The 68,455-nt window shown below is 40.5% G+C and overlaps 1 protein-coding gene across 1 annotated transcript; it reads right to left on the reverse strand.

The window, feature by feature from the left end:
- Positions 1 to 29,026, reverse strand: SUSD4 (sushi domain containing 4; the record flags this gene model as incomplete). Its single annotated transcript, XM_010083962.1, has 7 exons — positions 1 to 640; positions 1,589 to 1,971; positions 3,581 to 3,725; positions 4,142 to 4,333; positions 17,628 to 17,816; positions 21,130 to 21,309; positions 28,814 to 29,026. Coding segments are annotated over 7 exons (1,331 nt in total), but the record flags the coding sequence as incomplete, so codon positions are not given.
- Positions 29,027 to 68,455: the final 39,429 nt, after the last annotated feature.

Below are 68,455 nucleotides of genomic sequence, written 5' to 3' on the forward strand. Positions count from 1 at the left end.
TATATTTGCTATCATACATCAAAGTATATATATGAATCCCATAATTTCTGTTATATTTTCTGCAGATGTGGTCTGAAACAAAATCATCAACAACTCAATCAAAAGCCTCCTGGTTAACATAGGAAAGCCAAAGAGATCTTTCCTCTTTTTTTTGCATTTCAGTACCAGTATTTTTTTAAACTTGTAAGGATTCTTCATAAACTAGAGGTCCATAGATCCTTTAAAGCAGTCTTTATAAGCAAATTTACATACTTTGACATGCTTTTGTGAGGCAGTTAGTATCAAAATCCAATAGTATTTCTTACAGAACCATACGACTTTCTGCGATGCAGATATACATTTTATTTCTAAAAAGCCACAGTTCTTTTTCTACATCTGCTCTCATCAAATCCCCAGGATTCATTCATAAAACTGCTGCTGTTCCAAATGCTGATGCTGTTATCCCTGCTGTGGATTAAGATGTACACCCCATCTGGTGACATCATCGCGTGGAAGATTGATAAGTAGGAAAATACCCTCCCCAAATCCACAGATAGTCTTTTCTATCTCTAAATCCTCATGATTCGTGTCACCCAACAGCGCAATGTGATGAAGACACATCTCTGTGCAGGCTAAGGGTCTTCTTCCATCAAAGGAATCTCTAGGGGAAAAAAAGAAATAGCAATGATTGCTGATTGTAACTTCCCTTTATATTTTTGCAGCGTATTGGTACTAGCAATTCTAGAAAAAACAGAAATGGACATTGCAAAAATCTGAACAAGACATACGGTATCAGCTCTAAAGCCTATATGAAAATTAACCCACTGAAACGATCCAGATTATCTGAAACAAGTTAGGCCCACAAAACATAAATGCAAACATCGTTTCTACTATATTAATCACTGAAACAGCATTCAGAGCAGGCAGGGACTTTTACTGGCATTATCATAATTTCACCCTCCTCCTGCTAGCTGTCCTCTTCCCCTTGTGATACCATTAAAAGCTAGCCCCAACCCTATGAAGCAGGAAGACTTTCTCCACCCAGTGAGTACGTTCCCCTTATGCTGTGACTCCCACGTCCGCGGCTTAATGCGCACACGCCTCAGACTGAACAGTTTGCTGTGCACACAGACTTGATGAGTTTGTTAATAAAGGCTGCTAATTTTGGCTGAGTAGGAAAACATGATTTGCTTTCCATTTTAAGGAGAAAATCCTGTTGTTTGCTGTGAAAGCCACGGCATGTGAGGGAGTTGTGAGCGTAGGAGTTGAGGAGCAGATGAACAGACCAACACAGGCAAGATGATGGTTGGCTTTGCTGCTGTGCACAGGTTCCCGCTGACATCCCTGTTGGTGAGACTGCTGTTGTGGGATCTGGGCAGCAACCTTCTGGCCTGGGATTCCAATCCCTTGCACCACAACAAGCAAGGACATATCACAGACACAAAGCTCTGTGACCATGGAGGAGAATAGCTTAAAAAAAGTCCAAATTAAGATGTGGACAAAACCATGGAGAAAGTACATGCAAGTCACCTGGGTTTATTCCTGATGTGACAGTACACATGATGGCTCCTGTTTACAGACTCATCTGTTGCACTTACGCAAGACTCACCATCTGCAATGTCGATCCGCGGACTCGTGGACTCAGCCTCCCCAGCAGTGCTGTGGGATACATCAGTTCGATCCGAATCGGGAAGTGCTGCTGCTTGGCATGCCGGGGACGGGTACAAAGTCTGGAGCAGTTCAGAGGAGCCCGACCTACTGTCACAGGTCTCAAATTCACTAGGCAGCGTGTCTGTAATCCTGGGGCCAGGGTAAGCAGGAGGATTCTGATCTTCTGTCTGCAAAATATGCCCCTGGTCTGTGGTAACTGAGTATCCAGGTGCCAGAGCATTCAAGCCACTGCTCACAGCTTCATCGTAGGAAGGCAGCATGACGGGAACGCCATCCACCACCACAAAGTCGGGGTCACCCATGGAGCCCTCGTGGTTGCCTCTACGTCAAACACAGACAAGTTATCACAGAGAGCAGGAGCATGGCAGAAGCACGTCGGAGCAACCGCTGAACTTAAGGAAACGCAGCACTTTCTAGTCATGCAAAATGAAGCTACAGGGTCATTAACATTCACAGAAATGTCTGCTTCACGGGTTAGCAAAACTCTGCTCAGGTTTGACAGTCAGGTGGAATCTGTTAGAATCAGAAAAATGTGAAGAACAATTTTGAGAAGGGAAGGAAAACAGGTGCTTGGAAGAGATAAGGAGCACCATTTGCTGTGCTGTGCACAGTAGGTATCGTGGATATAAAATCGCAGATTTAGTTCACCAGTCAAAAGTATCTGAACCCCTGGAAAGATGTGAGCTAGAGCACAAAAGTGTTTACAGCCCATGTAAACAGGCACTGAGATGACAGGGCTTTGGTGGCCGGGTTTGTGGCCTCCTTCAGGTCTTAACTTTCAAAGGACAAAGGCTTCCTTAACCAGTACTAAGCTGGTTTATTTTCTAAGCAAAACATTTTTATCAAAGCCTATAGTATTGTTCAGTAGCCCATTAAATCACAGTAGAGTCCTAGCAGAAGGGAATTAGTCCCAGGTACCTTTAGAACATGAAAACATCTGAAAAGGAGAGGACAAAAAGCCATTTCAATAAGCTAGAGGAGTATGAGCTACAAAGCTATCAGTAGTGCAGAGATCTTCCTAGTTATATATGTATGTCTATACTGCTCCCCATATACTGTATACATGCATATATATGTATATAAATGTAGACCTTACTTATATAATCTATATACTTTTATGTACACATTTCTTGATAAGATCACCAAGTCCTTTCTGCTGCATATATGTACTGACATACAGCTTTCTGACCTCTGTTTTCTGTGTGTGGTAGGATAAAGACACGAGAAAAAGCAAGCACAGGAGAGGAGTCACACAGTGAAGGTCCATAGCACACTGAGCAGACTGAAAACTAGAAACAAGTCTAAACCCAGGTACAGTACTAGCTTTGTCTAACACTCAGCATGCCTGCATTTATTTTTCCAGTTGTAAGGTAATAATAATAATTCCCACCTACCTGTTTCATGAGGAGTGCTGTGAAAATCAATGACAAATGCTCATAGCCACATGGTATTTTATGGAAATAAAGGAAGATGTAGGAGATGCTTATGAATCGTGATGAAAATAATACTCATGAAGGGAAAGCAAACTTTTAATATAAATTTGTCCACAGAGAACAAAGAAATTCTCTCTTAAAACTTACATTACTAAGTCTACAGTAGTTAAAAAATTAATTCCCCCAGCACCTGAAAATGAGTATTTAAAAATATTGTCAGCTATTTTTACATGCAGAAGCAGCAATTCTCAGTAGCAGAGCTGTAATTACTCCCAAAGCGAACCGACAAACTTTGCCTTTTATCTAAGATGCAGAAAGGACTACTGCAGGTGTTTGGGGGTGCCCTTCCACACCAATAGTTCAGAGAGTTCTGCTCAGAGCAGAAGATGGAGGTATCTGCAAGGCTCATGAGCTGCTCCATCTCTTCAGCAAGGAGTGCTGAATGTAGAAACTGAATCGAGGCCCTCAATATATAAAAAAAAGAGAACACTACGAACCTTGGAAGGAAATGTGTCTTAAATTTGGTCTGGAACATCCTGGCTAAAATAACCAGTAGCAGTACCAATAAAACGCTGGTAGCAGTAAATGCAACTATTTTCCATGTAGTCAGGAGGCTCTCCTGTGTATTTGGCCAGGTTTGTTCTGTAACAAAAAGGCAATACAAGAGTTGTGCTTGATTATTACTGTTGCTATTTTGTATGAATACTTCAACAATACTCAGAAGGTGATCTTTTATATGTATGTTGTATAAAAACGCATGTACCCAATGCCAGATATCAAAAGCAACCTTGACTTCTTTTATACGTGCAATCGTGAATTTATCTTATGTACATATAAAAATATCCAGCAGATGTTGAAAAATACATTTGAAGAGCTAACAATTGACATGGTTTAGAATCATTCAGGATCTCGGAAATAAAAAAAATACCATATTTAATAGCATCTTAAAATCAGAGTTCATCACTTAACCATGAAGCAGATGAAGTTCACCAGGCATTACAGACCAATACATTTGTTCTTAAAAGAGGGCAGAAGTAATGCCATTGCTGCTCCCTTACCTGTTTTGACACAGTATACTTGGTAGGAGGGGAACCACTCTCCATACTGGCAAGTGATGTACTTGTAGTCATTGGTGAGGGTGTAACCGGGATCACAGTAAAACTCCACCACCGTCCCGTGGTTGTATCGCTCGCAAGGCCGCGGGTGGCAGATGTAGTCTCCATGACTCACCATTGGAGGTAGTGGACAAACTTGGGCAAATAAACAAAGACAAAAGGAGAAAGACATTAATGCCAGATACCCACTGGTGGGTCGCTTCAGCGTGTCAAAATGCACAGGGCACATTTCAGGCTCCCTTTCAGGCTCCCTGCAGCTTTGGGGTTGATCTCAGTGGTACCAGACCACTGCAGCTGGGAGACCTGGCGCCCATCTGCACCAGGGGATGGATGCACACCTTCCACAGGGCAACACGCACTGGGGGGTCACTTTCGGCTCTCACCGACCCCAGCGAGCTCTGCCATCACCTGCTTGTTTAAAGCCCTGGGAGATGGGATCTGGGAAGCTTCCCATCCTCTGAGGAAAGGGGAGGGCGAGAGGAAGACCAAAGGGGACACGTATGTCTATAAGATGGCTATATGGGGATGGAGGGGACAGTCAAAATAAGAAGAATCTCTCATTATGAAGCATTGCAAATTCAGCTGTAAGATCCTTTTTTTTTTTTTGTGGCATTAATATAATTAAATGGTTGTAAGCACTAGTTAAATTGCTAAATGCTCACTTTAAAAAATAAGTTTGCCATCAACTGTGTCGCAAGAGATGCACGGCACAGAATGTTGCTTAAGCACTTACAGTCTGTACCACTGTAATATTATTAAGTTGAGCTTAAACTCTACCGCTTAAACTCTACCAGTGTTATTTGTGTTTTGTTATCTCTGAACAGCCTGACTGATCTCAGCGGGAGCGCTGGTGGAGTGAGGTCTTAAATAGAGCAGAGACTGAGCCTGTGTTAATTAAGTACAGTGGTTTACATAAGGTTAGGTAAATAAGAGAGAATTGCAATATAAACATGTGGAACTTTTATTGTAGGACCTGAAATCAAAAGAAATGTTGTCTCACATGGCTGGGCAGATGAACTGAATGGAGAACCAAGGGAGCATTCTCCAGGAAACAGCAGCAGGGAAAGCATCTCACAAGCAGTATTTTTATAAGAGAGGAAACTTTTCCACTGAGTAAGTGATAGGTGATTACTGTTTTCTTAAATGCTTCTAACACAGAGGGAAAAAAAAACCCCTGCAAAGTGTAATGATGTCTTAAATGGCTACATACTGACCCAAAACTGGTTTAAATTACTGGATGGCTTGTTTTATGTGCCTTCAGAGGCAGTAACTGACTGGCTTCAGTGCCCCATCTATAGGCTGTTCCCTTCACTTTGTGCCTCCCTCATGCAGGCAAGAACTACAGCATTGATTTAAATAATGAAAATGCCATCTCTTGGAAGAAGAATCTTTCCAGAAATTAGAATTCAGCTGCTTCTCTCTGTGAATCTTGTTACATGAATAATGCATTTCATAAAAAAAATACACAAGATATTAAATGAATCTTCAAGAGAGGCTGATTACAATGTGCAGCAATGTCTATTCCCCATCCCCTGGAGACATGGTTTTGTTTGCATTTTCACTGGCAAGGCTTAATAATAACTTGAAATCAGAGCAAGTAATTCTCATAAAAATTCACATCCTCAATACTCTGCATACTTTCCAAAGTCTCTGGGCCCATGAAAAAGAGGAATGCTTTACTTGGAAGTCAACTCAAGATTGAAAACAATTTTCTTCAGACTAGGGCAAAGGTGTCAGACTGAAATAGTAGGAAAGCACCTTTTGTCCCTATCAGGGATCATTCTTCTACTAAAAAGAAAATGATCAGTGAAAGCAATGATTCTGGTCTGCCAGAAGGAAACCTGATATATTTTTTTTATCTATGCTCAGAGCATGAGAACAAAGGAAGACAGCAACTGAAACTTCTTTGCAACTGAGTTTTGCTAAGCTGCAGCAAGCTGCAAGAGATGTGCAGATGCCCAGCACCTTTCTAGCAATGAGCAAAGCAGAGCACATCTTGTCAGAGAGCAACTGCTCAAAGAAACGAATTTCTCCTCTCCAGCAATGTACCTGCAGCCTCATCCCTAACCTCTTAATGTTATCAAGGGCCAAAGCAACCTGCTGAATAAAAAAAGCCTCAGCGCTGGTGTCTTGTGCCAGCAATGTGGATCAGCTCAGGAATAACAAATTTCCAGGCAGATTAAAAACAATACACTGTGGGTACAACCCAGATGCAGAGCTGTCAAGTCTGTTTACAAATGGAAACATATTTTATAAAACATGAGAACAAGAGCATCACTTTTCCATGTAGGGTATGTCCCCAGTGCTAAGAATGGGTGCCATCCCTTCCCCTGACACCCTCCATATTTCAGGAGAAATGCTCGTGTATTGATGCTTCCTGGAAACTTCTGCAAACATTTAATGAGCTGCTGAGCATTCGTCATGAATTAGAGTCAAGCTTGAAGCGGTCATACCTGCCACCAGCTCTTGCATTAAACACTCTTACAAACAGCAGATGCAATGCAGCTGGTTTGAAAAGGAGGGTATTTAGCTCAAATGAAACAGCGCTTTGTTCCTACGTCAGCTGGACTCTCAGGGTCAGGGGTTTTCCCTCAACAGCTGCAGGGGAAAACTGGCCCCCATGTAAAAGCAGTAACGTTCAGGTTTGGAGCCTCTTTTTCCAAATTAAATCAAATTGAATGAGATGCATAACAAACAACAAAAAATGAACTAATTTTGAGCTCTGGGCAGTCAGTCTTACACCCAGTGCCTTTCTCAACTTGCACCATTCCCATGATCATCCTGGCCCAAGATCCTTTAAAGTCAGTGCCAGGACAGCCATGAAGTGGCCTTAGTTTTGATCACGGAAAAGCAGGAAAGTCTGGAGGGTTGCTGAACACTCTTAGCTCCTAAAGATACTAGATTTTAACAGGGTCAGAAGACCTGACAGGCTCAGATCCCTTATTGCTGGTATTCACATAGTATTATGTGGGATACCAGTGCAAGATACTGGTTACACAGATTAAAGGAATGTGCCAGAACAAATATGGATGAAATCTCAGGTGGAAAACCTAAGCCCACTGAAGTTTTCCAGGAAAGTTAAAATTCTAGCATTCCCCGTGATCAATCCTAATTGTATTTGTAAATTACAGGCAATAGACTTGAGGCAAATGAATCAAACTCACAGAATGAAAATAACCACAAACTGATTAAAATAAAATTGTGCCTGACAAGTGCATTTTCTCTGTCAAAGCTGATGGCAGTATGAATGATAAATAATCATACAGACAAGTGAATTCTACTTCAATTAGTTCTCACAGCTTAAAAAAAGCCCTAGATGCTGTTCTTAAATGTGACACCAAAACTTTACCACCAATAGCTTTCAGCATCTTAACTTTATAAGGATTTTCAGACTTTAATGCGCTAACTGCGACATCCAGCATGGATAATCCACTCCTATCTTCTGATGATCAACATTAAAAGACCACATGTGTATGTCCTTCGCTTCGGAGCTTGTCAAAGGGACAGACACAATTCAGGCAGTGTCTGCTGGTGGTGCTGCAGCACGTGATCCCGGATCTCCGGATCAGTCTCTATAGAGCAATTTGCCACAGACCATAAGGGGACTTAGAGGAATCTTACAGCTCAGCAATCTCAGCTGAAAAGCTGAACAGTTCATCAGAAAGAAAGAACAAGTGTGTTTATATGGCAAGCAGATCCCTTCTGGGATGCTCAGGATGCCAGCTGGAGGGAGGAATAATTCCTGATTTGATTTGATGGACTTTCCCACCTGCTCTTAGGAGCTCCTGGAGCTGAGGCCTCTCCTCTGAGATAAGCTATGGGTTTTCTCCTCTGACTGATTTTAATGAAAGATTAGCGCTCTTAGGAAGAGCTTAAAACCTGTGGAGTTGAGCCTTGTGTTACAAACACTGTCACATACTGGCTTGGAGCAGAGGACCTGCTTCAGGCTAATAGGAGAGCTTTTTGTAACAAAAAAACCAATATGTCCCATCTGCAGGCAGCCTCCCTTTTGTGAGTTGTCCTGAGGTGCCAAGACCCCAAGCTCGGCTTTATGGGGTCCCTGCAAGAGACAGCACAGCGAAAGGCAAAGGCTGGTCTGCCCCCTGGGCATGCCTCTTCCATCGCAGCCTCTGTACCAGACACTGGAGGAATAAATGGAGTTCACCCAGTAATTTTTCCTACCCATTATGGTCAAGAAGCTTTTTAAACTCTGCCCAGAGGATGCTGCAGTAGTTCTGCACTGTTGACACTGGAACGGTAGGAGGGAGGGGAGATTTTTTGGCATTAGCACATTCTCAATTAACATTAATGGCACAGAATAAAGTTGTCACTTCTTAAAAGCCACTGGTAGAGAGATAATAGGGGAGTTACACTTGCAGTACTCAAAAACTTCTTTTTAGTCAATCAGCTCAATGGCTAGTCAGTTGAGTCTTTGGTCAAAGTAGGCGGGAGGTAAATTGTTCAGGTTTTGTCCAGTTTTTGTACATGAGCCAAAAAATAAAAGCAAAAATGGCTTGAAATACAGGGCGCTTACTTATAAAAAAGGGGTAGGAATAAGCAAGAAGTCTATTCTCCACCTCTGATTTTTTGCATAGTATGTTTTTTCTCTAGCTACTAGTGTGCCTTTCACATGGGACATTAGTTGTTCAGTTAAGTGGGTTAGCAGAAAAGCCCGGTGTAAGGCCAGACATTTTCTGTTTGACACAAGGATGGACAGGGCTAATCAAAAATAATGCTTCTTCCAAACACACCATGAATGCCTGCTCACTATGCAAAGAGTGAGAAAAGATGAAGATGACACTTCATGATGAGAAAGACACGGGTAAAAACCTGCCAGTTCCAGTGTGCAGGGAAAATGCTGGTGTATCTCGTTAGATAGTGATCAAAGAGGTGGACACACCATCTGTTTTGTGAACAAACTGGGAGAGAACAGCAGCTTCTCCTGACCCTCACTTGTCATTCTTGTACATATCAAGACACTAATTAACACCAGAAATCTGAACATCTGTCATCTGGCTACTGCATTCCAACCAATGTTTAATTTGAGCCATGATTTACTAAATGGGACCCAGCAGTCTATGTCCCAGCAAGTCTGACTCTTGCCATCTAGGGTGGCCTGGTCCCCACCTGTCATCACCCTTCAGACCCTCAGAATAAAATACTCAACCAAGAAGCCTTTCTCTCACATGCTTCAACAATTCCTGTCCAGTTCATCTGACAGACCTGGCCATTTCCACAGGTATTACCAGCACATGAATCACACTTGCACTGCACAGTACAGCAATTTCAAGCTCCTTGTCCTCTCAAACACACATAACAACATATTATAAAATAGTCAGTATGGATGGGAATGTAATGCTTATATCCTATATTAATTTGATGGAACACCAATATTAGCATCTTTCGCAAAGGCAAATGTTTCTTAATAAGTTATGAGTTTTTAAAAAATAACAAACAAAAAGAAAATAAATCGGTGGTGTTAAAAAAAAAAAAGTAGCTGTTGGTTGTGGATTTTTTAAACTCTAAAGACACTATACTATTTAGATAATTTCCTGATTTATTTGGTAGCCAAAAAGATGTCAAGGCAAAAGCTGGTAGACAAAAATTGGTATTTCTAGTGGAATATCAAATATGGAAATGCATGGGGGAAGTGGGAGTGGATGGCCAAGAGGAAGAAGAAGGGGCAAAGGAAATTACTTCTGCACTTTAAACATTTAAAAAATGGATTTTTTTATTCTATACTTAGATTTTATAGTAATGTAAAAAACCAAGTATTTTAATTCTAAAATTGCAAAATAAAAATTCCCATTAAATTGTCCAGTATTGTAAGTAGGATGGAAGAAATGTTGGACTCAACCACTCATATCCAGTTGAGAGCTTGAAGAAAAAAATTAAGAGGTTTGTAAAAGGAAGGAAATAGCAAACCCAGTTGCTTTAAAATAAGCCCTGTCAAAACATCTCAGTCTAGAACAGCTGCTTAATGAGAATTTATTTCTAATGACACTCTTCAGAAATGTAGGCAGAACAGGAATAATTTCTAGAATAACTTTTTGTTTATTGTGAACATCAGCTTACTAATATCCTACCGATCCATTCCTATAACAAATGGGGCTGGCATTGTGAAGGGAGACAGTGCATATTATAGCTGTACTGGAACAAGTGAGAAAAACTTTGAAGCCATTGAATTCGTGTTTTGAAAGTGAAGACGTGCTTTGAGGAACTTTTCTGATGACTCATTCCCACAGCAAAACAACAGCACCAATAGTAATACCAGAATAGAAAGCTTAGTGAAAACAACTAAGTGAGCGCTACTATATAAAGTAACTCCTAGTAAGCCTGACAGTAGACATGACTTAAAGTAACAAAGATACAAGATGCTTATTTTGAACCCTGAAGTTTCCCTGCCAGCCAATTTACTTCTTGAAAGTTGCCAGCAAGAATTATTAAAAATATTGTATTCATAGCCAATAATTTCCAAATAATTTTCAATCTTAACCTTTCTCAATTACTTAACTTCCACAATGCCACCTACGTGTTTTCTTCCGAAAAGACACCTAACGGGCTAAGCAACTTCTTCTCGACCATTCAGCAAGTCAGTGTTCAAGCAGCGAGGAACACACCCCAAATCTCAGAGCTCCAAGCTGCTTGCTCTACCCTGAGACAATCACCCCTGGCTAATTCTGTACCAGCTACAATAGCGAGGCAAGCCTTTCAATGTGTGCACACTGAGAAGTGCTTTTCACCATCTATGAAGTGTGAAATGAATTGAATAACTAAGTTTTTAATGAAAAGCTGCTTCTCTGGTCTAGCTTTGACAAACACCGTCTTCCTGAAAATTGCTATCACCGACACCAGCTGTGTGAGCCTAAATGAAACAGTATAAAACTAGTTTCAAGCCTATTTTATTAATAGTTTAACATTAGCTGATTCCTAAATGGAAACAGGTGATTTACAATCACTTACTGTATGTACACAGAGCTTCCTCGTTAGTGGCGTTACAGATTACAGAGCCCGTTTTGTGGTTCCAGTCAGCTGAGCTCCTCCAGGAGCATCACGTCAAACTCACTCTCATACCCACCGATCCTGCCATTCCCAGCACAGCAACCTGTGAAACATCCATCTTAACACCAAAGCCTTTAGTTTCAAATGCATTTCACAAAAGATATGGGTTGAAACACACCCCAAGTGATCTTTCTCCTATAAATTCTAAGTTAAAAAGTGCAATTTTCATTTAAACTACAAAAAAATCAATTATGAGTTTGCAGCAATAGAGAGCTAGGAGTTCTTTTAGCAAGAGGGCCATAATCATCTTTTAAGGAAATATTTATACTCATTATTCACATGGGAGTGCTTGGAGCACTGTGGTCTCATGTATAGCAGATTGGTTTAGCTTTCTTCATCATGTGCTTCTAGTTTGATTTCTTCCTTTTCTCATGAACAGTTGACTTTCTGATCAGTAATGGTCTTTTTAGCACTGAGGCATTTGATTTCAAAGTAGACAATGCAGTGTGCTTTTTCTTTCTGAGGAGCCCTGCCAGATACAGTTAAAGATTAATATTATAAAACAGCCCTCAGGGAGAAATTTTGTCTGCTTTCCCCCACCTAATCCTCAGCATATTTAAAGCACCGTGGATAAAACACTACGTGCATCTGGCAGCTAACGTGGAACTTAAGGGCAGAAATTACAGCTCCATAAAAAAGTTGGGATATGTGGCTGATTCTGGAAACGCTGAGTTTCTGAAAGGTACACAGGTGATAGAGCAGGTGTAAAACAATGATTTACTGTGACAGTCCTGTGCATCAAGCAGAAACACAAGACATAAAAAGAACAGATTACAAGTTGGTTTTCTGTTGCTTTCTTGAAAAACTATGAGCAGCAGAGAAGGTATCTATTCCAATCACAGCCAAGATCAAAGATTTCTGCAATGCAACAAAGGAGCAGTGACTTAGAAATATAAGGGTATTTATCTTCTTCAAACAATGTCTTCAACTTGCAGACTGTTCTCTAAACCCTCCATCCCTCATAACAAGATCTGTAAAAAGCCCACTTTTGTGTATCACTTTGTCTCCAAATGTGATCTGGATTTCTTTCTGTTTCAGTTTGCAATACACCTGCTGGAGTTAAGAGACTGGAGGATTATTAAGCAGGATGTCCACAGAAGAACATAATTTGTCTGCCTAGTGTTTCATGTCACTGTGCTCTTTCTGAATTCAATTCTTTTCGATGTCTCTTCAGCTGTGGGTAAAGGTGTATAGGTACGTTTCAGGATTCTCTAACAGCACAAAATCCAGATATTCCCAGTCACTATGTGCAGCTCCTTAAAGTGTTCCACACTCATACAGGGTGGCTGGATGTGTATCATTTCTGCACTCCTGGGTGATGAACCGTTTACAGTGCAGAAACACGTAGAATTATTGAATGAGTTCTTTTAAAAGAAACTTTCCCTTTAAACTTCTTCATCACCCTTGCTTTCTATGACTTAATTGCCCCCCCCCCCAGGCGAAACACTATCAGCCTAGTTCATCCTCTGGCCATCAGGCTAAAGGTGTCACTGATATAAAGGTGTTGCCCAAGTAAAGGTGCTTACAGATATCACTGGCTGCTGCTATTTGAGCATTTACTGCTGGCTATCATTCCTGAGTTGCAAGAAGCATTGCTGTAGGCAGTGAATATATTCTGAAATGCTGCTCTAGTCAGAGCTATTAAAAACAAGGCTATCGATGCATCTTATGTTAACATTAACTCAGTTAACTTGGATGACCTCTTTGGCAGTTAAGCAATATTTAATTTATTCTCCCTCCTGCCTGCAAGCTCAGTAGGTGTAAATATAGAACAGAATCTTAATATCTACCTCTCTTAATTTCTTAATACCACAGTGTTCACAGCTTGTTTGTATTGCTGCCCTCTGCTCCCTCCACAGGATTTTTATCTGTTGGAGATCTGCTGCATCAACATCATCTTCCCTGAGGATACGCATCAGTCTGTCAGGATGGAATTTATCTAAAGTCTTCTCAATGTCAACAAAGAAACACAGAGAGAAATCCATTCCTACCAATGCACAATATCTCAGGCTTAGGATCCCTTACTTTATTCTGACTCCTGAACGTCAACTGATTACAGGCTGACTTGTATCTTTTTTTGCAATGTATTGCTGTATGTTCCATCAAGAATTTAAAGTATTTTAAGGGCATAGTTTATCAAACATATAGCCTAGCATCAATCACTGTTTATGGCATTAGCAATTGTTACATAAGAATTAAAATATTTGAAGCTTTCCTTCAAAGTGTCCTGTGTGTAATTGGTTAGAAAGTTTAAGACACTTTGTTTTGAAATATTAAGCGGCTATGGCATTTCACCTGTCATACCGCCCTCCTCCACTGCTCTTTCATGCTCTTTACTTTCTAGGTTCTATGTCAGAATTATCAGACCCCCTTTATGAGGGTCTGTCCTCAGGTTTATGAGAAGAATAATTTTAAAGCTCTGTCCTGTAATCTTGCCTGTCTTTCCAGAATATTTTTTTCATTTGTAGCATACTTCACTGGTTTTAATTTTCATCTGACTAAACTCCTTTTATTCTTCAGAAGTTTCCTGGTGCTCCAGGTAGGGTTTTCTGGGGTTCCCTTGCACTTCTTCTGGCTTTGTACAATTTTCTTAATTTCTTTCTTCTCCTATCTTTCTTTCATAGTTTCAATAATTTTCAGGATCCTTTCTGTAACTGGTGGTTGATTAGCATTGTATCTTTTCACCTCCCCCCACAAGGTGGTTTTATACCAGAGTTCAGAAATGCCTTTGGTTTTCTTGTATGTTTTTCCTCTCTTCTACTCATTGAATCTCCCCTTTGAAGTCTATTCCTCATGTTTGTTTCATTTTAATTTTGGACCTACAAAAATTTGAAATACTCTCTATTTTACATTCTTTCAAGCTTAACCTCAGCTAGAGAATCTGTTGATCCTAGCATGCAGAATGAAGTTTTGATATTGCAGTATGTCTGATTTCCTGCAGGACTGGCTCTTCTGTTCAGCTGGGATGATGCTGAAACCAGACATTCCAGATAATAGGATCCTGTCTGTTGTTTACACATTCAATCAAGCTGTTTTCCTTTTTACTCTTAAATAAAAGCTGTGAGTTCCCAGTTACACTATCCGTACAACTACTTTATATTCTAAGCATTAGCAGCATAATCAAATTCTCCCAGCCGTTCCTCTCTTTGCCTGCTCCCCCCCATCCCTCCGCCCAGTTCTTCATAAGAACTGTTCCTTATGTCTTCTTGAAAGTCTTCCAAAGGGCATGAAAGATTAAAATACATAGTCCAGATGGCAAGGTGTGTAATCATATGCAGATCACATTCCCAAAGTACTAATGGCCTGGCTTCTTTTTTTTTTTTTTTACATTTCTCCAAACCCTGTGTAATGTCTTTATTCACCTTAAAGTATCATATCATAAACATTTACTAGTTCTATATGTTTCACGTCACAGAGTTCCATACCAGTATGTTTTCAAGTGTTTGCTTTCCTCCAGTGTTTCTGGAAGCCATCTGATTTTACAATTAATGTTTACACCCCATGTGGTAATCTTCAATTTAAGGGTTTTTCCACCCATCTTTTGCATATCTGATTTTACAGAAGGCTATCACTAACACTTCTACAGATGGATGATTAAGCCCAAATTGGTAATTTAAAAATAATATAAATAAATAAAATTATATTTTCCTTAGATTTTCATATAACCTTGGAAATGTCTAGTAAGTTTCAGTACAAAAGAAAGTTTAAAAAACTTCTGCATAATTATGGAATTCCACTAGAAAAAAAGGATATTAAGAAAATATATAAATCGAGGACTTAAAGGAGAAGAAAATGAAGTGTTAAGATGCTTCATCTCACTCTCTAAATGACTGTAAAATTTTCTAGCACTGGTAAACCAACACCATTTCCTCTACTGTCATTCTCAGATACAGCTGAACCATTTCAACTGAAGCTTCCCAAATGATTCAGCTTGAGGCAGACACTTGAAAATCAATCCAAATGTTTTAAATTTGGCAAAGGTACAAGCATTTAAGAAGAGGATCTCATCCCAGTAAATACTTGGCAATCTGAGCTAGAGGCATCCTTATTTGCCTGAGCTAGAACACCTTCCCTGATCAGATGCAAACAGCTGTTTCTGAGCAGCCGCTGCCTAACTGCAGCGTTGGCTGCGCTTCAGTACCAGGTAACACAATTTTTATGTGCTGCTGTGACTGAAGCAACAGTGATTTTAATTATCAGAAAAGTGTTCTTCCCTATCAGCAAAAAATTAGTCTCTTGCCAGAGGTGGTGGAAGCTCTGCGCTTGCCAATATTGAGAATAAGACTGGACTGAGCATTAGAAAGAAAGCTGTACGATGGGAGCCGAGTGGTCCCTGCTGTAACTATTTAAATGGAGCTACAAACCCTTCATTCAGAATGTATTTAGCCTAACGAAGAGGGAAAAATTCACAAGATTGACATATAGCATTTGTGTGAGTACACACACATTTAAGAAATTCCTTCTGCGAAGGCTTCAAGAAGAACATATATCAAAACCAGAAAGCTGTAAGCAGCATTGCTTATAGCAGAACATCAGCTCTGAAATGGTTTCCTATAGCTGGCTAACAACCATTTGCTTTTAATCATGACCGTATTAAAATACTGAGCAGGAAATGTCATTACAACAATAAATTTTGAATTGATCATGGAAATAATAAATGGAATTAATTTGTTATGTGCAGATTTCCTCTGTGAAAAATACTGCTTGGTGACATTATATCTCATATGTAAAAGGAATGATGGAAAATGAGCTTGACATCGGTATGCAAGGTGCAGAATAAAAAATATGCAGGGAGGGAGATTTGCCCACTAATTAAGAGTAGTGGCTTGTAAGAAGATTCCTGGAGTCTGACACTCCTTGCGTAAACCATTCAAACGAGGGCATCTCAAGTTGATGTACCTTATCTGCAGCAGTTCTTATCTCCTGTTTTAAATGATCAGGAAAAAAGAGCCTCTCCATGACTTTATAATACAAGCAATAAACAACGAGCACGTGAGTCTTCTCAGATATTTTGATAAGAGCTGGAACACTCACCTGTGTTAAGTGAGGATAAGACACAACTTTTTCTGCTTCATACACTTGAGCTTCTGTATTTTAATGCTCTTATCTTCCTAACTGGAGAATTGTCCTTTATATCAAAACAGTTGTACTGTTTGGATTAAGCCTAAGTGGGCCCTTCAGATTTTTTACTGTATTTTCCATGCTATAAACAACAAACAAACCTTCCAAAAAATGGCTTACAGACCTGATTTGGGATTAATCTTTTAAGATGTGCTAAATTTAAAAAAAAAATCATCTTGTTATGTCATTCCAAAACTGCAAAGGCATTTTTGAATTTTGGAACTTGAATTGTCAGTTAAAAATAAGGATAATTTTTTTATTTTTGTGCAGTATATCACTTTGTTGATGCTGTTGGCAAATTTTTGCACTTCTGCAATTCTTAGCATTTAGCTCAGTGACATAAGCATCACATATGAATTACTATAATTGCTTTTAGCTAAATTCTACATATAGACGTAGAAGCTATACCAGCTTACAGCCTTGAAATAGAGCAAAAATGTAGTCCTTTAGGGAATGAAATGCAGAGGATGTATTTGGATTCTGATGACTTCCTGGGATGTTTCATTCAAGACACAGTATGGAGATGGAGGAAGGTAGTTCACAAGGTTTTGACAGGGTACGGAACCATGCATTTGGTATCTTTGTCTTAAATGGATGGGATGCAAATATAAATGAACAACAATATCCTCCATTCCAGCACTGCAGCTACAGTCACAGATTATTCCTTTGGCTTGGTACGATTTACCTCTGTTTCACACTGAATGGTTTTTATGTTCCTAATCAATAAATTAGCTCAGTCATTTTAGTTGCAAATTCTTCTTTAAGGTTAATGACTATGAGAGACAAGAAATATTCAGGCATGCAGCATCGTGTAGCGCTGAATAATGTCTGCAGCTGGCACAGCCCAAACTAAGAGTTTCTGTGGAACATTTTTTAGTTTATCATGGGAATCTATCCGTATCTATAGAAACTCTGACCGTCTGCATATGAATGTGAATTCCATAACTTCCTCAGTATTTTTGTTAGAAAAACTTCAAATAATTTACATTTTAAGGGCAAAGCAATCATTGTTAGGGGCGCTTCCCCTCTTGCACTTTGGACACCAAGAGAGCAAACATTAGGGAACACCAAAAGCTAATGGTGCAGTGAACCACAGTCGATTGCACCCAACAAAACCCAGATACACTCTGCACAGGCTGTGGAAACATTACATATAGCACAACTGTGGTCATAGCCCTGAGTTCAAATCATATAGAGCATGCTGATTTTGCAAAATGGAAAGAAAAACAAACAATAAGACATTTACCTTCCACATCAAGGCACCTAGGTGGGCTATCTGACCAGATAAGGTTATACATACACTCAAGGAACTCTGCCCCTTCTAGTTTATATCCAGGGAAGCACTGATAATACACCACTGTTCCTACGGGGAAGGAGGACTCGAACTCTGACATGTTAATGTAACTATGAGGAAGAACCAGTGGCCTCAGGCAACCTGCAAATTAAGCAGAGGGAGGTATCTTTTATTATAAGGTGCTTATCTCAGTCATCTTCACACATCTTGCTCATAATTCCTAAATTGAGGAGTGCGATACTTTTCATCTTCTCTACTATGAATGGCATGCCTGCATGATATCCCTCAGATATATATATATGTGACTCATTATCCTGTTTCAAACCCTTTTATTGTTTAGCCCACACGCTTTGCTAGTGTGGGATTCACCCTCAGCAAATCCAGGAAAGGTTTACTGGAAATAACAGCATTTTGTTTCACCAACATTCACTGGGTTAGCAGATGGCAATTTCTTTTTGAGGTAGAATCTTTAATAAATAAAGATTGCCATTTATAGAAACCATGAGTTTTATTCCTCCTCTTAAAACTGTCAGGCATGTAAACCATCTTTAATAATAACACTGCTCCTGTGACAAAGTGCACACAACTGTAAAAGATTTACAGACAGAATTAATGATTTTTACATTCCAGTTCGAGAAGGTCTAAAGGGACATGACTTCCTACAAGCAGTCCCTTGATAAACACTGAACAAGGTCTCGATGAGGTTATCAAAAAGTTAAAGTACCTGTTACGACCAGAAATTGTAACTGTAGTCAGAGACTACGTTCTACTTCTGGAGTTACTTCTGAGGGATTTGTACCATGGATGGTACTGAGCTGTGACAGTTAAATGGTCACCAACCATGCTTGGTGCAAAACAGAGCAGTGAATTTAATAGATGACATGACTTTATAGCATGTCATTCATGTACATTCAGAGTCTGTTTTGAGTTGGTATTTGGATAAGAGTTTGTACTAGAGAAAAAAAATAATTCCTCATGGCCTTAGAAATGACCCTCTGAGTAGTACTTAATACTGTTGATTTTTTAATTCGCAGTAATGTGGAGGAAAGAGGATTAGTAATCAAGAAATGAAAAACAATATTATAAAGTTATGAGACTAATAGGAGCTGCATTATGGCAATCCATAAATAGGTCTCTTGCCACTGCTAGGAACTTGTGAAGGATATTCATAGGGCTCTCATGATTTTAAGCCTGAGGGGGAAACTAAAATCAGTTTGAGAACTTCTTGTAAGACACTGGCATCTAAAAGCAAATGTCTCAGCAGCACTTCAAGTGGTTATTTCCTTGCTATGGTCTTTTGAGGGAGAGGGACACAAGTAAAAGAAAACAACAGAAAAATCTTGAAAGCTTTTTACAGCACACTGCTACCAGAGGAATAATTTTGATAGCTGGTTATCTCCCTGCTCAGCTAAAGCTTCAAGCATCATACCACTCGTACCCCTGATCAAGTATGCCCCACACGTAACACCAAGGTCCTGCAAACCCAGCAGCCCTCTGAGCAGGACCATAAAAGCAGCCACCAGTGGGACAGAAAGAAAGAGTGCAGACTGCCTGAGCGACACCAAGCTTACTATCTTCTTAACTGTGTCAGGGAAAATTTTGTCCCGCTGGCTCAGAATTGTAATGCTCATTGGGAACAGGATGGAGATTTACTTGAATTTGTATGAGAGCCAAATGTTTGTGAAAATCTCCAGTTACCTCAAGCTGCTTGAAAACTTAATTTTGACTTTTCTTGCTAAGTAATTCACATCATTCCAGATCAGTAATTATCATTATTATCTTGTGGCAAAAATAGTTTGAGGTTGGATTCTTATATGCTCTACAATCCTTTCCCAATGCTCCCAATGCCAGAAAAAAAAAAAAAAAAAAAAAAGCATCTTAGTGTCATGAGACTCCCCTGCCTGTTGTAATCAAAGGGCCACAGAAATGTAATTGACAGCTGACCTAGTGCAAGTAGACAAGTGCCTTTGATATTATTAGTGCTTGACATAGCAAAAAGAAAATTCTAGAGGCAATTTTGGAACAGGTTTATAGAATTTGGCAAAAACTTGAATCCAAATTGTCTACTCTTGACCTATCTGGTAGTTACAGCACTTTGCTCTTCTGCAAGTGATTGCGTAACTTTTCTTAGCACTGCTTTTATTCTTAAAAGCTTTTATTTTTAAAAGCAGTTCATACTGAATATTGAGTAGCAGCAATTGACTGTGTTTCATAGTATAAATAAAGCAACAAAAGAAAGTAACAAGCCAAGGGGTATTTGGGGTACTTTTGCTTACCCAGTTAATACTGGCTCTTAACAAAACTTCCACCTGGATCTTTGGCCATACAGTACCTACAAATTAATCTTACGAGTATTCTTCTCACCTAACTCCAAGAGTTTTAATCTACCTTAATGAGATGTGAAGTGCACCCACTCCCAAAAACGGGCTGTGTACTTCATACTGCCACACACCATGCCACTGCTGGTAAGATACCCCGAAACTAGTGCCCACTTTTTTATGGGTTCGTGAAAACTCCCCTTTTCTGTTGGTCCTGTTCAGATACTGTAATGTGCCTAAATTTCTCCATGCCTGTACCATAGCCTAAAACAAGACCTTGAGACGCAGTTTGATGTGCCCCAAACTGAGGGTCCCAGCCATGGCAACCCATACAAACTGAGCTCCTGTAACTTCGGGCTCTGGCGCCCATCAGTCTCATCACTTTACAGCAGAAACACCAAGCCCTGACTTCTCGTGTGTCTCCCTGCCACCATCACTCCTGAGCTCCCCTGCCTGCCCCTGCCCCCACTGAACTGAATTCCCATTCACTAAAGCTGCCTCACCCCCATCCATTTCTCACAGCCCAAGCAAAGCTGGGATCCCACTAGCTACTAATATGACTCGTTCTACAGCTAATGGCTTTTCTGGCCCAAATCATTGCTGTGCACACGATTGTTGCTGTGAATTTTCAGTCAATACCTATAGGTTTAATGGACTGTGAACCTGATCAACAACTCCGCTGAAAACTCTGACAGAACAGGTTCCAGCTTCTTTCCTCTACCCCTGCCCACTGCACAAGGCAAAGAGAGGCAAATTGCAGTCAGAAGCTTAAATCTTTCCAGAGATTAATTAGTGTGAAAATGTCAGTTGCTGATCAGATCTTTTGCTGAACTTCTGGCTGTTTTAACCCTGGATTTTTTTTAAATGTAATATATCTTTGCCAGATTTTAGACGAGCAAACAAAAAGCAATATTTAAAGTAGTATTTTTAGTATGGATATGTTCAGAAAGTGTCCTCTTCTTTCCTGCAGTGAGCAACGGGGAAGAGAAATCAAAAAATCTTAGCAGCAACACTATTCAAGTACTGTACAGTGGGACTTATCAGATCACTGACATCCTTACAACTGCAGAAAAAGATATTGGCAAACTATCACAAGGTGCATGAGCTATAAAACAGGATGTGCTGGTGTACTAAACCTTGACAAATGGGCAGATTATCCCATGTTCCATCGTCTTGACATATTGAAACCATGTTGTCTAAGTCAGGGTAACGGATCTGGAATCCTTCATGACATCTGATTATTAACTTATCGCCAGTCCTGTATGTCTTGTTATGAATCTCTGCATCTTCAACATGTGGAACAAGGCAATCTGTGACTTCATGAGAAAAAAAATAGTAACTTAATTAAAAAAACATGGCTAGCTATTCAACAATCAAGCTCTTAAGCAAAAGTTATTAGTTAATGTAAGTGCTCTGCTTAAACCATTTGGAAAATACATGCATTTCAGGAAATACGCCCTTTCCCTAGTTAACCATTGGTTACAAAGTCTATAGCACTGTAGTAGAAGCTGACATGCTGCAATAATGGATCATTCCCCCAGACATTTTTAAACAAACAAAATTAAGAGCGTTTAGGAAGACTTTTTTTTAATTTTGCCCTTCCGTTCATCATGTGTGCAAATTGCACCGCACAGTCTGACCATCCCAAAGTCCCATGTGAAGGCAGACTTTTGACAGCACTAAGGATGAAAGAAAAGATAAAACTAAAGACATAGCATGAGGAACACAGAAAAACTGCAGTTTTAGCAGAGAGACAGATGAAAAGCAGGTACATTTACAAGGGTTTATCCAGCTCCATTCCACAGAGTTCGTTGTGAGAACATCTTCAGTTTAATCTCATTGATTCTATTTTAAATCAGATAATTTTATATGCCTGAATTCATATGCCTTTAGAGGGCATGATTTTTGAGGCCCTGAGCAGCATCTCAAATGCTTGTAGGAGATTCTCAACAAGGGAAATGACTGCAAACCTCTAGTGATATACAGGCATGGGCTCTCCTATCTGTCTGTGATGATACATGGATCAGTCTCACTGTATATACCAGTGCCAGACATCAAAATATAAAATAAAACCCAAAAGACTAAAAAATGAAAGATGTTGTAGAAAGTGGAAGGAAAGGGTGAGGCATGGTAAAAATCCCTCTGCTAATACTGAATAATGAAGAGACAAGCCAAGAGGATATGAAGGAATAGTCCAGGTGACTCAAAGTTCATCCTCCTCATAAATGCAAAGTGAGATTAAACAGAAAATATTAAATATTGGGAAAATATTACTAAAATTATCTGTTTGTCTGCCAGCACTAAATCCATGACAGAGATGGAGAGAAAAGTTTCCAGGCATCAAAACCCACAAAATATTTCAAATAAAAGCAAGACAGTGAAAATATTATAAGCCTGCTTTATGCTGGTTCCTTTCCAACACTTCTCCCACAAGAGACAATTATCTTCACTTAGGAATGCAATGTTTCTAAAAAAATAAAGGTTTCAGAAGTCCCTTGAGACTTGCATAAAAAAAGAAAGTGTCTGCCCTTTTCATGGGTAATTCTTGCTAAAGTGAAAGAGGCAACTCTAAATCTGTATTTAGCAATTAACTCTGAGCAGGCACAAAGTAAAGTGATAGCAACAGCTTGCTTGTTTGCTTAGAAGCACAGCTAGAAGCAAGATAAACTGCCATTTAGCATAGCACACACAAACTAATACCATCAAATGTATTTCATAATGTATTTACTTATTTAGGCAAACTAGGAGATCTCTTATTCTGAGACTCCATCACTAAATCTTACCAATATGAGCAACACTCTTCCCTAGTTAAAACGTATTTTCCTTCGTATCTTCCCCTTACAGGGATGGTTTCTAAAACACATTGTACTTAACTAACTTTTAGTATGCAGCCTAGATATATTATCAGTTAAAATTTCTCCCATTTCTCTGGTTACTTTTAGCTGCGTGGCTGCTGCTGCAGGTACCTCCTGCTGCCTTTATCAGGAAGGGCTGGCAGCCTGCCGAGTGGTCTGAGAACCTGCAGCAAGGCGTTTTACTAGAATTTATTAATTTATAAATGCCCAAGTCTGGGAGGATGTGTACCCTAACAGAAGGTTATAAAATGCACTGGGCTGAGGATGCAGACATCACCTTCAAAGACTGGACAATTTTCTCTCTCTCTGGTGAGTTAATCATCAGAGGATGCCCCATAAGAAATGCCTGACACCAAGCCTTGAACGCTGTCCCGAAGATGCTGTCCTGGGCACCCCTGAGGACGGGATGAAATAGATGGGGGATCCTGCTCCGCAGCCATGCGGGAGGAGGTTGGAGATGGATGCCAGAAAATAACATCAATGAACAGCTCACTCGCTTGGCATAACAGCTTTCTGTTGCTATACAAATAAAAGAGGTGCGTATACATACACTGCAGTTTAAAAATGATATTTCACTTTCAAAGCAGGGGAAATTGATTCTGTAACAATGATCTATTTACAGCGACTTCATCCCCGTTATTCCAAGCAACAGCTATAGATCAAATCATTTTAATCAGCTAGATGTTGGCAGAGAACAGTGATAAGTTGCTCACTGCACCATCCTTTGCCTGCGACATCCTGGCTGACTTTGATAACGGGCCCATTACAAGCCCTGGCTAAATGTAAGACCAATGGACCACAGTATTACAGCTCTTCTTCCTGATGCCTTGCGAGCAAATGCTTCCCCACTGGCTGCATTTGTATTGTTTAGTGCTTAGTCAGGCATAAATTGCAGTAGCCGCCTCTCCACAAACAACTGGATTAGGTGGCACAAATTCTGCTTGGAAAAGCTGAGAATAAGTGACTGGATTTTAAAATGTCCTGTCCTGCTTTATTCTAAGTACTTTTCAGCCAAGCCGTGGAAGCTGCTAAACCATTTAAGGGAATATCTGGTCTTTAACCAGCATCAAGCAGCAATGGCTATGACTTACACTACTTTCTGGCAGTTTCACATGATCTGCTTATATCTACCGTGTGAATATTAAACCAGGTCCGCCAAAAGAACACCCTAGTTAGGAACACATCTCCCATCACAGAAAGTTTGGTCTGAAGAGTAAAATTTGTTAAACACTATAGTTATAGTGCTTTAGTTTCCATGCAAACTATGCATCATCTCTCAGAACTGTTTCTTCCAGCCCGTGGGGAAGGAGGACCACCCTCCCTTCTCCCAGGAGCTCCTGGACCATCAAGGCAACTCAGGAGGAAGGCATGACATGACACTATGGAGATAGCCTCACCATCCATGGACTCTCCTGGCTTGCCATGGGTGCTGTCTATGGCAGGTGAACTTTTACCCTCCAAAAATTGTCCCTGGTCCATGCTAATTCAGAAGGTGCTTGTAGGAATTGCTTGGGGATTGCTACTAGACATTGGTCAAAACCATGTCAGGGGCCTTTCTAACACTGTAACAGTACGTGCAGTTGAAGAACAGTGCTCTCCAGAGGTCTAGTGCTCCTGTGTATTTCCCTGTGGAGCCATCTCCGAATTAGCCTTGACTACATCTAGCCACAACATTGACAGGCTGGAACAGAGAGGATCAGGGTGAAAGGATGAAAGGAACATCACAAAGAATGGGTTGGATGCAGGGACAGCTCATCTGGACCCTGTGCTCTTAAAAATAAACATTTAAGATCGATATTGTTTCTTGGGTTTTTACTAGTGTTAAATCCATAGTACAGTGTTAGGAGGATGGTTCTGTGGATGGCACACCCAATTTTTCAGTGCATACTAAATAACACCTTCTCTTTCTTGTCTTTGCTTGTATTAGAACAGTGCACAGAGACTTTGCTGAAGATCTGTGGCCACTGTGCTAAGCACAGGTTACAAACATCATAGAGCGCTTGGAACAAGGCTTAAGGTTCGACAAACACTGGGCAAGACAGATGAGAGATAGAGAAATAAAAATATTTCAGTCATCTCACAAATCCAGGGACAAAGGCAAAGATAAATGAGTGCTAAATGTCACAGAGGAAAACCGTAACCAAACTACGTACTAGCCCACCACTTTTACTGCAGGTTTATCATCCCTGTCACTGGGAGAATGAGGCACTGAGGACATCTTGAAGGCATCTGCCTGCGGAACCACTGAGGGAGAAGGGTACAGCTCTTTGCTTGGTTGCCATCCCCACGTACGCTGTAAATTTAGACTCAATCTCATAGGAAAGAGGTAGCATTTGTTCCAAGTAGGGCAACAGTCTCAGCAGCCACATTACCACAGTGGGAGAAGATTAGATTGAAGTGTGAACATGACTTATGGCTCTTGAACAGTAAATACAAAATTCCTACCTTAGAGCTTTGGTATTTATGTGCATAACCGTATTAGAATTGATGGAAGTTACAGTCACAACATGCTGTAGATCAACACAGGAACGTAAGTCTACGCGCAGAGATTTTTGACAGGGCATTTATTTGGCACCTAGTCATGCAACTTCATTCTCACACTGACATGTAAAATCTCCTGCCTCTTAACGAGAAATGACAGACCTATAAAATCAAACTGATTGGATGAAGAGCTCTAGGTAATGTATCAGTTTTAAAATCAATTACATTCTGAAATGGGTTGCTTTGCTTCCTTTGGTAAATAGCATTCGTTTGTGACTAGAGATTGTTCTAGTAAACACATAACTGCAACTAAATGTACATAACATATAGACATCAAATTATATTGCAACCATCCTTAGCTGAATTCAAACTTCTGAGATAAACCTGAAATGAACTGCAGTATTGAGTGTTTTTACTGTTCAAGCTCAGCTGGCAATATCTGACATTTGCACATACTGTGATGAGAGGCATGCACAGCGTACCACAGCACAGATGGCAATCAGACCCTGCCTTCAATGACTAAATGCAATATAAAGTTTATTTTGCCTTGTGATAGCTAATGATGAATGTTAAAACATTAACTTCTTACTTCTCCAGTAGTTGCTGTAAATTTCAAATTTCTTTTTATCATTACAGAATTTCTGCAATGAAGACTTTTATGTCTGTCATTAGACAGCTGAGAATTACAAACCCTGTTATAATTCCTCCTTAACTGTTCTCCAGATGTGCAACGTTCCTACACTGCCCCCCTCCCTGTCATGCCCCTGTCTCATCATTCTGCTCCCAGTACACAAAAGGATCACTCTAAAAAGCACTTAAACAAATGCCTAGGTCTCATGAATCGCCACTGAACCTTTGCTTAGTATTTGTTCTGAATCAGTGGTTATATTGTGCATTGGAATGAAGAATTAATTCCATCATCTAATTTTTTTTCCCCATTGCTAAACCCTGGGATTGTTTAAATAATACCTGAGGTTATTATTCTACCATTAATCAGGGAAGTATTATAGCACTTGCTTCACTAAATCCTAAATCAGGGTCCCAGTCTTCAGTCCAAATAATAAAAATCTTTTTTGCATATACCTGATTTTGAGCACAGAACTTTAATAAGACAAATCACATAATGAGAGTTATACTCAAACTTAAGTGCTTTGCTTGATCAGAGCATTGGCTTGCAATCATTTTTAAGTGTTCTGTGCTGTAAAGTAATAATTATCTCTTAAGCAACTGTTGTCACATCATCCATCACATTCTCATCTTCCAATTTCTTCCTTTTTTGAAAACACCTGGCCCGAGTGTTGATCACAGTGACATCAGTGGCCGTTTTGCCATTGACGGCATTGTGAAACTTCCTCCACAGATTTCCACTGGACTGGGGGGCTTGGAAAAGGTTTGAATATGATCCCTATAACATGTTAATGCTTATTTTAACAACTGCAGTGGATGAAGAGGAGGCTTCAAGGGAGACCTTAACAGCAGCCTTCCAGTACTCAAATGGGGCTACAGGAGAGATGGGGAGGCACTCTTGATCAGGGAGGGGAGTGACAGGACGAGGGATAATGGGATAAAAGCTGAAAGAGGGGAGATTTAGATTAGATATTAGGAAGAAATGTTTTCCTGTGAGGGTGATGAGGCACTGGCCCAGGTTGCCCAGAGAAGCTGTGGATGCCCCATCCCTGGAGGTGTTCAAGGCCAGGCTGGATGAGGCTTTGAGCAACCTGGGCTAGTGGAAGGTGTCCCTGCCCATGGCAGGGGGGTGGAACTGGATGGTCTTTAGGGTCCCTTCCAACCCAAACCATTCTGTGATTCTATGATTCTATTTCAAAGACGCACATCAAAATTCCTAGAAGCTACCTTCAGTGGTTAAGAAAATTGATTTTCCAAGCATTATAGCTTTTTCTGGTAGTTGGACTACCCAATTTAGACATATTCTGCTGTCACTCTACATATATTTTTTCTTAAATAACCATGAGATGAGAGACAAGGGCATTTACGAAAGGTGGCTGAAACTGCAGTGGCCATGAATTTCATACATACATTATTTTTAGAGGTTGTTTCTTTGACATTGCTCCATGCCACCATTATGACCAGGTGTTACTGGCCTCAATTGCCTTTACGTTTTACATATCAGCTGTTGTCTCAGTGCGTACCCCGAGACAGCTCATGACTCACAGCTCTCTAGCACGTAGCCTCAGTCATGTCCAGGAATCCGTCTTTTACCAAGACCCCTCCTGCCAACAGGCGAGACCATGGGCTACTTTCCAGCTGCTCTGGTTGCCCTCTCCAATATCTTATCCACCACTTTCACACAGCCCACTGTTTAGGGTCATTCCCCTCACATGTATTTTCTGAGTGTGGTCCTCCCAGGCCCTGCTTGCTCCCGTTGTGGCACGTCCCTTCATGCACCTGTCCTGGCACAGGCTTCTCATCCCCACCCACCTACCAGCACAACAAGTACTTGCAGTTTTTATACACACTGAATGATGCGTGATCCTATGTTGTAAGTGTGTTTATGAGCCACATAAGTCTTTGACTACTTTTGAAGGAATTCCATATACTTATCTGATTTTAAATGATGGAAGGCATCCTGAAATAGAATTTATCTTGTTCCACCTTGAAGAAAATGAGGCAGCGGCTAATGACTTCAGTGCAGAAGTCACAACACTAAAATGTACACCCTTGATTTAACCAAAACTTTTCATGTCTATTGATTTTAAGAGCTCTGTTGACCAAAAACAAATCAACAAAAAGAACAAGTTATATCTTTAATATACTTGGTGAAATAAATAGTTTGTGCTGCTTGGATGTATTTTGACCAAAATTTACACTTATTATATTCAAATTAATCCTGCCTCTATTTAACTCCCAGAAGAAGAAAGTAATTTAATGTCCTAATAATTTAAAGCAAAATACAATTTCAAAAATGCAATACACTAAAAAGAAATTGGTTTATGCCAGAACAGTCTGAATTATCTCAAAGTAAACTTTACTGTGACTTTAAACTTCTGCAGTCCAGGCATATTTGATTTTCCTATCTGAATCATGCACATGCCATAAAATATAATTGTTTAAAACTCCTGATTTGCAGCAGCAGTAACACTGGAAGTTCATTAGATTTTCCTAGTAAGATATTACAGAAAGGAATATTAAGTGGGCAGCTTTAATAAGCAGTTACAAACAGTGTGCTGATACCAGAGGTTGTTTTTTCTCTCTGTTGTCAATGTATAACTAGGTATTGTATCATCTTTTTTCCTTCAGATTTCTTTATGTCTCTTTCAACACATACACATGCACACGGCCTCTCACGGTATAAATTTAACTGACAAATGGGGATTATGGATGGGATGGATGGGAAGCCAAAGTATGCATCAAATGAGATGCAGTGAAATGGACGTCAGTCTTTTGTGGTTTGTGCTCAGACACACGAACATGGACAAGTGAGAAGAACTGAGACTGGTGAAGTGCTTGAAGAAAACTGACTTACCTTCTTGTAGGCACACAGGTTTATCACTTGGTTTCCAGCTCAGGGAGCCATTAAAGTGTCTCACACAAAGTTTTTTTGAAGTACCATTAAGCCTGTATCCTTCTTGGCAATGAAAGCGGACTACCACGCTTTCAAAGAAAACACCTGCACTGGGTGTCTTGTATCCATGGTCAGGAGCTCCAGGATCGGCACAAGCTTGTAGGTCATCGAACCCTATGTCAGAGAAAGACACAATCAAACTGTGTTCATTTGCTCCTCATGCAGCCAGAGTCATGCTTTTTCTAGGTTTTTCCATTTGACATTTAATTTTCCTGGGGACCTCACAATCACCATTAATGACCACTAGCAACCCTACTTGGGTACCGGTACTCCAGAGTCAGGAGAGGACCAGCCTCCAGCTACAGTGAAAACACTCACGCAACAGAAATACTCCTGTCATGTTGTACAGCTACGGAGGAAGCACAGTCAACCCCACTCCTCGGTAGGTGAGCTGAATAAAAGTAAAGCACTTGACCCAACCTACCTGTGGGGATTGCACAGTAACGCATCTGTAATTACTCTTGGGGACTATGGGATTTTGGAGGTCCGGTACAGTCACTGGAAAGAATAATAATGTGTCAGAAGCTGAGGGGAAGAGGAGATAAAGAAGCCTAACTGCCATCCAAAGACAGTAACTAAAACAGAAGATGAGCTGCAAGGTACAGGGAGATTATGACCTGGGGAGGGAGCTCTGCCACAGGGAAAAGGGACACCGGATGTGTGTCCCTTCTTTGATCCCCCTATCATGTCAGCTTGGTGGCCCCACCAAATTCTGAAGTGTGTGTCCCTTCTGGATGTATTTTGATCCCCCTATCACGTCAGCTTGGTGGCCCCACCAAATTCTGAAAACACTGTTATGGGAGTGCTATATGACTGCATTGACACCAGAAGGGAGTTTGTAAAGCCCTTTACTTCCACAAAATTAACTGTAAAATAAGAAACAAAGCCCCAACAGTTGCAATCATAAAATGTGACTGTTTATCACTTTATCAAACTCATTTCAATGTCATCTGCATAAACTGAAGCTTTTTTTTTTCTACTGCAAAGCAACAAAGGTTTAGTGCACCACTGAACAAGCACTGCATACTGAAAGAGCAAATGGCTTTGCAGCCGGGACAGCGGGGGGACAATTAACGCTGGTGGGAGGGAAGGCTGGAAAATTTGAAAATCATTGCAATGTAGCTTTAATGGTTTGAGTTTAAAAGAATAGTACCAGAGAGCCTCAGCTCCTTCCTGCATGATAAGCATGAAGTGCCTCCGTGGTGCAGGCAGAGAGAAGGAAGATATTACAGTCAAAATAAATCTCAGTTTCCCCAGGCCAAATCATTCCCTCCAGTGAAGGGCTCGGTGTGACGCTCTGGCAGCCAAATGGAGAGCACTGAAGGTGGTAAAGGGCTCTTGCATTTGAACACTGCATTTCTCCCTGCAGTCATGGCACACAGTGGGGTCACCAGAGACGATCGCTTTTTCCTAATTGTATACACATCTGATTTTATGTGAGTCCAGGTCATTGGGGTGAACTCCCCCATCAAGCTACAATTTCCAGGAGGTGACCTGATGGCCAGAACCCAGCCCGAATAACTGTGTGCCATGCGTGCCGGAGAGAGGCATCACCTCCACCCAGCCTCTGCCCCTCTGCAGTGCTCTGACACCCGGGGCACTTCACCTCCAGAGATTTCACTAGTGTCCCCTCTCTTTGCACTGCTGAAGCAGCACAAGAGCAGCAGAGTATCTGCTCTCATGCGGTTTTACTCCCCCGTCCAGTGAAGTTTATCGTGAAAACTGAAGGGTCAGTGCAGTAGCCAAGTCCAACAAATTTCTGAGCTTCACATCTGCTCATCTGCCACATGGCTGAAGACCTCCTGTGCAAAATGCCCAAGACTCTCTATCATTTGCTAATGTGACAAACAGGGAGAAACACAGTCTTCATGTTCATGGGATTACACACTGTAGGCAATAATAACAGAGAAGGGCTGTCCATTTTTACTCAAGATTAAAAGAACCTTCATATGCTTCAGGCAGCAAACCCACATCCTTAAATAAAGTCAGTGATGATCTTAATTGTTTTCCATTAAACCAAGGGATAACATGACATTTAGCTTAATTTTCTTACTTTGGTAATCTCAGAATTTGCAGTCAAGCAAGGAATATTATAACACATCTTGAAATATGTGTCCTTTCTTACTGGCTGCAGCAGGGAAAAGTACACAACTGCTTCCTACTGTGCCTCTGCAGCAACAGAAAAAAAAAAAATAAAGGTGCTGAGGTCACATACAATTTTCCTGGTAAAAAAAAATGAGCCAAGCTGATTTCTCAGTTTTCATTAAGGCAGATACACAAAGTTAAGAGTTTTTGGGACCGTCAGCACAAAACCCAACACAGAAGGCAAGAATGTTTTTTCCCTGGTGCAGCCTAATTCTGTGACCCTACTGCCACTTTTCTGGTGACCTTTCACAAGCAAAGATTTTCATTCCTCCTAGGGATCATTTTGCAGTAAGTTGGTCTCTTAGGTTCTTTTTCTTGAGCGCAGTTTGTGAGCAGACAAATCTATTCCCAAGCGGAATTCTCAAGAAGGAACTGGAACACAAATGGAAAAATTGAATTATGTACCCTCTAGTTTCTACAAAGCCAGTAGCCAGCTGTTATTCAGCTACGGAATAAGAGAGGACACATGGAACCAGCACAGGATCACTGCTTCCATGCAGCATTTCCATTGCTTGTTCCTGAAGCGAGGAAGAAGGCAAAAGCCTCAGGGAATAGGTGGATGATACGTGGATGATACGCAATATGGTAACTTCTCATGGTAAAACCATAAAGGCAAAGCAAACAAAATCCCAGCCCCGTCTCTTCTCCATAGACACCAACAGCAGACTTGGCCCCAATCTCAGTCCCACTACAATCAGTGGAGTCACTTGCATGATTGGGGCACAAAGCAGTGAAGCCAGCATAGTGCCACCTCCTCCTGTGCTTGACTGCAGAGGAGGCAAGGACGTGTGTGAGGAAGAAGAGCAAGGTGCTTTGAAAGGACCATTACAATCTAGAGAAGCCAGAAACTTCTCTGATTTTCACCGGGGTTGCTCCTCTCTTGCACATGAGGTGTGCCGAGTATTTTGAGCTGCAAGCTAATTCCCCTCAGCCTTTTCCAATTTAAGTATGAAACTTCTGGTACAATATTCAAGAACAACAATGCTGAAACATCCCTGAGAATTGCCATCTTCCAGCTGTCCTTAATGAGATCAGACTCCGGCCCTTTACGTAATAATCCTTTTCATATAATCTCATCTAGTTAAGCTCCACCCCTCCTGTGAAAAATGAGGAGATGCATGGCTTCAGTGAAATACAGCTTGCTACATTAATTCTTTTCTTCCTACGATCTTTAGTTTCTTTCATTTTTCAAAGCTGTGCTTTTGAGAGCAGCTACTCAAAGCTGTGATATAGTTATTTTTATAATGGCAGGAGTAATCTCATGTTATAGACGGGACATCTTTTGCTTTGGTCCCTTTAGAACCTGACGAAACCAGCTGAAATAGTTTTCAGCCAGAGTTATGAGTCTTTGGAAAGAACCATAAAAGTTACATAAATGGAAAAGCCAATCTTTCAGTTATAACAGAAAGGTGTTACCCTGCAGGAAAGGGTATATCAAATAAGATTGAAAAATAACTTAGAACTACAATGGATTCTGTTTCTTTATAAACCCTTCAATGAGTCTTCGGGGATGAAAAGAATGAGATTTTACTTTGACTTCTGGACTTTTTCTCATGGTTACAGAGAGGGAAGGGGAATCATCAGCACCTACCAGTAAAAACTATACAACGCACTTGTCAAATAAAGCACTAAATTTTCATGTTACCTATAATAGCAAAAATTTGGTCAGGTCAGCAGCCATCATCATAATCAACACTGCATCACTAGGAACAACTTTAGGGGATGCTACTGTATGGCTTTAAATCCCTAAAGGAAAGACTACACAACTACTGCTGACACTGACTATTTCAGTAATCAAACTGGCTTAATATGCAATCTAACTTGAAGACTTTCTCTTTCATTGCACCTTTAAGGGATGTTGTGTACAATATAATGAGCAATAATATCTTCTGCTGAGGCTCATGAGTACGCAAGGTCATCGTCACCAGTAACACATGCAGTTGATAAAGACTATCTTTTGGTTGTGGAATTTACTGTATTTCTACTGTTGGAGCAACAGGAGGTCATCAGAAAATAGTAATGCTCTTAACCTGGATAAAACACAAGCATTTTAGACCGGTTCCTATTTTACCTAAATTACTTGGTATTGTCAGTCAGATAAAAATTGTGTCAAATCAATCATAAGACTGAAAAATAAGCAATGCCCTCCTCAGGGTGTAAAATAAACCATTAGAATTCATTTGAAAGGACTGTATTTCTAGAATTCTGCATTATATGTTCTCAAATATATAATGATTCATCTTGTCCCCAATGAAAAGCTTGAAACATCGGAAGCCAGGGGAAAATCACATATTCATGATCACAAAAGATCATAATAGCCACAGCTGAACTTCAGACACTCCTGAAAAAAGGCAGGAGGAGGAATGCCTCCCATCACTCTCTATTTCTCTGTACCTTTTTCTCAGTTTCCACTTTTGTTTTCCCTGTTTCCCTCTTCCCTCACCTCCGTATCTTACAGCTCCCTGTAAATTCATGGTGCTGGCAAGGTGGTTTCTAATCTCAATTTGATGGACTACTTTGCTTCTAAAACTGCCATCTAGCATCTCCCTGACAAACTGCTGATGCACGTTGGCTCAGAAATGGCTGCGCTCATTCCTGAACAGAGACATCACTCTCATTCCAGTTTGCTACATACACACCATGAAGGAAAAGTGAAAATAATGTGTAATATTATTATAGATAGAGAGCATTTTCAGCATTTGTCTTCGGTATGATGGAGAACAGGCTTCTCATACAGCAACAACTGCATTTGGGTTCACTACATCAGCCAGTCCTTTCTGTCTCAGCTGGTGGCAGAGGAAGGCAGAGGCTTTGCAGCCTTTTGGACCAAACTGCCTGCACGCACATTTTATAAGGAGTCGGTAAACACTGCAGGAGTGGGTTATCTTAGGCCAGCTCTCAGTAACGAGCCGTATTAGGAATAAAGCAGAAGGGCCACAAGTGCAAACACACCGGGGGCTTGCTTGTCTTGTACAAAGGAAAAGTCATTTTCATCCCTTTAGGAGTTTCTGCCCTGTTTCTGTTAAAGCCACACAGGCATGACGTTTTGTGCCGTTGGCTGTTAATGCTTCCTTGCAGTTGATGAGGTTAATTGAACTGTATACCTCTGCAACAAGAAAAGGAAGGATGTGCTTCGATTAGCATCTAGCCTTGGAAGTGAAATGAAATTATGAACCTGTGATTGCATTAGTGAAATGCCAGCTAAAATCTAAACTCTTTTTAATCCCTTAAGGGTCACTAACGTTTAACCTTCCCTGAGACTTCAGCAGCGTGGTAAAACCCTGCCCTGTTTAAGATGTGAATCACAACCTCCCTCGCTACCCTTGCAGCTCATGCTCCCAGCTCCCAGCGCTGCTGGATATCCCTCCTCACTCGGCTGAGCCTTATCCAGCACAGCCTAAAAAGCCACTGGTTGAAAGGGAGAAGTTAAATTACTTTGTAGGAGAAACAGAACAACAAATAAGACCTCCGGGGGGTGGGTACTTTGCTTAAGCCACAATCTTTCTATAAAATCAAGAACACCATTAAGCTTCATTCTCCTTCATACAACCCAAGAGTGTCATAGAAGGAAAATAAGAAAATCAGTGTGTAATGCAGTTCACGAGCACCAAAACCACCTGCCTGCAATAAAAAAACAAATGAGCATGCAAGCCCTGCACGAAGGGCAACAGGCTCCAAGAGAAGCAACTGATAATTCAAAAGGCTGAAAGGTTGTTGCCTCATTTGCAGTTCCCCATTTTTCTTATCTATCTTCTCCCCCAACCCTGGCCTCTCACCTGTGTTCTCCAACCTCCTTCACCCCAACCCACCCCAGGCCAACTCACCACCTGCCTTGGCACCCTCCATGCTCCCAAATCTTGCCCACCACCATGCTCACCACCTCCCTTTCTCCTCTTCTCAGCGTGCATGCGGAAAGGAGCCGTCATTCCCAAGAGCAATGGTCAGCTCAACCTGAAGATCCCTGCTCTGGGGTGACAAGTCCCTGGGTGTTCCTGTGCGAAATCAAACTGACATCTCCCTGGAGAGCCTAAGGATTGCTGCTCCTTCCAGAGAGGGCACAGGGGAGGGAACTTGAGGAGCCGACAGCAGGACAAAGCACCCATGGAAGGGGACAAAAAGGGTCTTCCAGAAGCCATGCTGGGGCTGCTTGTGCCTGGGGACCTCAGCAGGGAGAAAGGAGGGGAAGCCACAGTGTCAGCAGGGCAGGTCCAAGGGCCCTGCATAGACAGAGATGCAGATGTAATAACAGCATCTTTATTTTACGGGTCATGCCTCCAATTAGTTACTCCAATTACTGTCCAACACTCGGGGATGATAGCACAGCCCAGCTGGTGCTTGACCAGTGTCATACAGCAGGGGACAAGCTGAATTTTCTACCCATGGAGGTGATCACCATTTTTAATTTTGAATGTGAACCTTGATACAGGATTCTGTCATTGCCTTTACATTAGGCTAATGCATGAGGAAAAACCACTTAGAGCTGCTAGAAAAGGAAGACGGTTTAGAATACAATTAGTGGAGTACTTTAGTAAACCCGCAGCAAACTAAGAAAAAAAAAAGATGCATTTATTTCTGCTCGAAAATGAGTTTATTCTAATTAACATCTTAAACAGTACAGGCTTGTCCCTTTAATCATAACTTCTTGCAATTAATATAGCTATGTCATCTTTGTAAATAAGCCATTTCATTTATAATGCAGGAAGCACTTGTTGCTTCCAGCCTTTTGTAATCCAACAAGTCTGACTGCATAATTTATGAAACCTGATGAAGTGTCATGTGCTGCTGCATGATCCTCTGAACCTACCATGACTTACATGAAAATCAAAAAGCACAAACTAAATCTGCCGGTGGTTCTGCTGACAGAGCTCAGTCCTTCTATGTTTCTATTACACAAAGTTACCATGTCTACCCTGGGGTATGATTCGGGGTTAATAAAAGCCAATTTATCACACAAGAAATCCCACAGCCTCCTCCCAGTTCCTAAACATTTAAACTGGGTATTTAGTCTTCAAACAAAGCCACTGAAAATGATAACATCTGCATGCTGAGACCTAAACTGAGGCCAGCTCAAATCAGGCATTAGGCAGAAATAACTAAAAACCTGAAGCCAGGGTTTGTTCAGCTTTCTGCAAATACAAGGTGAATATTTTCTTCATTTCCATTTATTCAGCTAGTTCAGTTTAATGACTAGTTCTATTCAAGCTGCAAATTCTAACAGGAATTTAAAAAGTATAAACCTATGTTTTTCTTTTCTCTTCCGTGAAAAAGAAGCAGGTGAGAATGAATGACTTCTTCAATTTCTTTGTTAAAGAAAATATTACACATTTCTAAGTGAATTTAAAATATAAAATGTGCTTAAATAAACTTATATTTATGCATATTTTTTATACTTCAGGTAATTTTAACCACTTTTAAATAGTTTTTCTTTAAAATGTTAGTTCCACGCTTCTTATCTGAACCCTGTGTACTTATTAAGTTCTAATTCTAGACAAACACACTTTGACATAGATGATCAGTTTTTTAAACAATCTAATTTAAAAAAAATAGTTCCACACTTCTTATCTGAACCCTGTGTACTTATAAATTCTAATTCTAGACAAACACACTTTGACATAGATGATCAGTTTCTGAAACAATCTAATTAAAAAAAAATCAAGTGACATATTTTAGCTTTAAACAATCTAATTTAAAAAAAAATCAAGTGACATATTTTAGCATAATGAAAACAAGGATGCAGTGAATGCACATTAAGCTCCATATATGCTTCAATAAATGGGCACATACCTAACACATCCTCGTATTCCTTACGCTGATAAGGCACTGCAATAAAGATGATATTTGACAATATGTGCTTGTTGACTGGTGACCCATAAGAATCATCATAAGGAATTAAATATGTACAAATCCAAAATATAAAATATTAATATATCACTTACAGAAATATTTCCTTTTTACTGATTTAAATGAATAAGTGAGCTCATTACTTTTATTTAAATCAACCAACACAAAATATAAAATATTAATATATCACTTATGGAAATATTTCCTTTTTACTGATTTAAATAAATAAGCTCATTACTTTTATTTAAATCAACCAACCCCACTTATATTTTCATCCTCACATGTAACATTTTACATATTATATGTCTGAGGAGTTCATTAGAGTTGCAATATTGTCGATGTGGGAATTCAGCCTTAGGTCACTAAACAGGATTAATAACAACACAGAAAGCTACTAATAAAAAAGTGCCAAATAAAATAAAACTAGACTCCCATAATTTCAAGAATGTTATGGGCCTGCTGTGCTTTTAAAAAGCAGTGTCTAAGTATTATTGTTTATCTGTCCCATATTTTTAGCACTCTGGAAAAAACTAATTACCGTTACCAAGAGTTAGTTTAAACATTTTTAGTCTAGACAGGCATCCCTTAGGAAATATAGCCAAAAAAAAACATTAAAAAATGAATCACGAGCTAGTTACTATAGCAATATTTCTTCTAGGCCAATAGCATATAACATTATTCATCACAGCAAATCCAAAGTAATGAAATGTCACACTGTTCAGCAGAGATCTTCGTTTTTATAAGATGCAGGAATCAAATACTCAGAGGTATGAGTTGGGGGTTTGATATTTATGCTCTAATCAACGACAGACTTCCCTAGATAACGCTGTATTTTTATTGCACACAACAGTATGGTAATCCAACGATTTCTGCTTTTCAGCTGTGGTATAGAAATTGATTTTATACTTTCCCAAGAACAGGCAGAATTGGATATAGGGACAATCAGGATTAATGTGTGAATATTATAATACAAAACTTTTAAATGAAGTGCACACTAGAGAAGACTGAAAGACAAGGGATTTTAAAAGCTGGTACGCACTTAAAGCAGGAGAGCAGACAGATACTGTTTCCAGCCTTTGCACTTGATTCCTTATCACAAATCCTCCGATGCTTCTGGATACTCTGACATCTCTTATGCCCTGCAGTGATTTCTCTCTATACGCACCTACCCGTGAAACCATGACCTTTCCTCTGAGATGGGGACCTCATCGCAGCCATCCATTTTTTTTTATTCTCCTTTTCCTCTGTGTATGTTTTCCTTGCTGGTACTTATTTGGTTAGCCTTGCAAAGTTGGGATATTATTTACCTACAGGTCTAGAAGATGTAAAGGAAGACAAGGTGGTTTTGCTGGCTCACCAGGTATTTTCCACACGAGGACTGCCATCGCACCTTTCACATTGGCTTCAGATCACACCGCAAAGCACTTTGACTCAAGCAAAGCTTTTAGAAAGCAAGCAGATAATATCCACTGGAAAAAAATACCCTGATGGATTTTGGTGCTAATCCAGACCCAATGAGAACTTCTGATTTCCTTCTATATGGACAAGTGACTTTACATTCCTATGTTCTGCTGGTACTGCTAGCACTAAGCACAGGTTTTAGTCTGTTGTTTCCCTTCATGAGAATGCATTCATTGAAGAAAAATGAAACAAAGTTGGCTTGTTATTTTCCAAGAATGAGACAAACCCACAAAAAGGCATACAAAGGAAAGGAAGGAAAAAAAATATTGCATAGAAAGGAAGCAGGAATCCAGTTGGGCACTGATAATGAAGCACTGTCGTTACACCAAAACACACTTAAATTACTCATCTAAAATGCTCTGTCCTGTCCATACTGAAAAGACTGGAAAAATCAGTAGCCGGTTAAAATGATGCAGAAACTTTTTTTTTTTTCCTTTCTTTTTGATTCACAATTGTGTTCACTTTAATTCCTCAATAGAGGGTAAAAACTCCCCTAAAATTTGTTCTGTTTAAACAGCTGGTCAGGAGTGGGACTGTAACAGCAGATAATCCAGTTGCGCGGCTGTCTGCACTAAAAATTCTCATCTGACCATTTTCCTGGTGCCATCCTACCCGAGGACCTCCCAACAGCTGGAAAGCAATGGCAGGCTGCTGGCAGCGTCAGAACAAGCAACTCAAGGAGCAAAGTCACAGAAGAGCTACTGAGTGAGATGGAAACATTTATGATTAAAACTTGTGCCACTACAGAGCCATCATATTTAACTCCCTACCAGAAAAAAAAAAAAAAAGAAATCCAGGAAAGTGTCAATGACAAATTTCACTGGCACACTCTCTCTCAATTTTTGTGGCATCATAACAAAAAATCATTGGTATGTAAAGTCCCCTCTGGCCCAGTATTTCCCCTCCCAATGCAATTTGTTTCCTCTCTAACCAGTTTCCTATCAATTCTGCAATTGTTCTATTAAGCCAAATCTTCACATGTACTTTCCCTGGTGGCAGTTTACCAAAGTCAAGATAGATGGTATCTGCTGCATTTCCCTTCCCTGGGAAACCAGCTGTCGTCTCAGGAGATTAACAGATTAGTTTGACACAATCTTTCTTTAATACATCTGTGCTTTACTTTACATCGTACCTCCAAGACTTTTAATCTCTCTACCTTAAAAAAAAAATTAAAATCTTCTGAATTATTGAAGCGAGAGAACCGAGTCCCTGAATACCCAGATCATGGGGCTTTTGTTCCCTTTTTTCTCTTTAATCAGTGAGTATTACAGATAGTGTCTTAGGGCACTACTGGAAGTCGCTCCCTTCCAGTTCTGGATATGGCAGTGAACTTATGCAGAAGAGGAGGAAGCTGAGGGCAGAAGAGAAACCGAAGAAACCGGAGCAGGAACAGCAGGAGTGACTTGGCAAAGGGACAGAGATGGGATGTAGTGACATAAAAAAATATGTTAGCCTGGAAGCTGACTGACAGCTGTTTGGATGGTGACACCACTAGAAGATAAGAGAGTAGGAGATGGGAAGAGAAGCAGCAGCCCAACAGGGATCCCAGTAGGTTAAAACGGGGAACTGGAGAGGGACAAGAGGGGAGAGAGGGGGAGACCCTCGGTGACAGGCAGCAGAGCTGATAGGATGGGCAGCGCCTGGAACAAGAACAAGGCATCAGTGCCAGGAAGATGCCTGGCAGGACAGTTTTGGAGGCTGGCAATACACTATGAGAGCCTTCCCAAGGGTTAATGGCCTATCCTTTCAGACCAGAACTGGATATTTTTTTTTTCTGCTGACACCTCTGAAAATCACAGACTCCATAATGTACTCTGCATTGACAACACTGAAGTTGAGACTGTCGAATGAAATCTCATACACTTTATATAATATATAAACATCGCTTTTACTCAGTTGAAAGATTAAGAGTTATGGCATTCATGTGCACAGATAATAGACAATGCTGAGCTACCCGATGCTCAAAATATTTTCATAAAAGCCAATCTGAAAATCACATATACTGCTTAAATTTAAAGACTATGGGCTTTTGTTCTTCAGAAAGTATTCACATCCCTACCTGTCATGAAAATAGGTTCTCATCATTTTGAAGGACTAGAGGAAGAGGAAGAATAAGCTGTTATTAATTTTTTCATGGTACTGTAATTTGATTATCTGGGAGGTAGGAAAGGTCTAGAACAAGCAAAGTGATGGTTCTTTGTTCTTATTCAAGGGTCAAGAGTTTTAACCACATAAACCAGCAATTTATTTAAAAATCATTTTTCTTAACAGATATTAATTTGAGGCTTTCTGCAGCTTCTCTTTCCCCACAGTGTTAAATGGTTCTTTTCAGAGCAACAGCTGCAGCAAACCTAGTTAAAATAAAAAGCAGGCAGTACACAGACCCATACATATGCTTTGCGAGAAACAGACAGCATATCCAGATTTATATGTGTGCCAGTCCCTTAGGATGTCATAATTGTGTTTGTTCTTTTAATAACTTTAGGCTCCAGTGCTCAGAATAAAAATTCTATGCTGAAGCTAATGCTTCATCCTTAGTTCACCTCGCTACCCTGAATTATACAGCAAGCAGACTTAAATAAATGGAGGAGTCTGGCTCCCTCCTTACACCATAGACTCCAGCCACACACATAATGGGTTGCCTGATTTAATTCAGGGTCTCTCTTTTCAAATCTTACTTTGTTTTTACAAAATATTTGGCTCAGCCATTTCTTTTTATAACCACACAGATTTCCGAGCCTGCCTTCCAGCGTTCAGTGAATTGCAGTCTCCACTGACACAAGCAACACATCAAGCTTCCTGACTTGCAAGAGCAGTTGGGTTATTTGGACAATTATGTTCTTCCTAATTACTATATCTACACTTTACATCTACAGCCTCTTTCTATAAATGTAGCCCAAAATACTGAGTTAGTTAAGCAGCTTATTAAGTAGGCATGGCCTTTCCGAAGCTATTGGGACTACAGCATGCCACTACTAATCCTATGATTATAAATGATTTTTCACTCCTACAACCAGACTACAGATTACCCTACAATGAAGACAGGCATATATATTACCAGTTTACAAGAGGGGCACTGAGACAAACAGAAGTAGGTCATAAACAGCACCGGCTGGTGGCATAGTGGTGAGCAGAAAGCTGAACCCCAATCAACCAGTATCTTGTCCAACCTGCCTTACCACATAAAGGTTAAAAGTGAGCTGATGTGCCTAAATGTACTTTCAGTTTCTGATCACCTTAGAAAGATTTTTTTTTTTTCATAATCTGACATCATCTTGAACCTTATTTGAGACTAGAAATGAACTGCTTGAGGAAGGTCAGACAATTCTTGCAGGTCTTGCTGGATTAGGCAACACTATTAGCCTTGGTTTGTTATGCACGAAATTAATGGGTATTTTTTGCCTCCAATAAGTCAAAAAACAGTTTCACGATTAAACTCTGAAGTTGGCTGTTGATAATGCTGGTGGAAGAAGAACATTGGTATGGTCCCTTCACCAGTTTCCTGACCATTACACCATCTTGCCCCTTTGCCCTTCATCATTACCAGTTTTACTGTCCTCCCAAGAACAATAATGACCCTTGCTTTCCGTATCTCCTCTATGCTCACTTGGCTTTCTTCCATGGCTCTGTTGGGTGCCACTTTCCAAAAAACTCCCTTAAAATCTTTTCCCTTCTTCCTTCCCATTCTACCTGATGGGAGTCACCCACCATGACTTGGCATCTAGTGTTTGGTGGCAAAAAATGCCTTTCTAGAGCTGCCTTGAATCCCATGTCTCCTTGCTATTTCCAGTAACATCTCTGCTCTCCTGCCAGTCTGGTCTGATCTTATTGTTAAGAAATACTTGTTCCCAGTATGAAAAGCAGTATCTCTGCTCCCGATTTCCGACTCAAGCCATTCTGCAGCCCACATGCTGCTCAGCAAAGACACATCAATCATCCCACATCAGGCAGGAGTGACCTCCACAGATAGTTACAAGTTCCCACACTGAGATATTGCTATGCGGTGTGAACCATACGGCTTGACCTAAGGATCTTTCCTGTTCGGAAAGCACGCCTGTACTCCATGCCTTTAGACCTACTACTCTCATAAAATGCAGTGCCTTGTGCCCTATCAGCATGATGTTGAATCTTGGCACGGTTAGAGGAACGATACCTTTTGTTAAAGTCAAGATGAAATGAAAAGCTAAAGGACATATATACCATAGTACAAAGAGATAAATGCCAATCTCGTGTAGTAGCTGTCTTAACATGGGACAGGCAACTTCCCTCTTAGCCCAGACATTACTCAGCCATTAAGAGAAGGACCGATGTCACTTAATATCCTTTGGGAAAGCGGTCTCCCAGAGGAGCACCCTGAATGTTTTGCTGTACTAGGATTTGGCTTGACTCAGTAAGCACAGCTCTGCGTACCCCGCGGGCTGCTCAGAAATGAGCTGTGATGAAGGACAGAGCCTACACACCACACGCACACATACTCATTCACATCCATGAACATACCCCAGGCTTTAGCTTCAATCGAAACAGAGGGTTGAAGGATTCTCTTAGGGACTTCATCATTCTTCCTGCCTAGCTCATTCATTTATATTGCAAGTTTAAACTTAACTTAAACTCAGCTGAAAAGGAACATTCTCAGAAAAAAAACAATGCTAACTAGGCAATGTTATCGATTCTGCCTGGTTCTCTGAGGGAAATATGAAAGCTAAGTTGCTCTCGCGTGTCCAGCACTCCATAAAACAATCCACTCTATAGCTTACTTGATGCCTTATAACTCTGCTATCTTCATGAAAATAACTATATCTACATATAGCCTTGTATATCTTAAAACTCAGCGTGTCTCCTATGTCATAGATACAACGATGCATAGAGTACACCCCATACATAAGCCTAATTGGAAATGGAGTGAAAATTGAGGTAAAATGCCTGTATCCCATGGAAAAATTGAGGAAACTGCTGCTCCTCAAAGCCTCTGTATGCATTTCTGGCTTGAAACGCCTCAGCTTTCTCTTAGGTGGCAAGGCATGCTGTCTTATCAGCTGTTGTACATGGTACAGAGGAAATACAAGAACAAATAATCCAAATTGGGATGAATTTAGCAATTTTAAAAAATTCATTTAATCAGTAATCAGGTAAACTTAATCTGATGCCAAAAGACACATCTTGCCACACTTTTTGAAATACAGCATACTCAAAGTGGGAGGAAATTGTTTTAGTGTGAGTTAGAACAGTAATGAAGAGTTATATTCTATTTGGTAATGACAGTGTGTGATAACATTTTCTCTTTTGGGAGTAAGCTTCTGAAGCATTTTAATGTTTCATCTACCATTACAGACTTCAGCAGAAGTGTGAAGTACTCACGAGAACCAGGCCTGGATGTAAATCTGGAAATAGCCCATGATCATCTCTCCATTTTGGTTTTACTGATGTTGTAGATATTGGCTTTTTCAAACTTCCACCATCCAGTGGAAATTGGCCAAACGGATGAACCAGACAGCATAAGGTCTCTGTGTACAAAGGGGAACACCACTACTTAAAACCAGTCCTTGCTTCGGGAACTGGGGGAGATGTCAGTCCTGTCTCTTAGGCTGGCAGAGGCTGCCTGGAGCCTTCTTTAAGCCAGTGTTTGTCCAACCAAGCTATTACTGCTTACCTAGGCAGTGTGTGCCAGCTGAGCTGCGGCAACAGGCTGTGCACGCTCTTCGCCCATGAGATAAAATGCATTAGCTTTAACTTCTTGCATCCAGACTATTTGCCAGATGGCTGCCTAACAAACAGGAGAACTGAATTGCTGAATTATTTTACATATGCTTGGAAAGCCTGGGAAAAAAATAAACACAAAAGAAGTAACTAGTGGGAACGGAGTGATGCATTTTTGAATACAACAGACTCCATCATTATTTCAAAAAAACCTCTGTACATTATAATTTTATTTAAAAAAAAAGGTCAAACATCAAAGTAGTTTCCCATGCTAAGTGAGATAACAGGTCTAATTTTTTAGACAACCAAAAAGAGAGCCTGTGTTTTCACTCAGTAGATCTCATGTCCTGTCCTATCTGAGTATACTGCTCAATAGCAACAGTGTATGAATGGGTTAAATTAAAGTTCATATTGGGTTGCAAATCCTTCAGCTATCCCTGCAAGAAGTTACCTTCTCACTCTTTAGTATCATCTACATTGCTGCTCCTGTACAATAGCTGCATTATTATTGTTGTTGTTTCTTTTCGTTTGGGCTTTCATTCCTACAGGGTCCTCTGCTTTTTTCTTCTCTCTTTAAAAAAAAAAAAAAAAAAAAAAAAAAAAGCCAAATTAAGTTAATGTAGCCACCAGAGGGAGCCTCTGATATCTTTTTAAAGAAGAAAAAGCTATTGAAAGTGACAGAGAAATTAATGAAAATAATTATAGTTGAGAAATTGAGTTTCAAGAAGCAGCAGCTTTGCCTTAGGACCAAATCCTATTTCGGTGTAAGGTTTTTTAAAAAAAATGTAATTTATGGCATAACTGGCTCCTTTGAATACAGAAAGCATGCAAAGGAAGGACAAGAATCAGACTGGGATGAGAACAACTTTGATTAATAGTTGCCTCATCTAAAAATGCAGCAACTCCTCAGTCTCGGTGAGTAGCAATCCAGATTACTCAAGAGAGCTAGCCTTTTGCAACCAGATACTAATATATAAATACACTGAATCAAATTTTCACTATCTAGACAAACTTTTCAACAGATTTTGCAAAAGAAAACACACAGCTTGTTCCCTATGCATGAAGCCTGTGCGTACACAGGTTTTATATGCATCCTGGCTGCCTTGCCGAGCGGATAGATGAAAGCAGAGCTCTTCAGAAAAGACAGCAGAGCTTTCTCAGACCTCTCAACACCTTGCACAATCCCCCTCATGTTCCCTAGACAGCTGACCTTCAAAATGTAATTAAAAATATGAAATATTAAAAATACGCTACTACAGAGTAGCATCTGTGTTTTATATCTTATTCCTTCTGTGGCTCTTCAGAAGAAATCTTCCTTAAAGCATACATTGCTTAGAGGATGAAAAGGGATGAAATGTTTGTATCTGGTATCTCCAACAGTACATTTATTGAAATATTCATCACTTGTTCTAGTCTCTGAACTACTTCTGAATTGCTTATGCCATTTTCGAGAAGATGCTCACCATATACAGACTTTATATGTTTTTATTCTTAACTATCATCCTTCTAACCAAGACATTTTGCCAGAGGGGCTTTACTTCACAATGACAAGAAGTTATGTTTTAGTTTACCTAGGCTGGAACTCGGACGTTTCCCTTTCTCTACCTGACTGTTTACTAGATGATGCATGGTACTTACCATACTCTCTCCAGATGCTTCTCAGGTATGGTAGGGGACTTCAGTTCTGTATTTTTCTTTTCCATAACTGAAGTAAATAGCCTACTGGAATCCGTACTGGTAACCCTGATCATTAGAAGCTATCTTTCTTTCACATATCTGAACTAGCTCTACACAGGCAACCTGGGTTAAAATAAGTGATAGTCTCGAGAAAGATCACAGATGTCTATAATGGGCTCAGATATAAGAGGACAGGAAGAAAGGCCATATAAGCAAGCCTAACTTTGGCATTTCATTACCTGAGGGGTTTTGCAGTCCAATGTCCTTTCAACCTCTTCTAGGATGTCTTTAACTTTAACTGAGTTTGACTTTAAGAAGGCAAACTGATGCTTTCTTTCACATGGCTTCATTCTGACCAACACTATTCTGGGCAAAAGGATAGCTCCTGCCTCAGGCTCAAGCCCAGTTACTCCTTCCCTTAGGTTACAAAGGGGAGGCTACACCTCTCTCCTGCAACCTCAAGCTCCAAATGCGTGGGGCAGGATAACATGCAGCATAGGAATATTGAGATACTGTCACAAGCACCTAAATGCCTTTTGAGCATTTGCAAACTCTGATAATTAATTAATGTCAAAAAAAAAAAATTGTAACACATTGGGCACAATTAGTTATTGTTAAAATTATTCTAACATTTCCTGAAACAGAAAGCTATGAAGCCAGAGATAAAACAAGCATGGAAAATTGCAGCTATGTGGTTATAAAGTTATAGGGCACTGAAAACAAGGATTCCTATTTGAAGCAGCTTTAGCTACTGGCATCACTACCGACTCCACCTTCCCCAACACAACACAGCTCAACCCCTACACAGCTGCTCATCACACCTAATATAATCACAGTTATATAACCAGTCCCAGCACAAGGCATTTGAGATAAATGTTGATGTCATCGGGATTTTGAAAAACAACATTTCTATTAACATTCTGTCTCCAGCCTTCCCAGCTGGCTGACTGCAGACCATTTCCCGAGATGTTCCAGTTCCTCCCTGCAGAGCTCTCTCATGTATCTTAATAATAATTCATAACATTTCTATTGCACCTTTTACTTTGACTCCCACAGACATATTCAGCTGTGACTTTCAGAGCAGCAGTAATACTGCTGTAGCTGTGATTGCCTTCATGATACACCAAGGCAACATTTGCAGAAAAAATAAGTCTATTTTGCTAGACCAATTAAGTTAATTATAAAAAATGGAGCATCTTGGAGTCACACAAGGCCTTCCTCACAAAGTCTGCTGTATTGTCTCTACCCCAATTATCAACTAGAAAATATCCATTTAATGGCACGCTGGCCAAAAGGTTCAATTGATTGGGAATATAACCTAGCAAAGTTGCCAGAGTTAAAAGTTTGCAAAGATTTTATATTAAGAACCAGAAGCAAAATCTAATCAAACTAGAAACATATTTTCAAAAGCACCTTTCCTCTCCCTCCCATCATTAGTCTCCTCACTGACCTCTTTCCCCTTCTGATATATATACAGATCAGCGAGTAACTAAGTTTTATGCAGAGAATTAAGAGACCAAGAAATACATGTCAGAACAAAGTAAAGAATGTAGATCAATCTAATGCAAAAGCAATAAAGCAGAAAACAAGAGAAAGTCACTTTGCAGATCTGTTCTTGCCATTTTTTCCCCTAGTTTCAGAAACAAGTACAGCAAGCAATCACATGCTGACATAAATTAGCCTACATCTACGAGCCTACCTGCAAGGCCAAAATACAGTGAGCAAACATCAGTGAATATAGCCTAAAAAGCATAAAAAGGATTTTCCTTTAGGCGTGGATGTAATGGGCTAGAAAGCAAAATAACAGCATGCATAACGGAGGGGGATTGGAAATTTCCTCCATGGTCCCAGCACCACCTCTCCAGCCCTGAGTAGTTAACTTCTACAACCAAGCACAGTTCGACTTCCAAGATCTCATCCAAAACTGGCATCTCTGCTGAGACTGTGAAAGATGATGAGCAGAGCACGTGTGATGCAAACACTGAAAAGTACATTTTACATTTGTGAGGTCATTTAATACCTGTCTAGATGGGCAGCAATCTTTTGTCACTGTTGAACTAAGGTCATTGAATCAAGAGCTTAAAATGTAACTATTGCTTTATCCCTCTATCCAGATTCAAGGTTTCAAGGCCATCGTGGCTTTTATGTAAGCAACTATGAGATGCTGCCAACAGAGCGGCCATTTTATTGCTATACAGTGAAAATCTTGTCTCTACATGTACAGAATCAGATATGGGAAGAAATGTCCCAAAACGCATATATGTCTATGAAATCTGTCATTTTGCATCTTACTTCTTAAAACCATTCATTTAATTTCTCCGTTGTATATGCTGCCTGCATGTCAGAGACCTTTGATCCCATCTGTGCAGTGGAGAAGCACATCGAGGACTGAGCGTTAAACAGCAAACTGGAATGGCCAGCACCTTCCAATAAAAGCCAGTTCATACGACCTTCTGCATCTTTTTTTCAACCAAGCCAGGAACACTCCTGCTAAGCCATCTGTTCCTATAATGAAAGCAGAACACAAGGACACTGAAGAATGCGAGCTGTGCCTTAGCAGTTTGGTCCAACTTGCGCCAAGGCAGCATACGGTCATGTTATGTGTTCATAAAGACACCAGTGCAACAAACCGTTCCTAATTTCAGCTGAGAATAGTAGCCAGACTATGTTAAAAACAACTGTGTCAGCCATAATAGCAGTAACAGTGATGATAAGAGTAGTAACACACCACAACAGCACTGCCATATGTAATGTCTCTGTAGTTTTTTTTATTCTCTAGTGGTCATCCCCTTTGCTTACATTACACTATAGACCTTTAACTCTGCATTGAAAGGGTTGCTAAATTGTTTCACCTTCAGCAAGTACTACATTCACTCTGGATTGTTCATTCTGAAGTTAAAAGAGATAAAGAACGGGGAGGAAATGTAGACTACATGCTGCCAGGAGCAAGTATTTCTTAGGCTGTATTTTCAGGCTGGAATCATTCAGGCTCTTGGACGTGAGCAAAAATGTCCACGTGTGTGTACTGTACACACAAATCTTGTTGGATTCGCTTAAAAAAAAATTAAAATTGCAGGTCTCAGGTCTTCACCTGCCTCTTTCTATTAGGAATGCACCTCAGCCTTGCACCCCACTTGCCGCAAGTCCATGTGCTTTTTGCTTCAAGGGCACATTGCTGCCTCATGGCCAGCCCCCTGTCCCCAGGACCCCAAGCTCCTTCTCTGCAGAGCTGCTTTCCACCCAGTCCACCCAGTCAGCACCAAGCTGACTAACAGGATCTGTAAGCATCTGAAAATGAACTTCCCTTTAAAATGTGTGCCTGCATTAACACCAGACTGGGATGTAGATGCAGAAATAGCAAAAAAAAAAAAACAAAAAAAAAAACAAAAAAAAAAAACTTTAGACAAGGCCAGGCCGTGGAATTCGTTACAGCTGGCTATGAAGTGTTGACGAGTCAAACGTGAGACTGAAAGTGCCAAGCTCAGCTTGCACTACCCTGACTTAAAACATTCCTCTCAGACATTCACATAGGATCAGAACAGACAGCTAGTCTTCTGCTTTGAAAACATCTCCCTGGTGTAGTTTGATAAGATTCAATTCTCTCCTGTACAACAAGAGAAGATAAATTTCCAGTGAACACCGCGAGGTTTTATGTCTCCTGTGAAACACAACTGATCCTCTACTTTTGTACACCCATCATTTCAAACACAAATGAAACCTTCACTGAGCCAACTTGATTCCCAGGCCTGGCCAAGGAAGAAGTGAATCCTTGAAAAGGAAAATATTTTAAAGAATTTGCCACATTGTGAAGATTGCTTTCCATCAAAGGCAAGTGGTAGGTAGTTTTGCAGTCTGGAGTGTCTTCTGCACTCTTGATATCCACATGGCTTCTCTAATTATAAATACTTCTTCCACTGTTAAGTCACTGTGAACTTGAAGTCACGGCCAAAGCACACTACAGCTTTCTCGTTTTCTGGCTCAACTACCACACCACACCATACACGGAGACAGCCAAGGATGCGATAGAGTTTATAACCAAGGGAAAGAAAAACACATTCCCAAAGACCCAGATCAAACTGATCTTCCAAATCTCAAAGTGAGAAGGTTCCACCCTCCCCTACAACTGCCCCTTTATGACCACAGCAGCTGCAATCTCCTCGTGTTCCTAGGACCAAGATGCCAAAAACAAAAACTGCAACTACAACACATGCGGGTGACAAAGGGTGTCAGAATTTCCCCTCTTCTACAGAGCTCTCATGTATGGAATATTGATTGTGATCTCAAAATGCAATGCTACCAGATTGAAACAAAAGACTCTTGTCACAATCTAGTTTGTTTGGGTTTTATTTTTAATAGGGTTTTTCTCAATAAGAACAAGAGGAAAAAAGTGTCAAGAAAAATTTTTGCTATGTTGCACTCTTGCTTAATGCACTGCAGAGGAAACGGGGAATATATGTGTGTTGGAAAGTGAATGCAGGATTTATTACCAATTACCTCAATGCATCTCAAAGGACCGTACCTAGACCAAGGACATCATAGCAGAAGATACAAGTGATCAGATCCTCCTTCCAGGAGATTTAGAAGAGAGTGATATAGAGAGGGTTAGTTTTCAAGAGGCACTCAAACCAAATAATAGCTTGAGTCTTAAGTTTTGAGGTTGTTTCTAATGAAAAATGTGCTTTACTTTAGATACTTCACAATTTAAATCTTTCATAGCTCATCAGCTCCAGACCCACTATACAAGGCAGAACTTTCCAGAGTCAGAAACAGAACAGAAGGAAACAAGATGTATGAATGATTGTTTATAAAACCAAAATGTTATAAAAAATATACACAGGGCATTAAGGAAACTGAGGCAGGAGACCAGCTCCACTGATTTCTTCAGCCTACACCAACACATGCCCAGAGGATGAAACTATGATCTTCTATGTGCTATATCTAGTCTTCCATTATCATTTCAAAACAGTCAGACCTTTTGCCTAAGGAGTCTTCCCAGCTGGCAATGCTAACACATCACTGAAAAATTATATATCCATTTCAAAACTGCATAGCAGTACAATTTGGTAAGAATTACTTCAGCTATTTATTCCTCCAGATTTCAAATATGAAGCCACAGCTTTCTACCCCTGAAATGAACTCACCCTGCAGGCAGGCTATGAGTGGGCTTCTCACCACTGTGTCCCCGCGAACCAAGGTGCACAGAGACATCTCAGCTCCTGCTCTATGACAGTCCAACACGCAGTGGAACTGCAGAGGCTCAGCTCATTTGAGGGAGACTACAGACAGGCATTGCCTTTATTTCCCACAGCAGCTTTTCGATGTGGTCATACAAGCTGTAGAAGAAGAAAAATCCAACGTTATGGCTACTGATTCCAAGGGTACCCGTAGGCACAAGCAGTCCCTGAAGAAGCCACATGGCGAGGCCACAGCAGGACAGTATCTGTGTGCGAGAGCGGTGACCACTTCAGAACGAGAGGACTGCTTTCGTGCAGGTACAGAAGACACACTCACGTAGGCTTTGAGTAAGGGCAAGGTGCTCATCCTGAATAATCAGTCTTAGGAACTGTCACCTGCTCTGGTGGAGTGGGCATTAGGTCCATGCTTAAATAAATATAACTTGTTTGATTCTGAGGAATCACTGCCTGCAGCAAATGCTTGAGTATATATTTACATGAAGAACTGAAGAACGAGTAGGTAGAATACAGCATTCCACTCCACTCTGAAGTACACTGCATGAAAACTCCACAAATCCAAGCCAGGAGCAGCATTAAGATTATTTCACTGCTTAATAAAAACCTGCAATTTTGCTGTTAAACTTGATGTTTGGAGCAAGAGTCATTATTGGCCTAGCAAGAGGTGAATCCACTCACACAGTGCATTTGTTTACGCTAGCGACAGATACGTGGCCTCACCCAGAGGCCATGGTAGAGGTTCTCAGTTCAGAGTCAGCACCCAGCGGACAAAAACAAGAGTCAGGAGCTGGACTTAAAAGCAAGAGGACAACATCAAGAGCCACTGCTGTTAAAAGAGCAAGACGATAGAGGCAGTGCCCTTGCTGAGCAGGCACCCAAGCCTGTGGGCAGTTTTGCAGACAGAGTAAGCAGAACTCAACAGCATGGCTGAAGAGAAGTCCTCCCCTGAGCTTGCAAAGGGCATCAGACTAGCTCTGTTGTGTAGTTCCACTTCTTAAAATTCATCCATTTATAAAGCTTTTTGTCTCAGTTCATTCAAATCATAGCATGCACAGCATTCTCTATTGACAAATAACCGTTATAACATATAGACATAGGAGAACATCTACTAACAAACTGTCAGATTTAATATTTTCCTGGTTGTGGCTCACTCATTATGCAACTTGAACTTCATATTTAAATACAGTGCATGCGCACAGTATGTCTCTTGGTATTTGCTTTGTTTTTTTACATATGTTGTTAAGTGAAAAATATTCTGCTGTACAAAGCAAAGATGTTGAACACAGTAAGCTACCGTCAGTCTTAAAATACATACTAATTTTTCTAACTGCTATATTGCATAAATAGAGTCTGCTTAAAAGCAGATTATTTATATAACAGATCATAATAAACCCTGTAGCAACAGTACCATTTTAATGCTAATTTGTACTCAATGTCTTTTAAAAATATAATCCTTTTGTCTGATATTCTTATACAAAGGTAAAACAGTTAAGAAAGCAAAGCGCTGTTTAGTTATGTAGTTTTTCTTCTAGATAAATTCTGATCAACATCAGTTTTGCAAATTCAGCTGTGTTATGAAACCCGAGCTGTCAGAATATTCAGTAATTATTCTTTCCTACCTTTGCCAAACACTGGACAGATGGCCATGTTTTAAAGAGATTTCAGTACAGTGGCCGGACGCCATTCCTCACTAATGGTGCCACACGATTAAGGTGCCTTAGATCAGGGTCCAGTTTTAGAAGATGGTAAAAAATCACAACTTTAATGGACTTTTACTAGAAATTTGGGGTAGACCACCTCTGAAAATGAAGACCTTTGGTTAAACCGGTGGTCTCCAATGCTTCTTTTTATGCTAATAACATCTGATCTTGGGATGCCACCTCATCTGTCGGGGCTCAGCACCAGGCAAAGATTTTACATTAAATGGTAAAATAAATGCTTAGAGGACAAACTCTGGAACCTAAAAGAAACAGAAGCCATCAGCTGTCCAAATAAACTGCAGTCACAATATAGCCTTCAGAGAGACCAAGGGTCTCCCTTGCTCACTTTTATAAGTTACAGGATCAGGTAGAGCAGAAAAAATTTGCTGTGTAGGTGTTAGCCCACTACAACCAAAGTCAACTGAACAGAAATATCCAATTCTAAATTGGCATTAAGATTCAAATAAATCCAATTGAAAAGTGAGTTAAATTTTATATTTTAAACTGTTTTCCGTATCTATACAGTAGCTCTGGAAGTACAATCCTACAAGGAAAATTTGGAAACCAAATTCCTCTACTTAATTGTGACGTTTTACTTCTGATGCAATCCAAAGCCTAACTCCCGTGGCCTTCCCTGAACCAGGTAACTTCCAGAAAATACCCAGGAGAGGCCAGAGCAGCAGCCTTGTGTGACACCTGACTGCTGAATGTAAAACTTTTGAGGACAGGAGAACAATTCACTCTCTTTGCCCATTCAGTACTGGCTTTCCCTTCAAAACTGACAGCAATTATCAGGAATTAGTGTCAAGTGACCCGGGGCTATGAGACAGACAGGTATTCTGTAAGAGAACAGTAAGAGAAGGCCTTCAGGCGAAAGCAGCTCCAGATTTGGAGCTAACGAGTGATGACCTATTGAAAGAAGCAGGATCCATGATCAAGTACAAATCCCTGTGGTACTCAGCCCTCTAGAATCTACACCCATTCAATAACCATATTTGATTTTTTTACAAGCCAACTTTTCACACCCCTGGCTCCTATTTCTGGCTGCATAACTTTGCATTCTGTATTACACATGTATAAAGTACAGGATTATTGCGTACAAGTGTATTTTTTCCTCAAGCTATGCATAAAGGAGTGGGCGTTCACATATGTGTAAGGCGAATGTGTAAGCATTCATCCATATTAACATTTACGGTTTGTCAGTGGCTGGGTCTGTGTGCAAGTAATCAAAAGACAGGTTGAGACACAACAAGGAAATCTGTCCCATCTGCAAAATTGAATCAATCATGTGCTGTCAACGGAGATTTAGCTCACAAAGAGCTTGAGTCTTACAACGTGTTGTTGCCTTAAATGCCATGCTGTTAAAGAAAATGATATAAATGCAGCCATTCCTCACCGCAGTATTACACCCTTTATTTAAAGGTCTAACAGAGGAACAAAGAAATTAAAAACTCAGCTGTCCAAAAATGTTAGCATCTCGGTCTGTAACTCAATGACCGCTGCTAAAACCAAGGTGCCTGGGCGCCTTTCTGCAACCAGCCTGACACATGTCAGGGATACTATCTGTTTTTCTCTTGCCAGCTCATTGCTTGGTTTTTTTTTTTTACACCCAAGCAGTGCATTGCAGTTGACACAATTTCTTTTCTCTGAAGAGCAGAGAGAGCAGAATCCTCTGAGTTTTGCTTCTCTGCCTGCTCAGGGGATCCGAGGAAGCAGGGAGAACAGATGGGCAAAGTAGCATGTGCAAAAGCATCTCTGAACCCAGCAAGTCACTCAACAGAAGACCTAGAAAGGACACTTCAGCTGTCACATTCCCTAAGGTATCAGATAACATTTTTAGTGCTGTTTTTTTGTTGTGTTTTTTCCTTTTTTTTTTTAATCACAGACATTTTCCTTTTAATATGAAGCTTAAAATTAGAATATCTGTGGGACTTTTGGCACTGACAGCATTCCGTTAGTCCAAGAAAGCAAAAGGCTCTCTCCACTGGGGCACAATTTATGAGCTTCCAGAAAAGGGCTTGGATTATGATGACTTTCGAGCTGCACTGTTCAGCTAGTATAAACCGTTGCATTTTGCATGGAGAGGGTACGACCAAACTCTGTTCCCACCACAGCACTTTATTTCCTGAGTCTGGGTAGCTCCTCACAAGAAACAGGATTTACATCCTAGCAGCATTTAACACCCACGGACCCTGACAGATTTAGCAAGAGGTACGGTGATTCAGCACACAAGAGGATGGATTAAAAATAGTGACGTTGTGGATAAATTGCCTCCACTGTGTCTCTAAACACTGACAACCTCGAAGCAGCCACATACGATACTTGAAAACCACCTGTGCCAGTGCAATTGCAATGGCCTGTCCACAAGCAAAGGTCATGAAGCATCCCCTCGACACAAACGCAACAAGGCCAGGAAAAGGCAAACCAGCAAAAAAGCCTGCTTGTGCAGGTAGTTCCTGAACAAAAACAATACTTTCTATTCTATGCATTACAGCTTTTAAAAACAATAAGTAAAAAAAGCAAGGAGAGAACGACATAGCATAAGCTGAGTGGTATCACCGTGCCCAGGGGTATCATATGGTGGATACAGAAGAGCTCAAACATACAGAGAGACTGACTCTGCTTCCTCTGTCTGCAATCAGTATGCTTGTTCCGGGATAAAACAAACATCCACAGCCAGTGCTGAAGGAATGCTGGACTGTGCCTCATATACTTGAGCAACTGATCAAGAAATAATTCATCCCTCCGCAAAGCTTACCCTTGTGAGTCTGCCAAGGTCAGTGTCACTTTGGGTTATCAGCCGCTGGAAGTGCTGGCTAAGTTAAAACTGCCTACAGCAAGCTTTAAACTTACATATCCGACGTCTTTGACAAAATGTCTGTGTCTTACTTTATCTGAGTTCGCAATCCCCTGCTAATGCGAGGCACATTCTTCCTCTGTATTCCTTACTTCCCTTTTTGGCTCAGACAAATCTTCCATAGTAGCAAACCGAGGCTTGATTACTGAGAACATGCTAGGATTGCTCAGTTGACAGTCACCATCATACGTCCTTCCTAAGAAATAATTCAAATGAGATTTAAATGCTGGTAAATTTTTTCCAGGAAAAGGTTTCTGGATGTGCATCCCCTTGTGATTTAAAAAAAAAAAAAAAAAAAAAAAAAATTCTTCAACTTAACGTACAAGCAGTAATCTCCTTGTCAAATATGCTGCATCACCACTATGAGCCACAGTTTAAGAGCTAAACCCCATGTAATCTGAATGCAGCTTTTTGCTTTGTTTAAACTCTTAGCAAGCATCCCAAAGGCAGTAGCACCTCTCTGATCTGTCCTGTACCTTCACAGGAGCTCAGGACCTTTGTTTCACTGAAAGTTGATGGACTTTTTAAATTTACTTCAGCAGTTCTTAACCTCCAAAGTCACTTAACTGTTTTTTTAAGATGTAAGCATGTTTTCTTCTTCCAAATCCGACAGTAACACCACTCGCCTTTACTAAGAAACTCAGAGTTAGAAAATGGAACTGCTTGGGTGCCACAGGGGATTTTAATGGCCAGTTAATTTCCCTGGCAGGAACACAGTGACCAGGCAACCTGCTAGGCTTGGCAGCACTTTACAAGACCAGGAGCAAAAGCTTTCAGAAATCAGTGTCATTTTCCAAACTGAATCTGGATCAGTTATCTCCCAGCAAAGTGTGATTCTTCCTTTATTGCATCAGTACCACCAAAGATTTCACCAATGAAAATTATTTTTTAAAAGTAAATAATTAGCATTCTGACAGGAAACGGAGGAAATATTTTTGCTTTGACTAGCACAAACCAGATGCAAAGACTTCTGTGTTGCTGTTTCAGCTGTATCGGTTACCTTTTCTACTTCAGCTGTTTCTAGCAACAGTTCAAGATGCAAAGTCTCTGTCTTTAGAAATACCAAGCAAGGACCCGTACTTTACAAAAGCAGAGAGCCATTTCATCAAGGAGAGAGCCTATTATGAAAAGAAATTAAACAGACGCCTAAAATCTTGCAGGTCTGATTAAAAACATGAAGGTTAAACCTCTCAGCAATATTAGATGGTTCAACAAAAGACGCAGCTGGTACAGAAAGATGAACCTTTGCTCCACTGTCTCCTCTTCAGAGCTAAAAATAATAGTGAGTCATGCCAGTAGCAGTGTTGCTATTTAGCTTTACAAATTCAGGTCATTAGGCTTATATGTACAGAATCATTCCTCTCCTACCGTGGATCATGAAATGATTGTAAGGACATGAGCACTCAGGGACTGGGCACCAACCACCTCTTGGTTTCAAAACTCAGTAGGATCATTCAGGAATAAACAAAATTAATACAGTCAAGTTCAATAAGACAGTCAAGACTGAAATTACCAGTACAACTAGGAAGAAATGGGAAGCTATACATAAACCTCTGAATAGTACATCCCTTGATCCCTTTTTCCCCATCTAGTACATCCCTGTCTTTATTTTCTGTCTTTTTTTTGGTATTTCAGATGAAGGCAAATGGATACAAAGTGTTTGTAAAGATTATTTTTTTTTAAAGCTAGCTGATCTAGATAGATAGACCAGATGAGCTGTAGAAGGCTGCACAGGAGCCAAATTACAAAGGAAACATAATAAACATTTTTCAAATTCCTCATAGCTTCCCAGAGAATCTCCCAGAGAAGGCACCAGTTCACCTGTTCATTTTATTTTCAGTAAGTACTTTTGAAAATAGGTCAGAGAAGGAGATAAGTACAGACTCACAAGGCTGTAAGGGAGCAAGAATGAGTGGTCTTCACATGCTGAAAGGAGAGGCTGTATATCCAGCCTCATCTTGTGTTTTAGAAATACCAGATTTTCTTCATCCCTGCATGTAAACTGAGGTGAGACATTGTTTTAGAACTGTTTCATAAGGCCAAATCTCTTCATCTCAAACAACCTCCATTCACCCCTACCTCCTTCATTCCCAAGGTCAAGCGTAGGAGGTAAGACAGAGGATCCAAGTCTGCTCTTGTAGGAACTTTGGCAGCGCCGCTGGTGATCAGAGCCCCCAGGGCCTGAACAACTGCCTCGGAGCAAGAATGGGAATTCACAGGAGAAATGGAAAGCTGATGACTAGGAAAATCCCTACCTCATCCTATTTCCAAAGATGTTCAGACCAGGGAAAAAACAGCAAATGGTATTTCCAAGCTAACAAACAGCATGTTAACATTCAGAGTGAGCTGCCGGTCTCATTGGCTCCTGAAATTCTGCTGCAGCTCCCCGTACTGCTTTGGGTTTGTATGTCAGAGGAGATCTTATGACAACAGAACCACTTGACTGCAAAGACAGAAAAAAATCAGCATGTGGAAAATAATTTTTTCTAACAATATATGTATAGATACACCAAAGGACTTTTTCCTCTCCATCAAAACAACCAAACAATTACACTGAGATTAAGTATGCCAAAAAGTGACCATAAACAGCTAATGCTAAGGTGACCACACAGTTGCAACCGAGAGCTGTTGCATTGTTTCCTTGGAAAAAATAATTAACAGACTTCAGATCAGATTTATAACTATTTCCTCTGAAAGACTACATTTTTAAATCACAGACTTAACTGCAATACTAATGTACTGCTGCAAAAATCTCTTTAGCTGACATAATCCTGAGTGCCCTCTTATTTTTTTTTCATTCTACCAATGCTAGCATTCTAAAAAAAGTTTTTAATGCATTTTTTTTCAGTCTGCTTTGTCAAGTTAGATCCCCATAAACTTGGCTTGGCCAACATACTAACTTTCTGAGCTGCATACAGCTACTTGCTCTAAATACCAGGTTTCCCGGACAGCCTGTTGGAAGAACCAAGAAAACTCTACCACATGCAGAACCCAGAGCTGAAAAATGCACCCAGTAGCAGCATCCAGAAATGCACCTCCCATCACATCAAGGCTACTGCAAAAAGGCATCTTTTATCCTGGTTTTGACAAGATCCCTCTCCCCACAGTGAATGCAATTTATCTGATGGATTTCTCTTTGAAATGAGGAATGAAGTCCTTCTCTGTAATGTTACTGTATATGAAATAAAAATGAAATAGAAGCTAAATATACCCAACATTATTCTGTTCTCCATCCCTCACATGAATCCAATATCATTCTTGCACCCAAACAGAAGCATTACAGGCAACACTCATCCATTTTGCTGTGTAAAAAGCAACCTTGTGAACATTAAGAACCAGCCTAAGAACTCTGAAATGACTGTCAATGCCAGTAGTATATTTTTTACAATTTCATTGCTGGGTTGTTTTGGGGTTTTTTTTGTTTCTTACTCTTATCCAGCATCCATGCACATATCTATCTATCTATCTATCTAACTATCTATCTCCATGTAAGATTAATAAGAGCACATTTAAGTGCATTAGTGCATGGGTGCACACAAAGTCACTTATGTACCGTTCCTATACCCCTCCTTTATCACCAGATGCCCCTGCCAGTCCATATGCCCTTTCCTGCAATGTCTTCCCTGGCAGCTCTTACAGCTGGTGTGCAGTGGTGTGTCCCACCATGACGCAATTTCAGACAGATCATAGGTATAATGGAGTTGGGCTTCATTTATACACATTTTGCAATAATTAATCTATTTTGTTTGGTGAATATTTTCGCTGGGATATTCCTCTCTGTGAAGCTAAGGCGGGAGAGAGCAGGAGTTAGCGTTGCGGTCGCAGCAGTGTGGTGCTCCCCCAGAATGGCTTTGACTGTACTTTTGGGGGGTCCTGGTCCCTCTTCAGATGAACGAAGGACATTCTGCATTTTACAAGACCAAGATAAATGTCTCTGTATTCTCATTTTTACTATTGCACATGATAATGCCATTTTATCTTAATTCTTTCAAGATTACTGCAAAGCTGGTAATTGCAATCAAGCTATTTTATAAGTTCAATTTACAGGAGACCAAATTATTTATTATTTATTTTCAGTTCTAAGTGGATCATTTGTGTTTTCTCTGAGTAATATGATGTACACAAAATATCCCTAAAAATGTCAGCTAAGTGGAGAGATACAGAAAAATGACTGTCTGTCGCATAAGTACCCATGCCTTTCAGAATACAAATCATTATTACACAAACACAGGAATAGCATGGTAGGCTTACACAGAGTATTACAAATAGATAAAAAATAAATACTCTATGCCATTAAGTTCTTACAGCTAGAAGATTTACTCAAGCAAGCCGTCCTATTGACTTCAATCCCCACACCATCGCAGTCCTCCTCTCGCTAATGCAGCTCTTAGCATCACCCAAGTTTCCATTGCAGCCTAAAAAAGCAGCTCCTCCCCACACACTCTCTAATATCCCCCACCTGTCCCTGTGCCACTCCAGATCCCTGAATGACACACTCTGGATACCTACCATCAGCATCCATTTTACTGGGAACGGGAGCTCAGGCACTGGAGGTGACAGCTGTGAGTAGCTGCTCCTAAAAATTCCAGTTGAAACTGTTTATTTGCAAACTCACATGGAAGGCTTAAGCTACGGACTGGTTTTTGTGTGGATCTAATCTATTACCACGGCGATATTCAGTATATACAACTCCACTCAGTCTACAGAAGTAAAACACAAATTCACTTGGGTGCAATTTAGCATGGCAGTAACCATACTGTTTACATCACGATCAAGTACACAGAGTTGGTCTAACATCCCCAAGGAGAACAGGCTGTGTAAATAAGCATCTTTTATAGGAGGGCTCTGAGATTTATTCCTGATTCTTTCTAATTGGGACTAAGGAAAATCCTTGCAAGCCTTTGTAAACTAGCACGGCAAAGCTGACCCTTTTGACAGCTGCTGGTAAGACTCGTGTTAAATACAAACTTAGCTGTGACCTTGACTAAACTAGAAAAACATAAGTTCCACCATGAGGAATCAAAACAGCTCCTCCTGTATGGGCAGGAACATATGAATGTAGGGCAGTTACGGCCGGACCGCAGCTCTCGGGCTGTGAACTAACATCTCGCTTCTTAGAGACACTTTGCCAGGTCAGGATTCTTCCCACTCTGACCCAGGGAAGTGGTAGCAGCAGTTGGGATGGCCAAAGACACAGCAGTGGGGGATTGGCACCCACAGGCAGCACAGTGGAGGAAGTAACACTTGGGAACCCACTAGAGATGTAAATCCTCTGTGTCTCCTATGCTACAGCAAAGGAAATCAAAATTAGACCACAGAAAAACCTTTTCAATTGTTATGAGAGTGAAGCATTGGGACAGATACTCGGGGAAATTGTAGAGCTTCCAACATTAATTCTTGAATAACTTCCCTGAGGTACGTAGGATGACCTACAGGTGCTTCTGAGGTCTTTTCCAGTCCTATTTCTGTGACTCTACTCTCAAGTTTATTGTCCCACCTCCTGAAAGATGGAAGCTGATTTTTTTGTTGCATAAGGTTTTTTTTAGTGTACGCATTCACTGGTGCTAATGACAGAAGTGAGGAGAGGATGCCACATTTACAGGCTTCCACTTCTGAGCATCTTCTCCTCCCTCCCAGCATGTATGGGAGCTTTTCTCTTGAATCTGTATGGTGCTCTCCTGTCTCCTGACAGCTCAACAACCACGCATGCTGCTGCCTTTCTGCAGTACCAAAAAAACAAGATCTGAAGGCTTTGCATTTTCAAAGACAACCTCTTCTTTTTAGCATATTCTCTAGGTCTCTGGAATGGGAGTCCAGTGATATAATGATTCCCCTGATTCGTGTGCACGCTGTATCTCACTGTTTCTTTAGCAGCGTACAAGAGAGTTTATTTTTAGGACACTATCCCATGATACCCTTGATAGCCCAACTTCTACATAATCTAACCCTTAGTAACCTAACCTATTTTCTTCTTCAGTCTACTGTAAGCCCTGTCTCTTCTTTCCAGTTTCCAAGAAAACTTATTTTTCTGCCAGATTTTGTAAATTTTTACTAAGTGCAGAATTTGGCTTTACACAGCAACTCAGCTGCACCCTTCACCCTGGTGTGCTGCCCAGCTCTGTGTTTTGCACCACTTCATCATCTCTAGCAAGCAAACAAAACAGCGAGGGACCAGGCACTACACCTATTTCATCCTCCTGTGTCCTTTACACTACACTTCATGTTTTTGTGAGCAAACAGTTGCAAGCTGAACTCATTTTTTACTTTTTTTTTTTTTTTTTTACATTTTATAGCCACTAATTTCTAAACTGTGATGGGCAGTATAAGGCAATGGCCCTCATGCCACAGTCTGCATAGAGCCACCAGGTCGTGCAATGCTCTTTTCCTCTCTAACCATTCAGGTATGTTAGAATCATTTAAAAATCACATGCAATGCTTTTCTAATATTGCCCTTTCATGTCAACTATGGTCATAAACTACATGACCAAGCAAGGCAGAAATATCTTTTTCCTACTAAAATGTGCTTTTCGCTATGAGAAACTGCATGGTACAGTTTTTCAGTGCTCAAGCTTAACTTATAACATTTTCTTACATTTTTTATTATTCAGAAGAAGATGTTTTCAGCATCTGGGAAAATGCCATGTGCTATCTCAGACATAAAGGAGTCAGGCAAATAAACCACACTGGAAAGACTCCCTCTGTGATTTGCTCGAGTAGCAATTTATGTGAATAGGAAATCTGCTGCTCATTTCAGTTAGAAGAGAGTCACAGCCAAAAAATCCTGTTATAAAGGCCGTATCATACAAATGTGGATTAGGAATTTCCCTAAATTCTATTTACAGAAGAAAGTTCTGGATGAAGATCCAGAAGATCACTTCCCAGTCTATGGCAAGATCTGTTTCTTAAATTAAACATGTCTTTAAGTATTTAACCTTTCTATAGTTATTCCCTCACCTACAAAGAGACATAACAAAACTTATTTTTCTTTATAAAGTGCTATGAACTCTACGGAGAGAAGGGCTATATTAAAAAAGTCACATTTTTATCACTATTGTTACTACCAACCCAATACAAACAAGAATATTTGACAAGTTATGGGTTTCATGAGATATACTGATAAAAATGAAGTAGTGACACTGGCAGAACAGCCCTATATACTACTTTCTAAAGTTGGACATACTGACAAAAACAAGGCTTGTTTAATACAGAAATGGTCCTGATAAATTCTGGTACTTCGCTACAGAGTTTTTCCCTTAATAACGAGCAGAAGAGCAACCCAGGATGGACACTACCCAATTTACAAGCTGATAGGATTCAGGGGTCACCCATCATGAGTGTGAAAACACATCTGACACATTTTCCCCACAGGAGCTCTGTGAGCACAGATGGCACCAACAACCTCTTCCACTGTTTTTAGTATGTGGAGAAAGAAAAAACCCCAATTCGGATAAATTCCATCAGCAGCCCAGCTGTTCAGGAAAAGCCATTGGGACCCTCCCCCCGACAAACAGGCAGCCAAACTCGGTGTCGACAGAAGCAATGGGGTAAGGTGGTCAGAAGGTAAGTGTGAACGTTAAAAACTGCTACTATAAACCGCTCCACCATGACATCTAGTAGATGTACAGCCTATAATTGGTTTCATAGTGCTCTGCTTGTCCCACGTCAAAGAAAGCAGCTGAAAAGAAGATGTAAAACCAAGTGAGGAGATTTTGGTTTCACAGTTACATAATTGCTCCATTGGTAAGACGTCTACCTTCAGTCCCCTTAATAGGGTAGCAAAGTTAATTTTTACACTTGCTGAATCAAATTGTACACACTACACCGCTTTATCCCTCGAGTTCATTTTCTGACTAAGTTATGTTCACCACTAAATGCAGCCCAGTTTTTCATTCACATTTGCACCAACATATAGCAAATATGAATTCAGGCTACACTTTGTTGTCCTTTTCATGCCTAAATCATCACTGAAACTCACAGCATGAGTGCGAGGCTTCCTACTTCTAATAACATGTTTCAACATTGTAAAAACTATGAATCGCAATCAGAGGTAGACGATATCTAGAAAAAACTGGAGTACATGATCCACACTATAGAAAATATCTATAAGAAACCGCAAAAGTAAAAAAAAAAAAATCTTCCTAATTCTGGTAAGACTATTTAATTATTAATTCACACAACAACAACAAAAAATCATGAATGTTAAAAGAACCTTCTACTTTGGAAAACTTTAGTTTATACTTTGTTAAAATCCCTATTTCTCACTCCTGGAACATTTTCTTTGAGAGGTTCTCAAACTACCTCATAACATGCCCATGAAATGTATCGCTTATCTACATTACAGATGAGAAAATCACGCAAAGCATAATTAATTCATTCTTCTAAAGTTGTAATCATCCCTAATACAGAGATCAAAGATACTCTACTGTAATTCTGGGAGTAAGGGAGAAAAAGAGACAACCAAAGTTAACCTCAGTCTCCGAATCCCATGGTAAATCAGGGATAAATCTCCTTCTTGCAGGGTGATAAGAAACTGATTTACGATTAATCTATCAAATATGCGCCCACCTCTCGCAAGGCTGTAGGGAGAAGGACGTGCCACGAGGACAAACGATGAGCTGCCATCCTACGATGCCATTGGCCTTGCCACTTGCAATCAGAACAGCCACAAAATGGTATTTAACCACTCACTTAAGTCTGCAGAGAGGGGAACGGAGGCTGTATGAGGCACATTGAGAATATGACTGTGACAGTGGGAAAAATCAGTTCCTTCCAAAATACTGACCTTCTCCTATAAGATGGGGGTTAAAAACAATCCTGCAAAATAACTGATGATTAAATCATCAAATGTACAAAAAACTTGAGGCTGAATTGTCTATTTTGCTTGACAAGCAAAGCAGACACACAGAGAGGGAATGAGTAAAATACATGAACTACAGACTTAGCAAGAGTGTATCAGAAAATATCCTGATTTTTCAGAAAACCTTTCTTATAATCTCAAAAGCACATGCAAGCAGTTAGAGGGAATCTTTGGCTGGCTTTTCTTGCCAAAAACAACTGCAGGTTGACAAAAAGTAAGCCCTATGGTGGGCCTGCATCATCAGCAAAAACAAAAACTTGTATTATCCCACAGAAACAGGTCCACCATCCTCACAAACCTGAGGGATGTGGTTTTGGGAGCCACTACATCCAAAGGCAGTGGTTAGATACTATTACCAAGGCATAACCAAGAATTCAATCAAATGCAATAAAATCACAGAGCAGTAAAATTTCAGCTTTGGTTTAGGGGAAAAAAAAAACCAAAAACCAAACCACCACTATTCTACACAGTACCACTAACGTTCAATGTAATGTTTCAAGTTTCACACCATGACAGATTTCTTTACCATCACACATAACGTATAGTACTTCCCATCTTCAAAGCACCCACTGACATGAAGAGATGTTGCCTGCAGGACACACAACCAGGGAAACCCAGCAAATTGATTGCAACGCCAGAAAAAGCAGTAACACAGCATGGGGACAACTGGCCGGGTAGCAGCCCTGCAGGAACAAGCCTGGGAGCCACTGGGAATCAGAAGCTGAATATAAACCAGCAGCATCATATAATGCCAGCAAAGGTACCCAGGACGGCTGAACAGGAGCAGAGCCTCTAAAGCATGGACAGCTATCCCTCAGCTCTGTTCCCTGCGTATTCCACAGGGACATGGCTCCATGGGAGCAAGCTCATGCTCTGAAGGACCAGCAATCTAGAAAGTATGATGCAGACTTAGGAAAAGTTTGGAGAAATCAGAGCCATCCAGTCTTCGGAGGAACTGGAGTCCACATTGCTGCAGCAGAAGACTGAAGAGGTGGAACAGAAGACAGAAGACAGCCAGAAAGCTCAGAGCAGCAGCTCTGCTGAACACCCACCGTGAACAAGATGGGAAACAGGAGGCTTAAACAGCAGCAAGGCTGCTTCAGGTTAGATCTTAGGAAAAACTTGTAGTGTAAAGGCTGATGAAGCACTGGCGGAGGGTGCTTGAAGGGGAGGTGGAGACAAATAAATAAATATCTTGCAAGAAGAACACAAGTACACCCGATCCTGCTTGAGGCCAGGAGGTAAGACGAGGTGACATCCCATAGTGCCGTCCAAGCCTATGAAGACATGTGGTGCAGCCCTGAGCCTCTCCATGAGGCCATGCAGAAGATGTTGCAGAAGAACAGAGCTCACCCAATTGACCCAGGACAATAAAGCAGGCGCATGCCCAGGAGATGTCCAGGTACAAGGACAAAATTCTAAGGCCACTTAACAAACCTCGAAAACAGAGGCTTAGCCAACTTTTGTTCTCCCTCTCCTTTTAGGTTTCCCCCACCCCCACAATTTTAATATAATTCCAGTAATATATAAAAAAAAAATCTTACACCTATTATCTCCATACTAGAGGTTTAACAGTGAACTCTGTACAATGCCTTAAAACTCCAAAATAACTTGTCATCAGCTCCATCCACTTGCACATTTCATTTTTCCTCTTACTAGCCTTCCCATCCTGCTCCTACTTTCTTATTTTCTTTCTTTTTTATTTTTTTCTTTACACTGTGGAGTTATAGCAAAAAGCAAGATAAACAAGGATGATTAGATGAAAGCCAGAAGCTGAAGTTTGAGAGATTTACTTTATCCTTGGTATCAGCAGAGTTAAATACATCAGGGAGGAATGAGGTATATTGATAGCTGAAAGGTTTCTTCATTCGAGTTCACTTCTACAGCAAATTTTCTGCTACATTCACTTTTCAGAAAGTCAGAATGTAATAAACAGAGTTATTCTCTGTAGGGTTATTGACAAGAAAAAGAGAGTTATAAGTAGTATTGATCTGGGGTGAAACAGTAGAACGTGACAATCAATAGAGCTTAGGCAGATATAAAATAGAAGGAGTCACACAAGGCATGACAGGATTATTACAGGAGCCAAATCCTGCTATCAGCTAAGGAAGGGAGGAAGCTACAAAGGGGATCCAAAATGTAAGCTGTGGATTGCTTTATAGAAAAAAATAACCCTAAACTATTCATTTTAATTTTTTAATATGTGCAATAGCTTTTATTTCTGCATATTTTCACTGCTATTTTTCTAAAGCTTTTGAAATAAATTCTTTCCACCTCCATAGTATTTTCATTAAATGTCATCAAAGCTCTTTTCACATCTCAGAGAGAAGTATGATTATCCTTATTTAACAGATAATGAGAAGATAGAAAGAGATCCAGGCTACATTTTCCAAAGCAGTCAGTAATGTCAAGTGCCTTCTGCCTGGGTACGCAAATCCATAAAACCCGAGTCCTACAGACACGAAAATTTCAAAGGTCCCAGGAAACCCAAACTTTGGCCAATGTCAACGGCTGCTTACCAGTTCTCAAACTCTGGGTCACAAGCTGGGGAGCCGAAAGCTGAGCCTTCACAGTGAGCTGTTTGAGCACAGAAAGCTCACTCACAGATCCAACAGAGCCTAAACTAGGAGGCATCCTAATTTACAGCCCTCTGTTCTAATTACAAAGCTCATTATTTTAACCGCTTGAATGACTCAGGTTGAAAAAAACCCAACCACTATATATTCTACCACATGAAAGACCTGTACATTTACTGGTATTTATATAGTGCCTCACTTCCGAGCACAACCACACTGGAAAACAATAGCAATAATAACTTCAGAACAGCAACGAATATTTTCCACTGGTTATTTTACCCATGCAAAATTGTTCAGCGGTATTGCCTTTTCCTAGACTCTGGACCAAAAAAAAAAAAAAACAAACCACCATTCTTGAAAGATCCTAAAATGCCTTACAAGTGGAATTTGATACAGAATTAGTTACAGTACCAAGGTGAACAGCAGCGGTGTTAATAACGATCAACATCACACATGAATTTATTGCAGGCTCTGATGAAAAGTACTACGTTCAAGGGAGACACAAACCATATTTTGAAGAACCTCTTGCACTAATCAGCTAAATAAATGCCGACAATCAAACTGCGGGATATACGCAGCCTCGGGGAGGGGGGCGGGGGGGGCCTTGGAACAGTCTCATTTTTATGAATGGAGCCATAAAAAGAAGGTTAGGGAAGGACATGAGCTCACGTAACTCCAATTGCAAGGAAAGCACAGGACCGGCAGAATGGCATCACTGCACTGAAACGCGAGCCGGTCAGGAAACCACGGGTAACGCAGTTGCAGGGGAAAAAGCCATTGATTTCTAAGGAGGGTTTTGTAGAGACTGCAACAGTTTACAATCTTGTTTAGCTGGAATCACATTTGCAGTCATGGGATTTCTGTTGGAAAATGGCATTATCGTCTCCAGAGAGAAAATTAGGACTGAACCACATCAGGAGGAGGATGGACAAGATGACCTTTTGAGGTCCTCTTCAGTCGTATTTCTGGAAGTCTATGTTCAGTGACAGAAAACACATCTGGATTGGAGCTGCTTGGGCTTAGGCATTCAAGTTAAGAAAATTTTGGCATGTCTTTGGCATGAGAAGAAGCCCAGGCAATTTTTATACCGGACTCTGTCTGCCATTAGTGATGTGATTCGATCATAAAATGGCTTATTCCCCCAACACAAATATATAACACCATGCCGGAGCAGAAATGCGAAGCTGCTCTCATTATCACAGCTAAGTTCATTTTCCAGCAAAGCAGTTTACTTTAAGACTTTTCCAGCAGCCCAAGTCTAATTATGGAATGAATTTAAAGCAATTTGGTAATTAAATGTACCTGCTGAAAATATCTCACAGGCTCAATCATTTCAAACGATAGTCTAAAACTGTAATTAAAACGAAAAAGGCCAAAAAGGCTGGGTCTCTCCGCTACCAGGAGAGTCCTGAAGGACGTCGCATTTTCAGCCCCAAATCACCTGCCTCCTCCCCAAATTTCACCTTTCCCCAGCCGCATGGGCATTTAGCACTAACACTCGGCCGAGAGATGTCCGAGCGGACCGCGGGGTGGGAAGGCTAAA

This window comes from Pterocles gutturalis, unplaced genomic scaffold (assembly GCF_000699245.1).
Source record: "Pterocles gutturalis isolate BGI_N339 unplaced genomic scaffold, ASM69924v1 scaffold18910, whole genome shotgun sequence".
Classification (NCBI taxonomy): Eukaryota; Metazoa; Chordata; class Aves; order Pterocliformes; family Pteroclidae; genus Pterocles; species Pterocles gutturalis.